General features: G+C 47.9%; 3 protein-coding genes across 4 annotated transcripts; 1 reads left to right on the top strand and 2 right to left on the bottom strand.

Moving 5' to 3' along the window:
* Nucleotides 1-623: 623 nt before the first annotated feature.
* Nucleotides 624-2,313, bottom strand: LOC144148407 (uncharacterized). Its single transcript, XM_077679943.1, has one exon. The coding sequence runs from the start codon at nucleotides 2,311-2,313 to the stop codon at nucleotides 667-669; it is 1,647 nt and encodes a 548-aa protein (XP_077536069.1). The 3' UTR covers nucleotides 624-666.
* Nucleotides 2,314-16,089: 13,776 nt separating this feature from the next.
* Nucleotides 16,090-40,545, top strand: LOC144150067 (sulfotransferase ssu-1-like). 2 transcript variants are annotated; one of them, XM_077681866.1, is made up of 4 exons: nucleotides 16,090-16,220; nucleotides 28,904-28,961; nucleotides 31,787-32,001; nucleotides 39,114-40,545. In XM_077681866.1, exons 3-4 carry the CDS (start codon nucleotides 31,801-31,803, stop codon nucleotides 39,855-39,857), a joined length of 945 nt encoding a protein of 314 aa, XP_077537992.1. In that variant the 5' UTR covers nucleotides 16,090-16,220; nucleotides 28,904-28,961; nucleotides 31,787-31,800; the 3' UTR covers nucleotides 39,858-40,545. The 2 variants fall into 2 exon arrangements, with proteins under 2 accessions (XP_077537992.1, XP_077537993.1); XM_077681867.1 differs by lacking the exon at nucleotides 28,904-28,961 and having other exon boundaries at nucleotides 16,095-16,220.
* Nucleotides 40,546-44,377: 3,832 nt separating this feature from the next.
* Nucleotides 44,378-52,931, bottom strand: LOC144148405 (uncharacterized). The gene is made up of 2 exons (XM_077679941.1): nucleotides 52,221-52,931; nucleotides 44,378-44,488 (listed from the first exon to the last, which is right to left on the bottom strand). The coding sequence occupies exons 1-2, from the start codon at nucleotides 52,929-52,931 to the stop codon at nucleotides 44,378-44,380; spliced, it is 822 nt and encodes a 273-aa protein (XP_077536067.1).
* Between the last annotated feature and the right edge of the window lie 18,760 nt (nucleotides 52,932-71,691).

Below are 71,691 nucleotides of genomic sequence, written 5' to 3'. Positions count from 1 at the left end.
GACAATTCTGTGATCCGATATGCCATCAGTCACTTCGATTTTAGGGTCGCGTGTTAATAAACTATTTGAGAGAAGAAAAAGGTCTAAAATAGACTGGCTGTCATTCTGAGTGCGGGTTGGGTGTCTAACCAACTGGGTTAGATCGTGAAAAAGGACTATATCGACAAAAGGTTCTGCAGTAGTTGACCGAGCATCAGGGAATTCGTTGTTCCAATCGATTGACGGGAAGTTGAAATCACCACATAACATGACATTATTTTGATCTGTTTTGCAGATGCATAGAAATTCGTTAAGTTTCTCGCAAAAAGTATTGTCCCAGTTTGGTGGGCGGTAGAATCCCCCTACAATCGTACTTGAATCATCAAACTGGACTCTAATAATAACGCATTCAACCCCTGGCATGTCGGGGAGCCTTGTAACTGTGAGCGAGTCACGGTACATGATAGCAACACCCCCTCCACGACCGTCTCTATCTTTGCGGTGGGTCTTGTAACCTGGTGGGGTTATTTCATCGTCGCGAATATCGCTGTAAAGCCAAGTTTTCGTGATTATTATCAGATGGGGTGCATATGTTATGGCTATACTTTCTAGTTCTGAGGTTTTCTTTACTATACTGCGGGCATTTATGTTTAAGCAACACAATCGCTTCCCAACCGATGCCTCGGTTCAATTGTCATGACTTTGTGTGCTGCCCTGCTTACCCGCGGGGACTCGCTTATTTTGGGATTCGTCCCAGAGATAGAGCTGGTTTCCGATCTTAAGTTTATCGTAAATCAGTTTCGGTTTATTCCCGGTGCTCCTCAGCTCTGTTGTGCTGTCCCATAGCTTTTTGCGCTTCTGCCTTGTTGCCACGGAGTAATCTTCCGAGATAGAAACCTCGGTACCTTTTAACTTCGAGCATTTTGAAAATACATCCATTTTTTCGCGGTAATCGAATAATTTTACTATCACCGGTCTAGCTTTATCAGGTCTCTTGCGTCCGATTCGGTGAATTCTTTCTGCCGAGCGTACGTTCACACCTAAGACAGTATTAAACACACCTTGTACTACGGCTGCCTCTAGATCGTCATTAGTTTCATCGTCTTTTTCGTCAATCCCGTAAACAAGGATGTTGTTTCGCCTACTGCGATCTTCTAGCTCAGTGAGCTTGTTTTGTAGGATTTGTACTGTATTGTCAAGGGCTGTCACCTTCACGTCAATCTGTTTGACAGCCAGTGCCGTCTCTTCGACAGTTTTAAGTGACAATTCAATCCTGTCTAGCCTCTGCTGGATAGTGGTCTGTCCCTTCAGCAGCTCCTGAAGCAGTTCTTCTGAAGTAGGCGGTCCCGGGTTAGATTCTATATCACCACATAACAGAAGTAGACGCGACAGAACTTTACGGACACTCAAACAAATCGCGTGCAGCTTTCGTGGGCACGTCAGCTGAATAAAAAGTGGATTGCTTGTTTTAACAGTAGAGACATTATTACTGACCTGCATAAAGAACAACAGCGGATTTGTCATGACGCTGACGTGCGGCCAGCCGACGTGCCCACTGAAGTGGTCCGGTGGCGACAGGCTTCTTATACTTTGCTGCGGCGATGTCGTTGACGATGGTAACCCGGATGCCCAGTGCTCATCGTAGAGCGGTAGTTCTTGTGCGCAGTCTCCGTTGGTGGTGCGCGTGTGAATGACGAGAGTTGGTTCCTTTTCCGTTGTAGTGCCAGCCGTCGCCAGGTCGAGCAGAAGAAACTGCATAAAGAACAACAGCGGATTTGTCATGACGCTGACGTGCGGCCAGCCGACGTGCCCACTGAAGTGGTCCGGTGGCGACAGGCTTCTTATACTTTGCTGCGGCGATGTCGTTGACGATGGTAACCCGGATGCCCAGTGCTCATCGTAGAGCGGTAGTTCTTGTGCGCAGTCTCCGTTGGTGGTGCGCGTGTGAAGGACGAGAGTTGGTTCCTTTTCCGTTGTAGTGCCAGCCGTCGCCAGGTCGAGCAGAAGAAACTGCATAAAGAACAACAGCGGATTTGTCATGACGCTGACGTGCGGCCAGCCGACGTGCCCACTGAAGTGGTCCGGTGGCGACAGGCTTCTTATACTTTGCTGCGGCGATGTCGTTGACGATGGTAACCCGGATGCCCAGTGCTCATCGTAGAGCGGTAGTTCTTGTGCGCAGTCTCCGTTGGTGGTGCGCGTGTGAATGACGAGAGTTGGTTCCTTTTCCGTTGTAGTGCCAGCCGTCGCCAGGTCGAGCAGAAGAAACTGCATAAAGAACAACAGCGGATTTGTCATGACGCTGACGTGCGGCCAGCCGACGTGCCCACTCATTGCTTCTACTGAAGAATGTGTGGCCGTTGTTTGCATTTCTCAACTCATTTTTTCCTCTTTTAGGAATTGTTACGCCGTGAAAAATTTGAAACCATTTCCAAGATCTTCGTGGTGCTTAACAAATGTAACAATTACTAGTTGATAATATAGTTTTAGTTATTTAGGATACTCTTTAGCAATTAGATCAATTCATGGGCATTCCAGGAGAGAGTCTGGCGATAAATAGAGCTTTAGTATTACGTATACTGACAAAGGCATTGGTTTAACCTCCGCCTTTTCTTAGCGTAGTGCACACTGCGCATGTGTCTTGAGGAACGTTGGTTCTACGATCAGCGGGAGTAAGGCAAGCGCACGTTATTTCAAGAAAAATGTTCGTGTACGCCGGCGTATTTCGCTGTTCCTCTGTTTTTTTGTTGTCTATTTATTTATTTATTTATCTTTTTTATTTATTTATTTATTTATTTATTTATTTATTTATTTATTTATTTATTTATTTATTTATTTATTTATTTATTTATTTATTTATTTATTTATTTATTTATTAAAAACAGTACTCCTATTCACTGAACGCGTTATATACTGGGGTGGGTAACAATTCACGTAACATTAGATACAGTCGCTTTGACCGAAGTAAGATCTGGAATGCTCGTAATGGAGCACGGTAGGTGGTTCCAGTCGTCGCAGGTCTTGGCATGAACGATTAAAAGTGTTTGCACGGAAGTTGGGAACCCCTACCTTTTACCTGTGACCGTTACGTGGGGAGTTTGTAGGACGGAGCTGGAATGACATCCTGTTTTAGAATGGGGTTAGTAAAGCAAAGTTTATGAAAAAGCCACAATAGCGTTAATAATATGGCGGCGAATAGCGCGGACTGCTGAAATCTTACGCTTTTTTTTGTGAGCCGTGATCTGCATCTTGGTGAACATGTTTTTTGCAACTGTCGTTCTAAATACGTCACGTGTTTCGCCCGTTTCTTTCGCGGCGCACGTAAAATGGATGGCTGCCACGAAGAAAGCTCCTGCAGCTATTGCGGCGTCCGGAGCTCGGAGGGTGCTGGTGACGCCTTCGCAACATGATGAAGTGCGTCGTCGTGGTTCTCCGACTGGACTGCTCTTACCATTTTCGGAATTCATTTCATTAGCGACAGCTCCAAATGCGCACGTGGTATAAACAGTGTGCGCGCAGAGAGAGAGAGAGAGAACAACATTTATTGAAAGCCTGCAATTAGGATCGAGCCCAGTAGGGGCGAGCCTCTAAGACGCGGCCACGACGTCGTGCCGGCGTGCTCTTTCTGCCGCTGCCAGACCGCACGCCCCGAGTTCCGAGAGGCGTCCCGTACCCGTGGGTGCGATCCTAGGCAGCTGGCGTTCGAGAGCCGCCTGCACTTGCTGGACGGCCAGGTGTTGGGTGCTGTAGTCCGACGAGGTCATCGCGTTCGTAATGTTTGGGGGAAGCTGCGTTTGTGTAGCAGCCTCCCGCGGGTTCAGTTCACAGTTCCACAGGGTGTGGGCTGTAGTTGCTTTGGCACTCGCGCACAATCGGCACACATCTGTCTCGTATACTTCGGGGCACACATGTACACCTAGCACCGGGGTTAGAAGGGACCCAGTCTGTAACTGTCGATATGTCACCGCTTCCGCGCGTGAAAGTTTCGTGTGCGCGCAGAAGCCTTCTCAGCTTCGCGGTAGAGTGAAGTCATTTGGTGGTTGGCCCTGCCAACCGCAGGAAGTGAGTGCTACCTTCAATGACAGGCGGACGTAGTAGATCACCTGCTGATCTTCCGCAGCGGACTTCCCACACCTGGAACGGCGTTTGGATTGTTTAAAACGCGCTCTTGGTTGTTTTCACGTTCAGTAAAATGCATGCATAATATAACTGCGCGGTAACACGGGGATATAGAGAAAAGCTCAATAATACAGGATGGCGAAGACTCACCACTGATTTTTCATTCTGAATAAAAAATCGGTTGTTAGTCTACGCCATGTCCTGTATTATATGAGACTCCTTCTAGGTCCTCCTGTTACCACGCAGTGATATTGTGGATCGGTAAAACTCGCCCAATTTACTGTATTCCAAACTGTAGTTCGAAACTGGTTCTAACCGCTTCTGCGATTTCGAAAAACAAGTTCCACAGGGGAGGAGGGCTTGGATGATCCCGCTATATAGTGTACTTAGTTAGACAGACCATCAAAGTACGTTGTGCGCGTTTCTCATCTAATAGCGGTGCGATGGCGTTTGGTTGTACTGGTTTTGGTAGTCGTGAAAAATCGCCTTTGTTTGTATGGCCAGATTTCAGGTTTCAGGTTTCAGGTTTTATTGAAAAATATTTGCATACAGGAGAAGAACAATGGCACTTATTATTACAGAAGGAGGTCCCAGAGTTTACACTGTCGAGGGGACCTCCTGTGCTGAGTACAAAACAAAAGCACACACTGGGAGGTAGAGCGTTACAGAGATCAGTGAAGCGATATTTGGCAAAGAACAAAAAAACATCAATAGAACATAATTAAAGAAATATATTCAAAGAACGGGTTAGATGTAATAAATTAAGGTAATTGTCACTGATTACCGGCAAACTGTTGACCACAAGGGATTTTTTAAGCAGTTATAAAATAAGCGTTCAGAGTTGATGAATTTGATTACTGAAGGGCAATGAATTCCAAAGAATTATTCCTGAAAAGAGGACTGTTTGTTTCCCATAATTAGTGCGCACTTTTGGTAGTAGCATATTGTTTTGTTCCGCGAATCTGGTAATATTAGGGTTTAGTAATTGTGGGGCAGAAATATTATTAACGGAAGTACCTTTATTTCGAATTCGATGAATTCGAAGGCCGAGCTTTAACTGTAGTGAGTATGTGAGCGGAAGAATGTTCAGATTCCGGTAGATTGGGAGGGCAGATGACTGGACAGGATTGAGTGTAATCAGGTGTACTGCTTGGTTTTGCAAGTGTTCAAGGTGAGACATGTGAGTTTCGTACGTGTTTCCCCAGGAAGATAGGCAGTATGTGAGGTGGCTGTGTATGAAAGCGTAATACCGTGACAGAATAACATGCTGCTGGGAATAATGGCAAGATTTGATTAATACACGTATACCAAAACCAATTTTTTTAACAAGGGACATGGCATGTTTGTTAAATTTTAGATTAAGTCAAGCACAACGCCTAAAAACGTGACCGTATTTGATGAATAAATCACGTGGTTATATCGATTGATGCTCGGAAAAAAAAGGTTTGCTTATGATGGGTATGAAAAACCCTGAAGCATGTTTTTGTGGCGTTTATGTGCAGCGCATTATCCTTACACCATGACACAATGTTCACCAGGTCGTCGTTAAGTCGCGTCGTTAAGTTGTTAAGATTCTTCTCACCGGCAAATATAGTTGTGTCATCAGCGTAAAGAATCCAATCAGAACTGTTAAGGCGACTAGGTAAGTCATTAATATACAAAAGAAAAAGAAGCGGGCCTAAAATGGATCCCTGCGGAACACCTTGATTAATAGTTATTGGCTGCGATACGGCATCGGCAAATTGAACAACCTGTGTGCGGTCACACAGATAACTTTTTAGAAGGGTTAGAGCCGGCCCACATATACCATATGAATCTAATTTTGAAAAAAGTATACTGTGGTTAATTGTATCAAATGCCTTAGTAAAATCGATAAATATTGCCGCAGCCCAGCAACCGTTGTCAATAAACGTTTTAATCTGGTCAGTGAATTCTATAAGCGCTAGCTCCGTAGAAAAATTGGGCCGGAAACCAAATTGCCGTGGTGTGAGAAGGCTAAATTTTTCTAGGTACTTGGTGAGGGGGTTAGCAAGAAGTTTCTCGATTAGTTTACTTAAGAATGGCAGTATCGTTATCGGGCGGTAGTTACCCAACGCATTTCGTTCTCCTTTTTTGAAAAATGGCACAACTTTTCCAAATTTAAGTCTGGAAGGGAAAATGACTGGGGTAAATGTGTTAGTTATAAGAGAAGCGAGAACACCCGAAAGCTCATGAGCGACAAGCTTAATTTTTGATGGTTGAATGAGGTCTGACCCTGGACCCGTACATTTTAGACCACACAAAACACGGAAAACCTCGTCCGGTGAAGTAGGGCGTAAGTAAAATGATTGGGAACAACGATCATAATGCGGAATATTACTTGGTGGGATTGAGGATACCCTCGAAAAAAATTTGTTGAACGAATTGGCTATATCGGAAGAATTAGTCAAGCACTCTCCATCGTCAACAATTTCATTTGCGCTGGGTGCTTGTTTAGACAGGTTCAAAAATTCCTTCATTAGTTCCCAATTTTTGTGATTGTTGTTACCATTTTTAATAATATGATTTTGATAATAGTCCCGCTTTGCGGCTTTTAGAACTTTAGATAACGTTTGGGAGTAATTTTTGAACCGCTCCTGTAAAGCTAGATTAAATGGGCGCTTTTTAAGCTTTTTATGTAGGTTGTCCTTTTTACGAATACACCGTAGTAGATTGTTTGTGATCCACGGGTTTCTCGGTGCAGAGTAGCGTTTGTATGTCACAGAAAATGATGAGCATAAATTAACTGTTTCCGCAAATTTAGTAGAAAAATTGCTGAAAGCGGCTTCAACATCCGGTTCCTTGAATATAACGCTCCAGTCAATGTTTGAAATTAACTGTTGAAACAATTTGGTGTCGAAGAAAGACCTTGTTAGAGTTTTAAAGCAAAGCTTTCTACCTCTACCCCCCAAGGGTTCTTTCGCGACCGTTGGTGTCACCAGAAAACTCCAGCGAACAAATAAAAGAATTTACCGGCACCGCCGGGAATCGAACCTGGAACTAATCGACTACCAAAGCGAGAGCCCGTTGTCTTACTGATTTAGCTACGAGCCCACACGAACACGGGAATACAAATGGTGTACTGACCAAGCACATCTACGGGTATACCCCCTGCCTTCTCGCTGAATGTCACGTGAAAGCGTCACACGACCACTCACGCCCGTCAAGCGGCCCTGTGCGCACCTTGCTCATGAGCTAAGAGTTACAAAAATTAAAGGAAGCTCACACTAATCCATGGAATTTCACTTTTAGTATGCCAATGTGCTAAAGCCTGGCCTCCAGTGTTCACGTAAAAAAATCACAGCTCCTTGTCGTCCGCCCTCACACCAAATCAAGGAATACATTCAAATACTCCTTGATGACCAGGCCATCACTCCAAACCCCAGCATCAAGGTCCTGGGCCTACATTTCCAGGCCAAAACCAAAAGTGACGTCTCATTGCAGCGCCTCAAAAACAGCATTAATCTAATCATACACATGATCAGGCGAGTTGCCACCCAGAAAAGAGGCCTAAAAAAATCCGGTACCTTTCGATTAATTGGAGCTTTTGTCCTCTCGAGAGTATACTTACGACAAACCCCTATCTTCTCGACGAGGAAGACATAGAGATGCTTTATATAATGATTAGAAAGGCGGTTGAGCAGGCCATTGGTCTTCTCATGAGTGCGTCCACACTGAGGCTGCTTAGCACGGGCTCCACAACACGGTGGAAGAGCTGGCAGAAGGCCATCTTTCAAACCAGAATGTCCGACTCAGAACTGCGGTGGGTAACCGCACGCTTCACCACATTGGCTGGGCAGCCCAGAATGTCACTCCGCTTGACGTACTCCCAGACTCTTGGCGACTAAAACTAAAGATGCTCCCTTTGCTTAGAAATATGAACCCCTCACATGACGAGGGGCAACGAAAAGCACGGGCTCAAGCGCTAAACACCACCCTCGGTGGGGCTCAGGCAGTTATCTACACAGACTTCTCCAACCATCAAGGGCAGCAACACGCCATCATCGTGGCTACCTCCAGAAACAAACTCCTTACCTGTGCCTCGCTTAGGACCCAACAAATGACGGCAGCAGAAGAGGCAGCCATCACCTTGGCTCTCACTCAACCAGGGGTTCGGAGGGTAGTCATCGATGCCTAGCAAGCCTGCTTGAATTACCGGTACCGTTGGGTGTCCTGACCTGCACTGCGCGTGCTAAAAACCACTCCCCAAACGGTTCCATTCAGCTCATCTGGACACCGCCTCACGCTTGAATGGAGGGAAACAAATACGCCCACCAAACAATCCTGCGCTTTCACCTCCCGTGCTATGGAGCTGCACGAGGACAGTCGCCCGCTTGTCACGTCCAGGGAGATAATCCAGCATTATTGCCTTCTGAGACAAACCGCACCTTCGCCTTACCCTGACGTTTCCAGAGAACAACAAACTACCCTGCGGCTCATACAATCCGGGCTCCTTCCCACAGCCTACGCGTCTTCACGTAATGCATCCGAATCGCTACGACGCTGAATGTAAATTTTTCTCAGAAGTAGGAATACTCCACCCCGTAATCTGGGTGTGCGACTTTAGCCCTGAGCACCCTCCTCTCTTTCCGTCAACTACCCAACAAGAGCAATGGGAGATGGTGCTGTCCAGGCCCTCTCTACCTACCCAGCTTCAGCGGGTGGACAGTACACAGGCCGCGCGGACTGCATATGGGCCCCACAGAAGAAGGAATCACTCCCCAGGGCTGATCTCTGGGCCGTTCAGAAATCTGAACAGAAGTATTTCTTCCTCCTCCTTCTCAGCCGCAAGTCTCGTCGCCTCCGTCCGCGGCCAAGAGACGGAGAAGTCAGATCGTCTAACACCGGGTTGGAGCTTACTTTGATTTTATAAAAAAATGTTTCCACTCTTGTGCTACACCAATACAACTCAACCAAACACCGTTCATGCATCATGCATTGATTTAACCTTACCAAGAATATCTCTTTGAAGTAATAAATGGTGTGGTTAAGTGCATTTCCCTTCTCTCTGGTTTTACTATTTGTAGAGCGATGTGAGTGATTTTAAGTGACGTCGCATGAGTAAGCGTTATGGGTGCCGGTTAGAGCTTTGCTTTCTAACCACATTCACGGGGTGGATTGGCGCGATTTTTTCCCCTTGCATTGGTTATGAGTTTCGACCAACAAGAAAATGGGGTAATGGTACGTAATATCAAAGTTAACGATGCGCGCAATCTGAGGCGAGATGACGTTCGTTAGGACATGATCAATAAGAGTGCCATGGCGGAGTGAAGTGCAGCGTGTAGGCGATTGTAACAATGACTCCAAACCACGGCCAACAAAACAGTTTACGTATTCTGCGCAGCAGCTGCTCGTGATATCTGTAATGTCAATGTTTATATCACCAACTATGATTATATTTTTGTTTTCGTGATTCAGGCGGCTCAAAATGATTTCCAGTTCTGCGCAGAAATTCACGTACGATGACGAAGGTCAGCGATAAATGGAGGCAATTATGGTGTTTTTGCACCCGCCGTGGTGGCTCAGTGGCTATGGCGATGCGCTGCTGAGCACAAGGTCGCGGGTTCGATTCCCGGCCGCGGCGGCCGCTTTTCTGATGGAGGCGAAAAGCAAAAACGCCCGTGTGTACGAGATTTCGGCGCACGTTAAAGATCCCCAGGTGATCAAAATTAATCCGGAGCCCTCCACTACGGCGCGCCTCATCGCCTGCGTTGCGTCGGCGCGTTAAACCCCACAATCAATCAATCAATTATGGTGTTTTTGTTAGACGGGAAAGAAGCGCGGTCAAATTCAAGCCACACGGACTCTACTTTATCAAGGTTAAATTCTATGTGAGAGCGGCGTCTGTGTGAGAGCTGATTCGAGATGAATATGGCTGAACCACCGTGACGATCACTTGTTCGGTGGGCGTATTCCGCTTCATAACCCTGTATGGCAAACAGCCTATCATCATCGTATGACAACCATGTCTCCGAAAGGCATATAATCAAAAAATTATGATCAAGGAGTGTTAGAAAGTCTATTACGTCATCCTTATGTTTGGGTAAACTACGTGCGTTAAAATGAATTACAGATTTGTGCGACGAAGACGATTTTCTGAGTAGTTCTTTCAGTTTATCTACGCTGTAGTACATGCTAAGCTGGTTATCTGATAGGTGATTGTTCATGTGGAGACGGAAAGATCATTGACCCCCGAAATGCGGTGCACACGACTGTCTTTGCACTTGCGGGCTAGAATCCTTCCGTTTGCGGTCCAAAGGAATTCCCACTGTTTCTCTCGTTTCAGTGCAAGTGCTTGCGCAAAGAGCCGCTTGTTTTCGGGGGTCAAGTGATCGTTGATGTAGATGGGCTTTAGGTTGTCGTTTACCGTTGTGAAACCGATAGTTCCTGCAGTCAGTCGCGCCTTTTTCGCCTTTGCAGCGAACTCCGTTTTCTTCGCGCGTGAACAAAATCGTGCAATTATGTGCGGCCCCTCCTGTGCCGGAACACGTTGCACAACATCGATGTCAGCATCACTAACAGCACAACCAACTTTCTCTCCTATCTGCTTGAGGATTGCTGTGCAGCACTCTCCCTGGGTCGAGGGAATGCCTTTTATTTCTAGGTTGTTGTTGCGGGAATATTGCTCAAGCTCAGCCACGCGCATGGTTAACTCGTGGTTTTCCCGGGTCAATTCCTTCTTATTTTTGGCAAGGGTAGCTTGGTCTTCTTTCATCTTCTCGTGCAGCTCATTTAACATGTTGAGGCTTTTCCGCATATCTTCAACCTCTTTTGTCAAATTTTCAACAGACTTTGCGAGTTCCGCGTTCGTTACCATCATAGACTATCTATGCACAAGGGTAATAACAAATGGCAGCACAGGTGCGGCAAGAAAATACGCATACAGGAAGGCTTCCGCGAGCAATAACCAAGCTGCGTAGATAGGAATGCGGTGAGCTTGCTGGATCACTGCCGCAACCCTTCTGCCGAGTGCCGGGTGCCAAGAGGTGCAGGCCTTTATAGTCAGCAGGCGGGACCGAGGCAGGTGGCGCTTGGTCGTCCTGGATTGGCTGCACAGACTTGTTGCTCCGAAGCCTCGAATGCGCACTCCGTCAGGCCGGGCCGTCGCACGCCGCGATTACCGCCAATAACTGCGTAGATAGGAATGCGGTGAGCTTGCTGGATCACTGCCGCAACCCTGCTGCCGAGTCTTCAAATAGCTTCAAAATGTGTTCCGTAGATGGCATTGGCTTCGCATTTGGTTCCTGCAACAGATGTTGCAGGAACCGCCAGAGGGCCACAACGGAGAACCAATGGTATGACGCACAGTCATTGTCGAATTTTTCCTGGCCAAACAAAAGGCGTCTGACCCCAAAGAACATTCACAATAAGCTTAAACTTTCACTGTGACCAGATTATCTTACCAGAGTGAGGAAGAAAGGAGTTTGGCTTAGCTTTACGGCATGAAAAGCACCAGCCTCCCTCGAGGCGTAAGCATGTACGTTGAATTTTTTACGCGCTGTAAAATTTCGGCATTTTCTTGAATATTTTTACAAAGACTTGACATTAAACACCCCTTTGCGCTACCAAGCTAGTGCACCACCACAAATTACCGTTAAGCGCAAGGAAAGGCAGAACCGCTATACCAGAGTTGTTTTTCCTACGTAATCTCACCGCGTATTGGTCCTCATTTGTATCTACGTTCTTTGGCATGAATAACTTCGGCACATGAACTGCCCACTTTTCATATGTCAGCCCCTCAGAACCGCAGCTCTCCGTGGCTTGAGGCCACTTGGTCTCCTCATAAACGGCACGTCAAACCTGTCACGCAGTATGTAGTATAGGGTAATTCGTGTTATGCTGGGATAGCATCGGGGTAACGCGGTCGGCTGCTCCTTCGGAGAGCTCAATTCCGCAGGTGTCAAAATGTCTGCTTTGTTTTTGTTGGGCGGTGGGAGTTTTGAAGCACGAAAGAAAATATATGTGAGAGGATATCCTACTACGGCTCCTTTACTAAAAATATCTAATCCGCTTAAGCTTGGAAATATATGTCTCATTGGGAAAAGGAAGAATTGGGAATTTTGCGATTCCGTACAGCTCCAAACGCAGCGGGCCAAGCTTGTATATTGAATATTGTTACGATCTCGGAGAGAAGGGGGGTATGTTTAATACAAAATCATTAAAAACTACATTAGTCAAAAATACAGCGCAAGGTGTCGGCGTGTCCTAACAATAGTAAGAATATTTAAAAAAAGAGTAGTTGAAATAAAGCAAAGAAAACAAAAAGTTGACCGGGGTTTCAAACGCACGTGTACAACATGTCAGTCGGACACGCATTTTCAGTGTGGTAGTACGAAAAGCCCAAACAAAACGAGGACGCGTGAGACGAATACACAGCACCAGCCGCTGTATTCTGTGTCCCGTTCGATTCGCCTTGTTTTATTTGGGCTATTGTGGCAGCTCACTAAAAACTACCTAACAAGCTCGAAAACTAGCTGAAATACAAAAATCAGATCCACCAGAAACTATCTCAGGGCAATCCTCCGCTTCATTTCCTGCCTCATGGCAGAGTGCTCCTGGTACGCCCGTAGTTAAACGCGCCCCTCCACTACCTGTAGTCTTCCAGTGTGTCAGCTGCAGACGACTAACGCCATCAGGTCAGCGCAGGTCTGTTACGGCAACAGTGGCATTGGGGATGTTTTGGAGCGTCAGCGATTGGCGAATAACCGAAAATGTACACGGAGAATTCTACGATTGGTTATCAGGTTCTGCTTGCAGGACAGTTTGACGTTGTGCTGTCCCCGCACGGCAGCCGGAGGGACTTGAAGATAATGCCCCTAAGTGGAGGTACGAAAGCGATGCGCCCGGTCAAAGACATCAGTCGCGTTGCGCAACGGGTTCAGTGCGACACGTACGCCGTTCCGCGTCTACTCCTCGGAAAGGGGACATAGTTTTAAAGGGATCCTGCAACACTTACAACCGACTATTTGGAATGCAAGTTAGGATAAAGTCTATTGTCTCAGGAATCTCTTCCCACAAGAATGAGTAAAATCCGCTCAGTATCACTGTAGATGCCCGCGATAAAAAATCGCGCATAATCGTTCCCTCTCAACTCAGCCTGGACTACGCGGCCAAGGCTGCGCGCTCTCTCCCGGAGAGGGGGAGCCTCGTGACGTTCTCTTTGGGAGCTTTCGATATGTCATGGGCCGGCAGGTTTTCTCTTTATCTCGGCAACGCGGAGTCGCTCGTTTCCGGTACGGAAGGAGCGGTGCGGCAATTCAGGCATAGTTGCCTTCATGTGGGTTATCCGACTGTTGCGTTTCCGGATACCTGCTTTCGCTACCGTGCGTTTCGTCGTGCAATGGACCCAGCTTTGCGAGCGCGGCTCGAAGCGGCGAGCGCACACATGGGTTTCGACCCGTATGCGGGCACTCCTCGCCGCAAAGTCAGGAAAAGAGCCGGCGGCGGTCCCCCGGAGCCACACCACCAGGCCGACGACGACATGCGGTGGTGCGACGGAACGACGGAACACCGTTTGCGCCCATCCTTTTCACTGCTCATTGCAAACGCATTCGCGGCACACCGCGGGAACGTTCGCAGTCACAGTGCGCGCCGTCGACGGAACTCCTTTTTGCTCAAAACAGGGCGACTCATACGCTCGTAAGCGCTCGCGCAGACTCGCTGTACGCTGAACACCAAGCAGGTTGCCAGTGGTTGCGGCCTAGATGAGTTTAGTGCACAGCGCCACCGACGGCAGCGGATTGCACCGGAAACACGAAGGGAAAAGATCTTTTTTGACATTTTGATCATTTTAACTGTGACGTCAACAGCACGGCCCGAGTGACGTCCCTTAGGCCATGCCATAGCTGCATAATGAGGAAAATAGAAAGGAGCGCGGTTGGTTTTTCCGCGTCTTTCACTGCGATTCGCGCGGTTACCGCTTCACGTAAACGTGTAATATTTGGCTCAGGTATTCCTGAGGGTGTAATATAAATGTCGCCCAGGTTTACTTGCACTGCTCAAAGAGGGTTGCAGGCGCGCCGGAGAGGTCGCAAGGCCGGTTTGCCGGCGGCCACGGCGAAACCGGTGTAGCGTGACTCACCGGCATTTGCATGACGGCGGCACGCGCGTTTAAGGGTGGAGGCTCGTCCTTCCACGTCGACGAAAGGACGACGGATGGTACCAAGGCCACTCTGTTGAGACGCATGGATGCACCGGGTTGGTGTTTGCCCTTAGTAAAGAATTTTTACACAACTACGAAAAATGGTCCGTAGCTGGGGCAAGAAACCGATGCAATGCGCCAAGCTGTGTGACGAAACGACGCGTAGGTTCCGCATGATGGTATGATAGTACGAACACAAAAACTTCGCCGTCTAACTTCCATCCTTGTACTCAAAGCCCTTAAGATTTTTATATAAAGATTTCAGTGCTACTTCCTACATTGAAAGTCACAGCAATATTTGTGTACTTGGTGACGTAAACCTAACTATAAAATAGGCGAGCTTTGTTTATAAAAGCGCTGATGATTAGGCCCATATGATTTTGATACGGCCAAAACCACCGTGTTCCGGAGTTTTCAGAGTTCACTATTTGCGACCAAATAGGGCGCACCGTACAAATGTGTGTACGTCAGTAAAGTAAAAAATTGGGCTAAGGACACACATTCGTTCAAGCAATACAAACGAACGACTCGTGCTGTACACGTCGTTCGTTTGTATTCCTTAAAAAAGTATGTCCTTGGTAACCTCAAGCGCAGTCTACGAAGGTGAGTGTACGTTTGAGGCGGTAAGCCCTGGAATATGACTCTGACGCTTTGAAGGTGTGCGCTCGATGCGCACGATAATTAAGAAAAAAACTGAAGTCAAGCTGTTTATCTCTTTTTTCCTTCAAGAAAGCGTCTAAGGACCGATACTATTCAAACCTGCAAGGCACCGGGAAATAGCAGTGCGCTGTTTTTTCAAACCGCTAGACAAAATAAGTCATACTTCTTCTTTGCCACCTCCCAGAAAAATGTTCCAGGACTTTTGATATAAACCTGCCAAATATCACCTCACATTGCGACCTTACTTTAGAGATAAAAATATTGCCCCCGACGGCGTTCCGTCCAATTACAGAATTTACCTTTGTCAAGGATATGAATTTTCGGGGGATTGGCTTGCTTTTAGTCCAAGTGAGATGGTTTTATTTACTGCTAAAAAACCAGCCGCGGTCGCTCAGTGGCTAAGGCGTAGCGCTGCTGAGCGCGAAGTCGAGGGTACGATTCCCAGTCTCGGCGGCCGCACATTAAGGATTCCCGGGCGGTCACAATTAATCCTGACCACTCCGATACGGTGCGCCTCATCGCCTGTGATACGTCGGCACGCTAAAACCTTGCAATAAAATCAATAACCGGTAAAACGTCACGTGCGCCTGCGGTAGTTAGGATTCGAGCATGCTGCAGACGTTTCGCAGCGGTGTGCGGGAGTCTTGTGGCTTCATTTGAACACAAAAAGGTGACATGGGGAGAGATAGCGCGGCGAATGTAAAATGACAACCAAATGCTATAACAGCCGCTGCACCTGAAGGGGCAACTTCGTTGGTTGGCGTTCTAGGGTTCACGATGTTAGAACGACCTTCAAAATTCGCTATCGGCGTCGCGTTCGCTGTCGATATTTTTATCTTCTTTTCTCTCCTGCGAAGGACGTTGTCGAGTGGCTGAATTTGCCGACAGTACACGGCAGTGGAGCAGAAGTAAAAGATGTTGCTATGTTTATTTTCTCACAGGGATATGTTTTTATTGTCTGGAAAGCAACGTTCTATCCACTTGGTTCAGCAAACATTTCTATCCTCTGTCCAGCTGCGCGTCCCTTCCATAAGCGAGGCTTATACGCACTGCACCGAACTAGGCTTGAAGAGGCGAATGCCAAGCGCACTCGTCGGCACGCACGCAAACACCAAAAGGGAAGGGTGTTAATACAGCGTCGCAGCGGCGAGGACGAACGGGGGGCGTAGAGAGTGGCGGAAGACCTCGCACTGGCAACTTAGCAGCCGAGCGGCGCGCTGCTCTCGAGGTTTCTCTCGCAAGCTCTGAATTCCTGCCGTAGGATAACAGCGGGGCAACGTCGCTCCTCGGCTGCGCGCCCAAGGTACGTGGTTACGAAGTCGTTCATTTTTCTTTGCATACCTTTGTTCATTTGCTTTATTCAAAACTTATTGACAGTGCTGACTGATCGCTGGACAACTACCTGCTCCGATGAGTATACGGTTTCACTCGCTCGTGTCAATCCTTGTCGGATAGCTTGGGATTGAATGCAGGCACTGGTGATATTATTATTTTGCACGGAATACCGAATACCTCTGAAACGGGATGGCAGCTTTCTTAACGTGTTGGTGGGTCAAATTAACCTTACATGTAGCTGCTGCAGTAGTATTGGCTAGCAGCCCTAAACGCCAATCCGTATAGAAGCAAAACACAAAGGGTATTCTGGGTAATCTAGTCGCTCCAGTAGCACAGTTGGCAGAGAACTCACTCTTTATGGAAATGTTTATATGTGTTGGATTGTTTTTCTCAATTTGCTTTCCTCTGTAACATTTGTTTGTGTTTTATTTGGACAAGAAATGAGATAAATGTGATCTCGTATGCTTTTCCAGCGTCTTGAATATTGGCGTTCGTTCTCTGATCACTCACAGGACCACCAATTTGCAATGAGGATATGTTACATGCATAGCGTGGGGCTAGGTAGCGGCTGTTGTGGCTCCACAGATAGAATAAGAAGATGTACGTAGTGTAGTGTTACTGACATGGCGTAAACGCTCTGGATTTAGCATAAAGTGGTAAACTTCCCATTCGCCTTAAATTTGTCTGAACAGCCCTTTCCGGCATACGTGACGGAGGTTGGAATATCAGGAGCTTTTTTTTTTCAAAGAAAATACAGAAGGCTCAGCTGCTCTGCTCCTGCACATGGCCGTGTTACTATGCAGTTGTTTGCTCGTATTCCGCTCGGTCCGTGTGTTTTCTAAACAAAACACTAATTAACGTAGTAGTTCGAAAATCCTACCTCCTTGGCACACCGAGGCCACGAAAGTGCCTGCCGGCTAAAAAGATGAAAAACGCGCGAAAGAATAATGGAGCACGGCGCACGCTTAGGCATGACCATCCAGTGTGCAGCACGACAGAAACTGCACGCATACATCAGTGACAATATAAATACGTAATCGATAATTCGAGGATAACCAATTAGAAACGCGCCCTTAAATCCTTTTTTTATGATGGAAAGGGAAATTCAAAATAAAGTTAAGTGTTTGAGACAGGGACACCGAAGCGTACACTTCAATAAAAGATGTCATGTCGGCAGCTTCAAAGTCCGCAGAACGGTCAAAAAAGGACGACGAAAACGACACGCGCTGTCCACACTTGTGACGCGTGAACAGTCCGAACGCGGGAAAATTGAATTGGATGAAAACAACATCATTAGAAAGACAAAAATCTTTTTTTAAGGAAAACGTTAACGGTTGGACAGCGCAATGACAGGAGGACTACATGTGGAAAAAGAAAAATGTTCGCAAGTAAAAAAAAACAGAATGACGTGGATGGGGAGAGGTGTTGTAGCGTTCATGAACACTAAAGAATTTAACATTTAATACATTCAATTTGCTTATGTAACATCATTATTTCACTGTTGTCAAGGTCTGTGGATTGGTATGTTGCGCACAGTAGAATTTCGGAGGTAATGACGCTAGCAAATGTAACCGATAGAAAATTTATATATATATACATATATAAATATATATATATATATATAAATATATATATATATATATATATATATATATATATATATATATATATATATATATATATATATATTTATATATATATATATATATATATATATATATATATATATATATATATATATATATATATATATATATATATATATATATATATATATATATATATATTGTAAGCGCTGGTCAGGCCCACGACGCCAGAGATATATGCCTCCGGTCAATACCCCGGTAGTTGTACAGCAACTGCATGTGCAAAATTCTAGCAGAAGGGTACGCGCCAGTGGACTGGTATTTCGTAGGCTTGTTTTCAACACGCTATAATGCTTCATCATCGTCATTAGTTTTCTATCATCATCAACGCCCGTATTGGTTGTTCTTTGGGGGCTCGCTCTTTCTAAATAAAGACGTCCCCCAAGACTCCTGTTGAGTGCCTGACAATATATATATATATATATATATATATATATATATATATATATATATATATATATATATATATATATATATATATATATATATATATATATATATATATATATATATATATATATATATATGAAGATTTGTTTTGACACTGCTGGGAGCTGTATTTTAGAACGTGCAGGATTCACACTGCGCGCATGTTTCTAGTAATAAATAGTGGTACAAGCAGCGACTTTGCCAAAGCGGTTATTACAAAAATTCGATGAAGTGTCCTTGGAGTTGCTTCAAGCACTCTAGTTTTGGATGGACGGTAACAGGTACCTGCATCACTGAATAGAGCACGCATACAGGAGGAACATTGGAAAATCCTTGTTGTCCGGGTGTTAGCTCCCAATCGAGAACAACAATAAGGCGGTCGGGCACGCGGGGCCCCTTAAAGGCAGTCGGAAAACGCTCCTCTCAAACCGCTACGTAGGCGGAAGAGCCCTCGGCCAGGTCTGTGCTATCGCGATCCCGTTGGGCCTGAATCGCGGTGGCCTTGTCGAGCGTTGACGAGACCACGGGGCGCCTCCAAATTAATGCCGCTTCCGCGTTTCCGGCCATTGCGCATTTCCCCGCGCTCCCTCGCATAGTTAGCGTACGCCTCCAATTAGGCACACCCACGGCACTCACACATGCATGAAATTGCTCTGCAGTTGTTTTGTACGCCTTATTGGAGCCGTGATCCCATCCGCTGCAGCAAATAGTGCTCAGGGACGACTGCACTGTCATCCATATACGTCGAGCATAAATTTCCATGCTAATACACGCACGAGGATAATGTATGCCTGAAATCGCGTTCCCCCGTTGGCGGCGACATAGCAGCCAAAACCATCCCTCGCTATGTGCGTTGGTCAGCCATCTGTTGTTTTTTTTCATTGCGCCTGCAGCCAAAATCAACAAAGAAAGAAACATTTTGTTTTTTTGTTGTTTTGCCCAAAGTTTCTGCTAAATGTGTGACCAATAAAATTCCGCAGCTCCGCCGTCTTTTTAAAATAGACTTGGAATAATCTTTCACAAAAATATTTTTTTAGCCAAAGAGCACTTTCGAACTTATTTAGCCAAACAGAGATTCGAGCTTTCAGCACCTTTGGTTATCTACGTTACAGGCCGGCACGCTCGCTGAAACGGGGCGCACCTAGACAATTGCCCCACATTTATCACTTGTATTTATTAGTAAGAAACTCTGACAACTGCCTTCTTGACGCTATTCGGCCGGGGTAAACCCATGCAGCAGATTCGCGTTGAGCGTCAGTCGAGACGAGATAAGAAAATGCAAGAACGCGAGACGAAAACGAAAGACAAAAATGCGGGCTACAATAAAATGGGTGCACGCTGTCCCACTGATTGCGTTATCTTGGAGTGTGCCATGCGCCTGGTCCGCACACAAGTGGCGCGTTTATTGATGATGCCGCGGAAAGTCAACGTACATACGCATGCCATTCGCCATACTTACTATACGGGCAGCCCAACACCCGCCATGGGTTAGATATGCCAGAAACATTTGGCAGTTCCACAAAATTTAACGTCGCTGCAGAGACTACAGTTACTGGCCGATTTTTCGACACTCAAGTGTCCGACGTTGCACCCGACACGTCGGGCAGTACAAGAAAAAAAAAGCATAACCAGTTCACGAAAACAAACCACCACTGTAAGTTCCGGCTTGAAAACTCACCAATGTGTTTATACCGGGCACTGCCTTGCCGTAGAAATAGGTCTGATTGATTTGATTACCAGATTGAGCAAGAGGTACGCTTGCACACGGGCGTAATGACGTTGTCACTGTGAATAGGAGGCAGCACCGTGACTGATCGAGTTGGTTTAGAACTAGTTACCAGCGCAGCCTTTTGCTCGTCATTGTCGGAGCCTGAGTCATCTTCGAGCACCTGCGAAACTATTTCGTCGTCGGTGAGTCCAGCGCAGAACTCGGTCGCTTGCGAAAGACCACTTTTCACTAACTTGATTAGGGCGATCTTTTTTCCTAACGTCGACCGGCTGTACTTTCCTCGCTTCTTAGCCTTTGGATTGGAGACGGACGAGAAAGGCGGTTTCGGCGCTATCGTTAACAGCTGGCGATGAAACCACGATAGGTTCTTCAAGCGGCAATGCAAACAGCCCAGCCGAACGTATGCGAGTGAGCGGACACCGTGGGGCCTAGTGACTGACGTGCTCTCTCCACGCTGGTCGCGGTGCGAAGCCCTGCCCCTTCAATCAAGGCTGTATGCGCGAGATCAGCTGGCGATACGCATCCAACTCGGATTACTGGCTGCTTAAAAAAAAAAGTTAGCGATGTTTTGTGCTGGTTTGTTAGCTTTGGTTCGGCAGTAAAAGTCCGGAAAATTGAAATAGGAGGGTTCTAAATGTCCGAAAGTTTTCTCGGAGTGATGCGTTGACTCAATGGACCGCGTGACGGTGCCACGGCAGAGTAGGATATTCAGGCGGATCCCAAAAGAGGGCGCCCGAGAAATCAGTCCGCAACTGTACAACCTTGTGTAAGTACTTAAATGAGCTATTTCCTATCGTACATAGCGCGGACATCGAAGGCTGGTTCTAGGCAGGAGAAATTTTTCACATCAACAGGTATGTTAAAGTCTGTGTTAATCCAGTGGTGTTGTTGTTGGGCTCTTCATTAGGCCTACCTTTGCAGTTACTCTGCAAAGTTGCAGTTACTCTGCAACTGCAGTTACCTAACTTTGCAGTTGGTATATGTTACTCATCTCCAAACTGTTGCATTGGTGCCACTTGTACGGCATGAATGAATTAGGACGCTAAACCGAAATGTCATGCATCGTAATGGCGCTCCTTATTTCATGTCACGTTAACCCAAAATTTAAACGCTGCCCAATAAACCCTAATTTCTGAACAGACGATCGGTTGGCATGCAGTTCTTCCCCATAAATTAACTCCCCAGTCTCGCTTTTATGCGCAGATGTTTAGCTATTACGACGAATAGGGTTTGTACATGGCTCGTTATCATCTCATTGTTAGCAGCACTGGCTTGAAGGTGTGCAGGCAACCTGCAAGTAAAAATATTCACACCAAGAAACATGCACAGGGCGGATACGCCCACGGGCAAACATGCCCGCACGTCAGTGCAGACACGGAAAAAGGAAATTGGGAACGAAGCAGTGGCAGTCCGAGCGTACGTGCTGATTTTGAGCACTGACCTTGAAATCCGCGGGATAAAAAGGGAGACTATGGAAGCGTAGCTGCCAAACTGCGTTTACGCATTTCTACTTTTTTTTATGCGGTGCACAGTATAAGGTCGGTTCCACCCATCGTTCTACAACAAAGTATTTTGCAAGGAATATATAGTGATTAGGTAACTGCGAGCAACCGGCAGAATACAACCAGTACATACTATTCAAAGTTGTCTACTAACCACATATTTTACAGTATTCCTGCAGTCAAGCTAAGTCCTTACTTTCATACCGCCTTTTCGGACACCTATGTTACATCGATATTGCTTGACGCTTCAGTTTACTTCTCGTTCTGCTTGGTGGTGACCCGCATAATAGAGAGATTTCTCATCATTAGAGCTATGAACTACATTTGCAAGTTTCTACTTGCAAATATCATGCAGTTTATCTCACACGAAACATTCAGTGGTCCTCTCACATCACTACCGCCTGTGCCAGTGCCTCAGGATCATAAGGAGATCTACGCAGCAACCTACATTCGTCTGTGCCTAACATCCAAAAATTAGGTTACGAAGCATTGGACCACCCGCAACTCGAATTTGCCTCACCGCTCTGATTCTATCACACCGACTGCCTAAACACTATGGTCGAAGCAGTTCGAATCAGGGCTTCCTTTTTCATTTACTGTTTAGTGTAACCCACTGTTACTGTTTAGTGTAACACAACTTAAAAAGGGCTATTTCCTTCAACTCTGGTCACTTGCCTCATCTTTTATGCCTCTTCACAGTTACGAACACGCCACTAAAATAACACGAATAGCCATTGAAGAACCCTTATACTTCTTAACTATATTGCACACCCAACTGAGTTTCCGCGAATGTATGGCAAAACAAATTGTTTGAGCGCATCCGCATTCCCCGTGCCACTTCTTTTTTTAAAATGTCTTCTTGTGGCCGATTTCGCCAAAAAAGGGGTTTCGTTTTGGAGCGCCACGGTAGCGGCATGCCAGCGACTATGGTTGGTACATTGACGTGTTGAGGAGGATTTGAAATGGCCCAGAGAAGCACTGTAGCATCAGCGCAAAACGACAACCAAAATGACGGGGCCGTGCACGCCGCTTTGTGCCCTAGATACAGTTCTCCTCTGGGCCATTTTCTCTCTCCCTCCACACCTCAAAGAGACGGACCTGCCGGAGAACGCAAGCATTGGCATCGCGCTACCCCGTGGCTTCAAAAGGGCACCCCTTTGTTTTGGAAATTTTGGCCCCGGATAACATAGGTATCGGGCAGTAAACCATAGTACATTTTAGAAGCTGCAGGCAGCAATGTGGAGGCAACATTGAGGTCGACCGTATGCCCAATGAGGGTACCAAACTCTCGGTTAAGGAAAGCGAGAATAGGCGCCGGGGAATTGTGGTCCCACCTGCCGACAGGGGAGGTGGAAACGTCTTTTCAAAGCTTCCTCCGGTTGAGTTAGGCGTGCTCACTGGCCGGAATATTGACCACAGTGAGCACCCAAAGTTCTGGATGCAGCATCTGAAATGAGTTATAGATTCGTTCTTCCTAAAGTTGGTCTGATGTTTATCTTTACAGGTTTATATTTCAATACGCTCTTCTTGTTGTTATATATATTTGCGCGTTATTATGCCGTGAACACCTTAAAACCATTTTTCCCCTTCGTTTTTGTTTGAATGTTGGTCGTGCCTTGTCTACATTGTTTTCATTATTTATGGCCCGTCTTTTAACAATATCTGGATTATATTATTCCTTGCTGTGCCAATTTTTGTTACACATCTTGTATCGTTTGCAAACTGTGATGGGCTCTGAATTGCGTTTTTTTTAGATCTTGATACTACATGCTCTTGCTCTGCTGTACTCATTGTCAGATTTTGCCCACCCTTACGCTTTATTTTCGTATTTCGCGGTAAAACTAGAACTTCTATTCGTCTGCCCCCGTAAGCCCGCTGCGGAATTCTCGTTTTGTTTACCGGCGGGACGCGAAGTTGGAAGCCGCGAGTGCATGCCTCGCGTTCCTTCCTTTTGTGCTTTCCCGATAACCTTTGTTGCGCTGGTATGCGGTCAGCTCTTCCCGCGGGTCGGGCGGCGGCCGTCCTTGGCTTCGGGAGGGGATTAGTCCCGACTCCCTCATTGTGCCGGCGAGCGCCCGTAGACGAAGGCGAGGCGGCGAGACGTTAAGACGTTACTGTAAGGCGTTAGTCTAGACCGCTCTAAGCCGTCCGGGGTTGGCTTTTGAACAAGATACCGCCCGTTCAACCTAGTGGGGTGGCCGCTCCTCACGGTATGCGACTTTAGGTAGCCGAGGCCTTGCCTTGGCTTAGCGGTGGCAATAGCGTTCGCGGAAAGCTGACTAGGAGTGGCGTGAGAGAGATTATCGGGTCATGTGACCGCGGGGGTGACATGTTTACGATTGGTTAGCTCTTTTTGTGTGTGTGTTTTATTTGTTTGTAGTGGACCAATCGGGGCTTTGAGAGCTGATGTCACCCTGATGTCAGCCCGGATATCCGCCTGACATCATGTGCACTCTCGCACCAGCAGGGGCGCTGCCCAAATCCTATAAATGCTAGGAACCCCATTACCGGGGGTCGGATTTTACTTCTTGCAGGCGCTTCGCGCCATCGGCTATGCCGAGCGTTCTTCTAAGATCCACCACTTGGGTCCATTCTCGTTTGTAGGTACCCTGTACCTTCGGCTATGCCGAGAGTTGTAACGAGTTACCCCATTTTATGTAAATATTGTAAATTTCTTTTGTAAATAGTACTGCCTATAAACTCCAAGTTATATCGTACCCAAGCCTGCGTCTAATGGCTACCGGAATCCAGCAACCACCGAACCCATCGACTCCTCGACGGCCGCCTCCGGCGGCTTAACAGATCATCGGCCGCACTGGCGAACATCTCGTCTGGTCCTCATCGGCTGACGGCGGTACGAGCGGATCCACCTTTGGGGGAGGAGTGCGAAGGAAAACTTTACTGGCGCCGCCGACAGGATGGGAGGCATGCTGGTTATCGACGGCTTGCTCTACCACCGAGACAAGGTGCTGGGGGAGCCGATCAAGCAGTTGGTTTTGCCAGTGGCGCGTCGCCGCCAAGTACTCAGACTGGCTCACGAATCGCCCTGGGGTGGTCACCTAGGTTGTCGAAAAACGAGCGCTAGAATAAAGTACAGCTTCTATTGGCCAGGCATGGAGAAGGACATCCAGGAGTGTTGCAACAGCTGTCACGGTTGTCAGGTGAGGTGAGGCCGGCGACTAACAGACCGCATGCCGATAGCTCCGCTAAGCCGACCAAAATACCCATTCCAAAAAGTGAACATCGACGTGGTGGGGCCGATAGACCCGCCTTCGAGACGCGGATACCGATACGCGTTATGCGTCGTGGACTTGTGTACTCGTTGGCCGGAGGTGGTCTGCCTAAGATCATTGACCGCGAAGGCTACCTGCGACGCGCTGCTGACGGTGTTCGCTTGGACGGGAGTCCCGGAAGTAGTTAGCTCGGACTGCGGGACGAACTTTACCGCGCAGCTCACCACCGAGTTTCTGGCGCGGCTCGGGTGTTCCCCGCGGTTCTCTACACCCGACCACCCTGAGAGCAACGGAGCGGTAGAGCGTTGGAACCGGGTGTTCAAAAATATGCTTTTCCATGTGGTAGGCGAACACGCGGGCGAATGGGATAAGTTCGTCCCATTTTTGCTCTGGGCTTACCGCGAGGTGCCACATGACACAACCGGGGTGTCCCCATTTCGGTTGTTGTATGGTAGAGACCCGGTCGGCCCGCTAGCTATTCTCCAACGCTCGTGGACAGGAGAACAGGCGCTCCCGATCGCCCTAGCTGAGAGCCCCGAGCAATACTTGCTAAAATTGAGGCGAAAGCTTCAACAAGCGGCCGAAGCTGCAGAAGGGACTAGCGCTAAGCGCCAGCGCGAATACGCTACCCACTACAACCTACGCACTACCCCGAAGTCCTTCGACCCCGGGGACCAGGTGCTAGTGTTCGATGATAAGCGACCCGGAAAGTTATACCCTAAGTGGTTGGGTCCGTATACAGTCAGGGAGAAATACAGGCAGCATTCCTACTACGTAGAGAAGCCGGAGGGAGCACGTATGCTGGTCCACGGTAACCGACTGCGACCCTACACCTGCCGAGTGCAGAACATTGGCGTCATATTTCATGACGACCAGGACTTCGGAGAAGTCGAATACGTGCCCAGGAAAATCGCTGCGGCTGAGGTTGCCCCAGTGCTTCCTGAGGAGAAAACCTTGCACCTACACCCGGAGGATAGGGTCAGCATAAGCGAATTGTTTCAGCACTACGCCCCCCTGTTTTCCGGAAATTTAAGAATCGCTAGGGTGGGAGAGCACAGGATTAAACTCATCGAGGGCGCGGAACCGAAGCGGAACCGTCCGTACCGCATGCCGGAGGCATTGAAGGGAGAGGTGACGAAGCAGGTGAACGAACTGCTAGAGCTAGGCCTTATACACAGGTGCGAAAGTCCTTCCGCCCACCAGTTGGTGTGCGTTTCGAAGAAGGATGGCACGATAGGAATGTGCGTCGATTATCGGAACCTCAACGCGATCACCGAGCTCGATGCTTTTCCTATGGGTTGCCCTCAGGAGTTGGTTTTGTAGGTAGGCAAGGCACATTTCATCACCTTGATCGACCTACGACGCGGGTATTGGCAGGTACCACTGGCGGAGAGTTCTCAACTGGCCACCGCGTTCGTGTCGCACATGGGACAGTTCGCGTGGCGGGTGATGCCTTTTGGTCTGCGAAATGCCGCCGCCAGCTTTCAGCGAATCATGAACCAGCTGCTCGCACCTCATGAGGGTTATGCTTGCGCGTACCTCGACGACATTGCCGTTTTTAGCGAGTCACTGCCCGAGCACCTGAGGCACTTAGACGCCGTGTTTGCGACGCTCGCCTCGGTGGGCCTCTCGGCGAACTTAGAGAAGTGTCAGATCGCGCAGTCTTCCATCCGCTACCTGGGTCACGTGGTGGGTTCCGGGAAGCATGGCCCCGACCCGGCAAAGCTGGAGGCGATCAAAGGGCTTAAGGTACCCCAGACTAAGAAAGAGCTCAGGAGCGCGCTGGGCCTGTGCGGATATTACAGGGACTATGTACCTAACTTTGCCGCCATCGCGAAGCCTCTTACTCAGTTGACGGCTAAAGGCACTCCCTCTCGCATCCCATGGTCTACTGAAGCCGATCATTCCTTCAAAATGATAAAACGTGCTCTCTGTGATGCCACCTCCTTGACACCACCCGATATCACCAAACCCTTTTGGCTGTTTACCGACGCGTCAGCCATTGCCGCGGGAGCCTGTTTGGCTCAACTGACCGACGACGGCAAGGAGCTGCCGATAGCATTTGCCAGCCACCGCTTCACGCCCACGCAATCGAGGTGGTCCACCATTGAACGCGAGGCATTCGCGGTGATTTGGGGTCTGAGGAAGTTCGATACTTGGGTATTTGGCGCCCAAGTCATAGTCGTGTCCGACCACAACCCACTCAGTTACCTCACCCAGACTGTACCGCAAGGGGCCAAGCTCACGCGTTGGGCCTTGGCATTGCAGCGGTATAACATTGTGGTAAAACACCGGAAAGGCGAGGCACACGCCAACGCGGATACCCTGTCCCGCCTTCCGAACGAGTGCTGGAATGAGGTGCAGTAACGGCTCTGACATACGCACTGGCCGGGGAACAGCGTGGGGAGGCCACCGGTGCCGGTGTGTGTGCGAGTGTGTGCGCGTAGACGAAAACGGAACACTGAAGAAGTGGCCGTATGAACAATCGTCTAGCCAGCGGCAACCAGTGTACCTCTGGTGTTTCTATGTGTTTTTTTTCTGTTCCTTTTGTCTAGCATTGCGGTATTGTTGTTTCAGGGTGTAGCGTGTCTCACGTTATATTGTGTCATTTTTAGTTTCAGTTCTAAGCCCTGAACTGCGTGAAAAACAATAGCTACATGCAGCTGACTTTTATTATTTTTTTTGTTCTGCTAATACTGAGTTCAAGTTATTGCAGAATCTTGGCATGGGGGTGTAAGCCCGCTGCGGAATTCTCGTTTTGTTTACCGGCGGGACGCGAAGTTGGAAGCCGCGAGTGCATGCCTCGCGTTCCTTCCTTTTGTGCTTTCCGGATAACCTTTGTTGCGCTGGTATGCGGTCAGCTCTTCCCGCGGGTCGGGCGGCGGCCGTCCTTGGCTTCGGGAGGGGATTAGTCCCGACTCCCTCATTGTGCCGGCGAGCGCCCGTAGACGAAGGCGAGGCGGCGAGACGTTAAGACGTTACTGTAAGGCGTTAGTCTAGACCGCTCTAAGCCGTCCGGGGTTGGCTTTTGAACAAGATACCGCCCGTTCAACCTAGTGGGGTGGCCGCTCCTCACGGTATGCGACTTTAGGTAGCCGAGGCCTTGCCTTGGCTTAGCGGTGGCAATAGCGTTCGCGGAAAGCTGACTAGGAGTGGCGTGAGAGAGATTATCGGGTCATGTGACCGCGGGGGTGACATGTTTACGATTGGTTAGCTCTTTTTGTGTGTGTGTTTTATTTGTTTGTAGTGGACCAATCGGGGCTTTGAGAGCTGATGTCACCCTGATGTCAGCCCGGATATCCGCCTGACATCATGTGCACTCTCGCACCAGCAGGGGCGCTGCCCAAATCCTATAAATGCTAGGAACCCCATTACCGGGGGTCGGATTTTACTTCTTGCAGGCGCTTCGCGCCATCGGCTATGCCGAGCGTTCTTCTAAGATCCACCACTTGGGTCCATTCTCGTTTGTAGGTACCCTGTACCTTCGGCTATGCCGAGAGTTGTAACGAGTTACCCCATTTTATGTAAATATTGTAAATTTCTTTTGTAAATAGTACTGCCTATAAACTCCAAGTTATATCGTACCCAAGCCTGCGTCTAATGGCTACCGGAATCCAGCAACCACCGAACCCATCGACTCCTCGACGGCCGCCTCCGGCGGCTTAACAGATCATCGGCCGCACTGGCGAACATCTCGTCTGGTCCTCATCGGCTGACGGCGGTACGAGCGGATCCACCTTTGGGGGAGGAGTGCGAAGGAAAACTTTACTGCCCCCATTACTCAATACTCCACACGGGGACCTCTAAGGCACTCATAAATAAATAAATTTGTACGTGCGCTACAAGTGTACAATACAAGGCAAGATTTGCCCATGTTTTTGTTTATATCTGATGATGTCCTATGGTTCCATGTTCAATGCCTGATTTCCTACAGGTGGAAGATGAATCGCCACAATCAACTTAGATTCATACATAACGTACCCAACAGCTTAAATCGAACGTTAGTTCCCATCCCCTATACACCTGTTGCCACGGCCCGTGTTCGAGAACACTTGAGCCATAAGTGCGTACTCGAAGTAACCACGTTGTTTTTTCGCTGTTTTTTTTTTCAGGACCTACTTCCCTCTCTGTTTGTCAAGTGGCCGAGCGTTCTTAGCGGTCGACCTCGCCGTGAGTTTCGATAATATATCTGACACACTCATCTCATACCAGCGCTCATCAACGACCTATGCAGCGAAAATTTAAAATTACCTGCGTACTCTCCTCATGCAGAAAAACATCGTTCTGCCATTTCCCCATTCATTTTAACCTTCTTTACCGCCGGAGTAGCGTTACTACCCAGAGGTCGGTCATTGCCCGCATCTGTTCAACGTCGCCTTTCGTTGTCGCCAGCCACTTCTCGACGCCGTCCCTCGTCTCAAGCATGTTATCTGCGCTGACAATATCCTCGTGGCTGACCGCGGACTGTAGCTGGTTCCTTGTATATCAGTGCCACAGGCCTCCGGCTGACGTTATTTCGGAGTACGTCTCCGCGGGCGAACTGCACTTCTCGTTATTTAAAATTGTCCTGCATCCTTCCCACTAAACGTTCCTCTCAGTGGCGTAGCCAGAGATAATTATCAGCGGTGTTATACGCCGGCGTTAAAAAAATAAAAAAAATAGTGTCCTACTGACCATTTTTTTAAATTTTCGGTTTCGTGTTTTATACTTGTTACATTTAAAGTCATGGATAAAGTGTGTGGAAAGCAGGCTGAATGGATGCGCCAGACACAAAATTTAGGGGAGGAGGCGGTGGTGTTCTGACACCGAAACCCTCTATGGCCCTTGCCTCCTTACGGCAGAAAGTACGTGTTTTGTGAAACTTGGGGTATATACTCGAAAAACAAGGTCGCGTAAGACGATGTAACTTACGACAATCGGCCGGTGTCGTGTCTGATAGCCCGAAAGAGACTTACTGCTGTACATCTATAACAAGCATTGTGTGCGCAGTACCAACAACAGAGTGACCTGGTACTGCTATCTTTACGTGTACTTCGTAGCTTCTATGTTTACCCTTTCATTCATACTTCTTTAAAATGAATATATGCATGATATTTAAGCGAAAATAGCTCGTGATCCATGATTATAAGCCCTCCCTAACTTGCGTTTGCTTTTGCTACCCTCCACCTATTGCAGAGCTGGCTGGTGTGACATCATATGTTCAGTTGCGGGAAATGTGGTAGTGGGTCGCAAGGCCATTTCGTTTTTTTTCTTATTTATGTAGCTTAATTGCGCGACGTTTGTGTTAAAAGTGGTGTCAGTATGATTCTAGCGAGACAATCTTTCGAATGAAGCATTTTGTGTTTGGTCTTCATGCCCTCTGTGAGCCACCCCACGAGACAGTACTCGATGGTCGCCGCGAGGCACGCTCTCACGAGCGGTCGGCGTTGTCTCCCTTATCGGGTTTTTTGCCATTTTTTTCTTTGTCCTAAAGCCACTGCTCGGACCGAGGCGCTCGGTGGTTACCGCGACGCACGTTCTCCCGGGCACTCGGTATTTTCTGGTATTTTTTCTTGCAACGGCGAACTCACAGCCAGTAACAACAGATCATCTGTTAATAAAAGAAAGGACTCTCTTAATCCGGCACTTTACGCAAAATGGTGCAAAATGTAAGGAGGCTGATTTGAACCATTAGAAAACATAGGCACCCGTCTCAGTCACGGTTCTGGACGAAAAACAGCGCCAGAAATTACAGCCTCTACTCGAATCTTGTACATTTTGCTTCAGGAATTATTTTAGTACAGCTAGTGATGATGCTATTTCACAGAGATCGGTTTTTCGTGAAGCCCGTACGTGCAACTACGCAAAAGTTTTGTTATGGAGGAAACGTCTCGTTCTTCTCCCGCCCTTTTTGATGCTTGCCTTTCTGATATTTTTTGGCAGCGCTAATTATAAAGAACCTAAAAGAAGCGGTGATTTAGGCTAGAGCGCTTCGGTGAACGTGAAAGTTGAAGGGTTATGAGGAGATAGTAAAGAGAATGTGTTGCTATCACCACACAAGCAACACTTGTTGAAGGCCAGCCACAAACTGTATGTACGCTTACAATCAGCCACAAAATTTTATAGTTACGGTGACCCTGTATTGACGATGCTTAATAGCTCCCGAATACTCGAATTCCATTTGCTGTTGTCACCGGGGTAATTTGAAACAGGCAAACTCTGAAATAGTATATTGTATATTCGCGGTTTAGCGGAAACGATTTTTTCCCATTATCTATCGGACGGCTTCTATCTCAAATACAAAAGTAATCACTGTAAGTCATAAATGTTGCGCTGTGAAAACGTGTTTGTATGGTGGTGGGTTGGGCGTGGAGAAACTCAATCGGAAAACAGCACTGTGTCCTGCAGCCAGAAAAAAAGAAAACACTGCGGTACATATATCATGAAAAACGGACATTCAATGAACGAGAGATATATAAATGCTTAAGCTTTTCTACGTGTACTGATGTATATTTTGCTTTTCCGCCTGCAACGCCTAATGTGGAACGTATTTTCTCGAGAAAAACAACTTATAAGTTAAAGGCAATCGGTACTTCATTCGTTGACATCAAACTCCTTATACTGAAAACGAAAATATGTATTAGCACCAATAGGTTATTGTAAAGTGGGAAAGATGCCACAGAAAGGATTTAACATAACTCAGTTCCTGTACAACAGGCGTTTTGAATGAGTATTGTATAACGTCCCTCGGCCGTTGGTCTATAGCGCCCAAGAAATACATTTCCACCAACGCGTATACAAGCAGTAGGAAAGCCAACTTAATAGTGGCTCCTGAATAGCAGGCCTGCGTATTAACAGCTTTAGTCGCAATCATCACTTCCGAGTTGAAAAATTCTTATTTTTTGAAAATTAGAAAAAAACTCCCAAAATCAACGTATCGCATTCCTTTGGGCTGAAACGGTCCGGTTGTTTCACGTATTTGTGATGTGGTTTATGTCGCGCCTGCCTATTCGCAGGGAGGCTATTCACCATGACTTCTACCGACGACGACGTTTTCCGAAAGGTGTACGGCCTGACCGTGAGCTGCATATTCAGCGACGACATCCTGAAGGCGGCCTTAGCCTACGAACCGAGGCCCGACGACGTGTTCATCGTCTCTTACCCCAAGTGTGGCACCACTTGGATGCAGCACATAGTCCACGCCATCTACAACGACGGCGTACCTCCGACGGTACGGTGGGGTTAAGAGCAACCGTGCTTTGTCAAATGTCTTCATTTTGTTTTAAAAGAAAGCGGTGTTTAAAGGGACAGCAAACCGATGTTTGTTCAGGGCATGTTCTCCAGCTGAAATGAAAGCCAGCGTTCTACGGGGGTAACCGCAAGGAATTTATAAATAATGATGAGGAAATAATTTTAATTTTGCTGTATAATTTCTGAAGTCCGAAAAAAGGCTCCGTGCAGTATCTACACGTGGCACTTCCATACGTGTACAAATAATTTTGTCGATTTGAGCTCGTCATTTAAACACGTATAAAGGAATAGGAAAGGTTGCACGCAATTGTAGCTTTAGCAGAGCACGCGTTTTTTTCTTTTGCCTCTTTTGATCTCAAGTGCAGTTAAAAGCACGTCGACGCACGGCTGAGTGTCATGCTTACAGAATTCCTTCTCGCGGGACACCTATGGCTCAACTAAGAATTCCGATTTCAAAACATCGAGTGGGCTATCAGCACGACCGTAAGGAGTTAATGTTCTTTAAGTGATGCCATTTCATTTGGGATAGAGCAATTGTACTCGACAAAAATCAGGCGCCTGTTCCTTTAAACTCATCTGTTCTCGGCGAAATCCGTCCTAGCGAATTACAGATCCCGTATTGACCCTGCTATAAATAAACGGAATGCGGACTGTTCTAATCTCCCTTACGAGCTCCGTCCAGAAGCACTGCGGCACTCCGGACGTGAGAGTAGCTTTCCCAATCCATTAGAGTTCAAAACGAATCACACTGTCATGTGAGACAAGATAGTTGTGCGCTGCTGCCCATTGGTTTGCATGGTGAACCTTTCGCCCCACCTGAAGAAAACGTGTGTGGACACTGATTTGGCACCCATTTGTTCGAACGAAAACAATTAAGTGAATAGTACTATCCTTCACGAAAACATCGCAAAGCTGTTTGTACTAAAAGAAACAATTTTCTAAAAGAACTGTCGTAACTGTTACGTCGCAAGGCGCATGAAAATTTATTGAATGAATTATTTGCAGGCAAGGGTGTAAGCGCAATATCGGGTCCTTTTGATGTCGTAGAGGGTGCAGATTTTGCACCTGCTATTTCTCGGTTTTAGACATTTTTTTTCTTCTTTGAAAGCCGGCGGCTTGTTTTGCGGGGAGCATTTCCCAAACCATTAAGTGATATTACACACAGACCAACCACCGCTGCGGCTGCCTCTGTGTCCATGTTCTCTACGCTCCTCCTTCGCTCTTTGTTTCCACTGGAACTCCTTCGGCCTCTTAACAGGCGAAAAATTCAACCCCAACGCAACGTAGTATTCCCTCCGTGCCTCATTGAGTTTTCTTCATTTTCCCAGTGCAGTGAAATTTACACGACGCGGTGTATAGTGTACCTTCCGGCGGCAGTCGGTGCCCGTCCGTCTACGCGTCGCATAGACTGAGAGAATTTAGGCACCAGTTTCTCGCCAATGCTCAATGGCTCTCAATCCAATTGGATATCTTGGAAAAACGAATACTGCAATTGCACGTTACGTTGACTTTATGCTAACGCCCAATTTTATTCACTTGTCATAAATAGTTCGTTTCCAGTGAAGTTGTACAGGTTCCAGGATCCCCTCTCTCCTGTAATTAGGGGCGTCTACGAAGACAGTATGGTCACGAATGCGGTGTAACTCTTGTTTCATCGAACTATCGAGGCAGATATTATGATAAACAAAATGGCCGCTAAAACAATATCAACTTCAGGCGTTGCTTCTTCTTACTTTCATAATTATTTAGTTTGTAGTGAAGTTGTGATTATGGCGCCACTCTCGTCAGTTGTCACTACATGAGCTTGTACGTAAGGGAGGGAACCAGCGCTATGTTTCTCCTCTGGAATAAAACTGTAGTCGTTACAAGTTTATTTCACCTTACTAGCTACAAAGTATGCTCAATCGCAAAGTACAAACAAAGTGGTTTGTTTTGTGCACTACTAGCACTACTAGCACTGCGACCCTGTTATGGCGTATCGTCGATCACGTTGATGCTCTCTTTAACGGCTAGCTCCGTGTATAGCTCGATAGCACGTGACGTACGAGTGTCCGTATGGTATACACACATGCAACTGTTTAGCTGAAGCACAGCAGACCTTCGCTGCTAATCCTCCTCCACGGAGTGCAAGGGCTGGTGATTGTTTTCCTATTGGTTTCGCAGACTTGAACACCATTCATCTGCTGAATCGTTGCTTGAAGCAGATGTTTTATATTTTATTGGATTAAGGTTGCACGTCGCAACAAAGGAAGTTCACGCGCTTTGGAAAAATGAGTTGGGGACGAGCTTATATAGTTCCTCATATGCGGACTCCGAGGAACATTGAAGATTATACGGTAATTCCAATCGTCACTTTTCTTGCAAAACGCGCTCTCGCAATTCTACGAAGCTCGCGCTTTGTCTTTCGCGTGTCCGATTTGTCGTGCCGTTCATGACGTCATGGAGTACCCTTTTTAGCTGCCGGACGCCACTGCGTGGTAACGGCGCTTCCCTTCCCTGTGGTGCATCTCGCAGTTCAGTGTTTGCACGTGACGGTTATGTCTTTTTTAACTTTCTAACGTGTTTGTTCCAGTATTTGGGAGATTCATTTTGCTTCGACCGACCTAGAAACAGTAACTATGTGGCGTCGGTTTCAGGGTTTCCTGAGAACATGACAACATGTTTCCACGAGAACTGGTGAACCAGCGGGCACGGCAGATTGTTAAAGGCGTTCGAAACTGCTCATTTCAGTTGAATGACACTCTCTTCGAAAGCATTCGAGGCGCCAGTGTAGCAGGGGTTTAAATAGCGCCCAGTTAACGTAGCGCACTCTGAGCAAAGGAATTCAAATACCTTAGCAACATGCGAACTTACGGTACTCCGGTGGCTTGTACCGGTATTTTACACAAAAATATGTTCCCGTGTCATGTGTGCCTCTTAAGGAAATAATGAAATGGTCTTGGTTCTTCTACTGTGCAAGAACACTATTTATAAGCCGGGACAGAAGTTCTATCAGAACTGGAGCCTTGGTTTCGTTCTGCTAAATGTTGGTCTTTTGAACACAATCGGAATCCCGGCCGCGATAGCAAACCGTCACGTGTATATAAGCCGGGATTTCGTGAACAGATGTATGTTTTCTATTTTAACAAGAATGAAACATGCTGAGCCAAAGTGCTGCAGTATTCACCATTCTTTCTCAATTTAGCCTCAGATATAACCACGCATTCCCCTCGCAGTAAAAACAAAACACGATTTAAAGTGTTTTAGAAAGCCTGCAATTGTAGGGTATTACATGGGATGTAACTAGGCAAGGGCACCTCGAGGTCGCTTTTGTATGTTTAATTTTAAAACATCCCAGATGGTAATATCCCTTTAGGAACACGGCATGGTAACAAATGTCTGGTTCGGGGTTTCCGCATAATTTTAGAGCGCAGCCCTTCGGCGGTCGTCTATGGGCTCAGCCGCGTTGTCGGCGTTGGTGACAAACGATGGAAAGACCGACGAGAGAAGAAAAAAAGCGAAGGATGAAAGAAAGCAGAGGAGGAGAGTCTAGCGAAATATTCAGGGGAGGCAAGTGGCGGTGGCGGCGCGAGCCCGGGCTTTCCGAAAGTGTGCGGTTGGAAATAGGAGGGGGCAGTATGCTGAGCTCGCACGAGGCTCTCGACTGAGGGACGCTTGGCGTTCGCTTAGGCGTTCGCTAAAGACGGACTTCGCGGTCCCTTCCTGAATCTCAATTCGCGCCGCCGACGTAGAGGCTCATCATCGCGGCAACGGTCTGAGTGCGGCATCATGGCCACCATGGGAGCAGTCAAGAGTTCCTTTCGAACAACGTGTTTCCGCTCGCGTACTAGCAAGCATCACTCTTAATTATTGGTAGTGAGGCTGGCCAGGCAGTGAGCGGAAGCGCTTTGTCCGGTTGGGTGAAATCAAGACAGACGGATCGCGTGCACTAGCGAAACGACACCAACGAGAATTGCTGTACTGGATGAGCGCAGTCTGTCTTGATTATTATCTAACCGGCCAAACAGCTTCCGCTCACTCACTAGCCAGCCTCACTATCAATCTAATAGTGACTGTGGCTAGTCAGTGAGCAGAAGTGGTTCGGCCGACTGCGTGAAATCAACTATGACTGGTCTCATAGCCGCCTTGTTGCAACACTATTTGAATCGTTTCTCATCCTCGCTGCCATCGAGAGCACCCACGAGTGTGTGCTGCCTCGGCACACTGCGGCTGCACCTATATATTGTATTCGGGAGTGTCGTTATCGCCAGCCATTTTTTTTGAACATATAAACGGTATAAACAAATGTTATGAACTAAGACAAGAAAAAAAGTAGCATTCTTCACGTGACCATTCTCTAGAGGAAATACGGTACAAAGAGGGTGGCACAGGCGGCCGCTCCCGACGGAAGACCCTATGACGTATCCGTGGGCGGTGTATGTCTTCGCTCTTAGCATTGACGTTATTGCGGGCCCTTGGTGTGGAGCATCGGGCCAAGTTTGTTTGGCTATATAGACACCCCCCCCCCCCCCGGTACGTGTACGTTCAGACGACCGCACGGCCAGTGCCCGACCACTCGTCAGTGGCGGTAGCGGTCATCGCGACGTACTTGTCTATGGCTTTCTGTCGTTCTGCTGCGGCGCGTCTTGCATAGCGCAGATAACAACAAGGCCTTTTTTTCGGTAGGTAAATCTTGGTATTGGAACCAAACTTTACGAGGCATGCTCTGTGCATGCTTTACGTCCATACTCAGTAATTGTTAATCGGAGACGACGCTTAATGCGCCAGCCGGAAGTCGAGCTTGAAGTACAGGTCCGTTCCCTCCTGCGAATTGCTCACGCAGTATTGTTCTCTGTGTGCAGTCGGCGCATTGAAGACTATATTGAAGCTATATGCCCTTTCAAAGCCGGAGTGGGTAGCTAATCCAAGTATGCTGCGGCGCTGGTCTTGGCCGTAGAAGAAACGGCGTCGTGTAATGGCGAAAGGCAAAAATCAGGGGTACCTTTTAAAGTTTCCGCAAAAAAAGGTTTACAGGCAACGCTACGTAACCTCATTGCTTGAGGTAGAAACGTGACTAATTTCACGGAAATTTGTTTACCCCAGCCACTGCGAACCGTTTCCAGAGTAAATAGCGCATGACCGGAGAAAGCTCGTGCTTGACGTGGAACAGTACCTTAGGACCTGTAATAAGACTTCTTTGCTGGGTAGTTTGTTCACGGTTTTATAAAAAAACAATTACTGCGTCGCTCAATGGCAAGAGACAGGAGGGTGCGAAACATATGCCTACAGTTTCACAACTCCATGGTGGGACGCGTTTTACTACTAGCTGCCATCCACGCTAAATAAACACAAGCTGCGCCGCTTGCGCGAACTAAAATAGCAGTCACATGTTCTGGGACCAAACAAAGCCCACGCATCAAAATGAATTGCAGAAATTTCGCGAATTTCAAATAATGCACAAAAATACCGTCGCGGTTTTTTTCCGTTTCACCTACCTTGCGTTATCTCGGAGGCATTAAATGTCTCACTCCAGACAGTGTAAATAAGTTAGCGCGCGTGATCGGAATACACGTTGACTAAGTTAGTGATTCTTCGTGTTTCTTTTTACGTTCAGCACGCATGAAATCGGACGATTAGGTAGAACCGCTATTTAACAAATAATCATCTAACTACATTTATTTATGTTTGTTTCCCGCAAAGGATGATGATTGCAAGATCTTGCTGTCATTACCAAATGGGGTGACGTGTGTCCCGTTTTTTTCTGCATGCCTTTATTTCATTAATTTATATTTACTCCCAACGTTAAATGTATTGAAAAGGCACTGAACTGCGCGCTTTAAGGAACTCGACAGAGAATACTTACCAATTGAAAACACAGGTTACGTTAACACTCTACCGAAAATTTTAACCCATTGTCCGTCTATCCGTGCCACCCTTACCCTTTGCCTTACCGTTGAACCCATTGTGCGTCTATGGAAACCAGGTGCAAATCTCCGCAAAATGCGTCCATATTAATGAGCCTTGTAAACAGCCCCAGAAGCGTCCGACGGATTTACCTAGCTTTTAGTACATCTAAGTACCCCACAAATCTTCTTGCACTTCGTTTCAGCTCACGTATCCGCTGACAAAACCCCTTAAATTTAAAAGCAACGAAGCAAGCCCGACAAAAACAACACAAGGTTGCGTAGTCACACGCGCCGGCCCATTTCTGTAACGAGTGGAGCGCCTAGCGGTGGTGCCATGCTTCCAGCGGCCAGGTCCTTATTGTGCCGCTTCGAAAGCGGATATTGCGAACATAATTCCTACACGGGAAGTATCCAATGTCAACTTCCTGCTGGTCCACTTTTACTTTAGTCTAAAAGCTCTTACCATTTCCTTAAAGTTTACATGTCGGATTAAGGTGGCTGCATACTTAACCCGCCATGGTGGCTCAGTGGCTACGGAGTGGTGCTGCTCAGCACGGGGACGAGCCCGACCGTGGCCTGCCGTGTCCCCGTGCCGGCCCCGTGGTCACCGTGGCCACGGGCGGCATGGCCGCCGCTTTTCTGATGGAAGCGGAAAGCGAAAATGCCCGTGTGTAGCAACTTTCGGTGCACGTTAAAGATGCCCAGGTGGTCAAAATTAATCCGGGGCCCTCCACTACAGCGCGCCTAATCGCTGGCGTTGCGTGGGCGCGTAAAACCCTGCAACCAATCGATTGTTGCATAACTTAAATTAGATGGTGGTTCACACTATATAACGGGTCGGCTTTGAGGGTATTTTCACGCTGTCTAAGAGATTTATTGCAATGGGCCATTCTGTTCCTGGTGCATATAAACTGAATTGAGCAGAATCTGGCCGCCAAAAAAACTTCTTATGGGAGGGTTATTGACTATGACGCCAGTTTAATATCTTTCGCTGGCTGACTGGCTCTAGATGTCTGACTGGAAGGACTCCTACCTCTAGTTGGTTTAAACACGTTAGAAGTAGTACCATTAAATTCCGTGTAATTTTATGTGATTTCATGCAATACCGAGTAATTGTGTGAGTGACTCATGAATGAAACCTGTTTTCGTATTTAGAGATAACACCTCAGTGAAAATACGAATGTCATCCAATTTTCTACCGTTTCAGGACATTGGTGACTTCATGCGACGAGCTCCTTTTCTTGAGCTGATTGGTCCCGAGCCTGTGATCAACATGCCTCGGCCAGGAGGTATTAAGACCCACTTCCCCTACAAGCTCCAGCCATATTCAAGGCACGCAAAATACATCTACATCTCAAGAAATCCCTACGACTGCTGCGTGTCCTTCTACCACCACACGAAGTCATTTCCGTCCTACCGGTTTGGAAACCAACCTTTTGACAAGTTTTTCGACATGTTCATGGAGGGAAAGGTCGATTTTGGGGAATACTTCGACCATCAGCTGTCCTGGTACGAGCACAGAAATGACGACAATGTTCTCTTCATAACGTACGAAGAACTGAAGAAGGATCCTCGAGCAGGCATTTTGAGAATTGCGGACTTTTTAGGGAAAGAGTACGGCGAGAAGCTTCGCGAGAAGCCGGAAGTTCTCGACAGGATCATGGAAACAACCAGTGTGAAATCGATGAGAGGTTTCAACGAGGAGTTCAAGAAGTGGTTACCGCAAGCCACTAAAATCACCCAGTCTTCAGCAGTGGCTGAAGGCTGTGGTGCAGAAGCCACAGATGGCGAGGATAAATTAATGACCGGTGAATTTGTTAGAAAGGGAGTTGTCGGTGACTGGAAGAACTATTTCACCCAGGATCAGATCAAACGAATGAAGGAAAAGATTGCGATGAAGACGAAAGGAAGTACTCTAATGAGTCTTTGGAAAGATGTTGATCTCCCTTAAGAAGATAGCACGGTGCTGAGCATTCCGGGAAATAGAGGATTACCGTGTCTTTGGTACACAAGTGTGATTCTTCGTAACGTATGAGTAAGCATCCATTATCTCTCTCTCCCCGGAAAGGCCCCTTAGAGCTGTACGGACGTCTTATTTCCTGCACAAGCTTTGAGTTTCTTGCACAGCATGTTGTATTCACGATACATCTTAGTGTGAAGTGTAAAGTGACTAGTTATATTTTTAAGGATATGCAACTTGACTTCCCGTTGGTGCCCCAATGCGGTAACATCACCCACGCAAATACAGCCTGAAGCCTGGAAGCGTTCTAGTGTGTTGGGCTTCCGTGCATGACTATAGCAAAAATAATGGGACTCGTTTATTTTTCGTATTTAAGAATATAATTGTTCTATTATAAGTCACTGCTGAGTGGTTGGTAAGTTACCGAATTTAAAAATACATATTTGTACATTTAGTAGCGTATTTTGTACCTCACAGTGTGTATTAGAATAAATCGCGAAAAAAACGTTGTTCTTAAAGTCATACCCTGGCCTTTGAGAGTAGAAGCAACTAAGACACAGGTGCAAATAATCATGCCACATTTGCTCTCTCAATTAAAGTTTCAGTATCAGTGCTTATGCGTTCCTTTTATGTTTAGTATGGAATTTCTTGGCAAATAAATCCTGTTTCCGTATATTTACCAGATGATGATTTCTATTACGCTATAGTGCACGTGGTGAATGCAACAAAAATGATTAAGACAATTTGAACCCGTTCAGTGGTAGCTCTCTCAAAATAAAAAGGAATGGTTTTACATATGCTTGCATTTCAACCTACTGCCAAGAGACGCTGACGGGGATTTCCTTAGTCGGGGCTCTTGTTTGCACTGATGTTACGTCGATCGCCCCGAAAATTGCATCCCCCATGCGGGATTCATTGGTTTGTCGTTCTCACTCTGGTCACCTGATTGAGCTGGGTATCTGGATCAGGACTGTCGAGGGAAGCGTTTCACTGCTAGAAGGCGGGGTTGCGAGGTGAAGGCAAACTTTGGGTGCATCGGCCTGCAAATACCATGTAATACGCGAGCCAGCCCCATGAGAGTAAACAATATCTGCAGGTGTGAGGCAATACAAGCCAGCCCTGATTACATGCTTATTAGTGTTTAACTGCACGTTAGCATTCAAGCTGTACAGTGAACCGGAAATAGAGGCCCCGCCACTATAGCCCAGTCGAGCTTCTTTCTAGGATATCATATTTTGATAGTTGGTAGAAAATGAAAATATACGGATACAGCGCGAAGACCGCGCGGCAAAAATATACATACGAGCGTTGACGGACAACTGGCTTCTGTTTATTGCGGCAAGCAATGGAGGGAACATTTGATATGATTTTCCACTCGACGTCATGAAAGCGATAAACGGAACATTAGAGAATCAAAAACAGGCTGCAATAAATGATGATGCAACGACGACCATGGCACAAGATGTTAAACGCACTGAACTGGCTGTGATAAGAGTCTACTCCTCCGTCGCGATATTCAGTGCCAGTGGTAACAAGAGCTACTAAACGGGTGTTGAACCAACGGTGAACGTCGTTACCGATCACTCTCCCTTCATATTGTTCCCTGCTTTCCCGTGTCCCGATACATTTAAGGTATCTGCTTTCAGCGCTCGTCTTTCTGTTTTAACACACAAGTGTTTTATGCCTGGGAACACCAAGATCTCACCGGTGTCATATCCGTAACGGAAATGGCATCGCCAGAAAAAGTTCCACAGAGGCGGCTCCGTCCGGATTCGAGCCACGAGCGATCTCGCCACAACGGGGGGTACACAGCGCTATGGACACTGCGCTATGAATTCCATCGGAAGTAGAGCTACGAAGGCGCGTTATACCTGCCCCACTGCCTCTCCATTAGGATGGTGCTGCCGCCAAGGAGAGGCAAAAGAAGTAGTTTAGGATGACGCTAATGAGCGCCGACAGTTGTCGCCTCGATGACAACGTCTTCGTGTACGCGGGACGTGGTTGAATTGAGGCACCCTCTCCACCTACCCCTTTCGGTTTCGGGTTCGGTTAGGTTTCGTTCGCACGGGGCTGTAGTTTCAGTCGGATTATCCCAATATTCTGGCCCGTGCAGTCCAATGTCTAACGATGGGGCGTCTAACGGTGACATAACGACGTAATATAAATAGCAATGTGCAAGTTCATGTGGATGCACAATAAACATTTAAATGGTACTGTGAAGGCACATTGCATTTCCCTTTTATCGATTGCATGAAACAGGTATCAACCACCTTTTTTCAAAGTCCTGTCGTAGCGTTGTTTTCGAGTATTTCCAGTGTTTCTTAGCGGTGAATTTGGTTGTAGGCCGCCATTCACACAAAAAGATGCCATGCTGCCATATACTTAATGACAAAGAATCTGGAGAGGCGCGCCAGCTTTGTCCATATGACTTAATAACTCCGCATTTCGAAGTTTGCGATAAATGTGTTTTCATTGGTTTTGGCATGAGCCCTTTTTTAATGAACAAAATATTATTTCCTTTGTACCTAGGATGATCAGACATCCCGCATATACCAGGTCAGTCCGGTTTTTGTGCTCCGGATCGGCCGTACATCTTTTTGTACCAATAAACAAGCCTGTCCCCTTCTCGGAGGACACGGCAGTTTCAAAATTGATGGCACGCAAGTCGACCAAACCAAAAGTGAGCCAGCTCTCTACAAATAAATGTAACAAAAATGACCTGAAGTAGTTTTAAACTATTAACAGGCAAAATAAAAATTAGATGTATTCTTACCGGAGAACTCAATGATGTTTTTTGCCAACGACTACTTTAAAGTTGCATTATTTCTACAGTGGACCATTGTTAACAAAACATTTAAAAGCGACTAGAAAATTGGAAATATTCTGATATATGTACAGTTATTTCAGTCACCGAGAGGAAAGAAAGGTAAAAGGGGATTTGCACGCTGCCCTTAAATTTGTTGCGTAATTTTTGCACCTCGAAACTGAGGCTGTATTTTTCTGAAAACATGGCTGGGAAACGCATTTTCAATTTTGAACACGACACGGAACTCATATCGCTGCCAAAATTGCATGGAATGTTGCTTGTGCGGCGTGCCTTCCTTACAAGTGCGAAAAACTCTTCAACCGGGTCTTGCGCTATAGCCTTCTGCCTTAAAAAGTTCAACGTCTTAGAAGAATTGAGTCATCGGACAAGTACACCGACAAAGGACCCGAAACGAGATGATTGAAATAAATCAATGTAATGGAACTGTGCGTGCCATTGTTCCAGCGGCCTGAGGAAGGGCTTAGTGCAAAAGGTACACAGGTCGGCGTACTCACTCAAGAGTACACTTATTTTTACTCATTTATACTCAAACTCACGAGTAAGTATGATCATGGGTGAGCACACACCAATATTAAAAGTGAGTACGATGACGAGTGAGTACAGGGGTAAGTCCGCTACTCGTGAGTACAGTACTCATGAGTACAGTATTCATGATTATGAGTACTCACGAATTTGAATACTCATGAGTATGAGTACCCAGGAGTACATTACTCATGAGGTCTACTTAATACTCATGAGTACTACTCGGGAGTATACAGTACTCATGAGTACCTAGTGCTCATGAGTACAATACCCGTGAATAAGGTATTTTCGAGTGATTGCACTTGTGAGTACATGCACTCGTGAGTACAGCAGTGCAAAGAAGTTCTATCACGAACTCGTGTCTGGGCGTTTGTGTACGATTCGCAAATATTTAGCGGTGCCGCTGTGCAGCTTAACTCTCAAGGACAGTAAAAATCTCATCCCTCCTATAAATGTGCCTGTTTGGCGCTGTTAGCGTTTTTCGGCGGTCGCTCGTTGAGGGGTCGCGGTGAAAAACAAAAAATGAGGGGGTGAGTTCCCGGCGGGAAGTGCAGCAGCTATGACTTTGTTTCTATGGCACGTGTGGATTGGCGCAGTAATTTTTGTTTACAAATACGCGGCCTTGGAATGCGTAGCTGCTTCGTTCCGCTTGCTCCCTTCAAGTTGCTTTAGTGGAGGCGGTGGGGGCTGCTAAACAATGCATGAACTACGCGCACGGAAGTCGCTATTTTCCGGTCTTCAGCAGTTTCCGCAGACGCATGTCGCCCTGTGCAGTCGTTTCATGAGCCAAACCGCTCATTTCAACAGTCGGAGTTAATTCACGTGATTCGCGTCAAATCGCCTACATGGTCTGTGTGATCGAAATTGCCCGCACCATGCCGCTGTGCACATTCAAGCGATAATTTCGCTGATGTACGTGTGCCCATATGACTTCATTAGGCTTCCGTTTTGAAAATTTTTGCTCAGGTTCGGTAGGACTATGGTCTCGTGCAGTCCATTTACAAGTGAGCATATAGCCTGCAGGTAATTCTGCCTACCGAGGGGTTCAGGTAACAGTCTCGTCAAAACATAACGGCACAGAACATTGAGAAGAACAAGGGGCTTTACTGAAGCAGTGAAAAGGAAATATAAAGGGCACAGAAAATACAATCACCAAAGCACATCACGAAAACACTTCAATGTCCGGAGGCTTACGGCACGACGGGACGGCCGGCGACCGCTTGCTGCCGTGCGGGTTCCTTGAAGGTGGCTGGTGGTGGCTTGTCTCTTCTGTCTGGCGGCAATCCCGGCTGGCGACTCCACCCGCTAAAAAGCACCGCTGCGCTTATCTAGCGTGCACGAAAACGTGCCAAGCACCCTCTGCCCCCCCCCCCCCCCCACCCCCCCACCACATCGCACAGCCTTTCCGCCGTGCGTTCAAAGATGGCAAGAGAGGTGGCGCGCGGTAGTTCGAATTCAGCACCGCGACCGCTCAGAGGGGAGAATCGCTACAAACGCCACCGTGGAGGCACGGCGGTGTAATTTGCACCTGCATTGGAAATCAGATATCCGAGTACACCGAAGCACGATTGTGGGTAGTTAATCGGACATCATAATGCCTAGTTGAACCGGTGCGACGCCTTGTTTCGCCTCGCATATTCTGTCGAAGAGCTCTGTCATCTTGCCGCTGGAGGAGTGTTCTGCTTTCGAATGGCAACCCGATGTGCCCCTTCTGGTTTATGCCACCATGTAATCAGGACGCTGACGACGATGGTGAATTTCTGTGGTTGTTCTTCCCCTACCTTCATCTGCTAGTTACTGGCGGGGCGACCACTCCTCGCAAGCAATTACTGCCCAGTTTAAGCTCGCGCTGTGGAAGGCCGCGTGAAGGGGCTGTTTTTAATGATGAACGCCTACGCCAGACGTTGAGTTTTTAGCTTAAGTTTGCGTCTTGCAACGTCTCGTAACCGTGTTGCTTGCCCATAAGGACCCCTCCGCACTTTTTAATCGATAGCTGTCAGCTTCGTCAGCGCTGCTCGAGGCAAGAGGTGCATATTTCCACTGTGCAACCAACGCACCAATAACGCGACGTACGTGCAAGCTATCACGCCTGCAAAAACGCGTCTGTAAACTTAGTTTTCGAGTTCACAACGCACGGGAGAGCAGTTGTACAGTGCTGTAATGGCTGCGAAGCACCTGCAGCAACTGGGTGGACTGCCCTCGACGGCGATCGGTACCCGCTCCACGCCCCCCCCCCCCCCACACGCACCCACACACACACACACACACACACACACACACACACACACACACACACACACACACACACACACACACACACACACACACACACACACACACACACACACACAAACACACACACACGCACGCACGAGCACGCACGCACACGCACGCACGCACGCACGCACGCACGCACACACACACACACACACACACACACGCGGACACTCACACGCGGACACTCACAGAGGGAGTAGAATAGTGTGTCCAGTGCGCCGTTTGAGGGGAGTGATGGGAGGCGAATTGATGTGGGTGGATGTGCACAAGTAGAGTGCGGTGAGGTGAAGTGTGGGTCTGTAAGAGCCGCCATATGTGCGCTGCCGGCGGAGTAAGTGAATGGTGCGGGGAGGTAGGTTCCTGCGGAGGAGGCGGTATTGTTGATTTATGTCCCTCTACGTAAGTAGATACGCGTGGGACATTTATGGGATACCGTGTGTAGGCGTAAAAGAAACGGGAGCCCGGGATATCAAAGCTCGGGCGTGTTGGTGTGACGTCTCATTACAACCTACGCCGGTGTGGCCGGAGTCCACAGCAGCATCACGGGATGGGCAGGGGGATTCTTAAGAAGAATTTTAAGGGCAGCTGCGGAAATGACGGCCGTTGTGTAATTTCGTATGGCAGTTTGAGAGTCAGATAAAATAATCTTGGGGCTAGGTGATTGAGTAAGGGCAATGGCATTGGCCGCCTTTTCCGCAGTTACCGAAGAGGTGGTGGCGACTGTAGCTGAGACCTGAGGGATTGTTGTAGAAGCGCATACTACAGCGAGTGCGAAGGCAGGGCGGGTGGGGTAGGCCGCTGCGTCTACGTAGAGAGTGTGCTCAGAGGGAGGGTAGCGGGAGAGGTGTGCTTGGACTCGGGATAGACGGCGTCTGCGGTGGTAGGCTGGATGCATATTTCGCAGGATCGGCTTAATGTGGAGATGTGCACGGAGAAGGCGGGGGATGTGAGCTGGAGGATCTAGTAGAAGCGGAGGGTTGGCACTAATTCTATCCAGGATTCGCCGACCAGTCGGGGTCTGGGAAAGGCGCATGAGCTGGGCCAGGCGATGGGCTTCGATTAGTTCATCTATGGTATTATGTATACCAAGCGCAAGGAGTCGTTGGGAGGGGCATGTGGGGGAAGTAGCAGCACGGAGCGATAGGCTCTTCGAAGTAAGGCATCGAGGGAAGTGCGTTGAGAGGGGGTGAGCTGTGCGTGCGGTAGGTAATAGCAAAAACGGCTCACCAAAAAGCACTGCACAAGTCGCAGCCGTTCTAATTCCGTTAGTCCATGTCTCCTAGATGCGATACGTTTAATGAGGCCTATAGTTTGGATGGTGTGAGTGCGGAAGAGATTTCTAGTGGCTGTGCTGCTCCGGTTGGCTTCGAGGTGCATGCCGAGAAGGCGAAGCTGGGAGACCCGGGGGATTGGTTGTCCGTCCAGCATTACCTGAATGGAGGTCGAGGGAGTGGGTCTAACCTTAGGTCGAGGAAGGAGCAGGAGTAGCCGAGCAAGTCAAGCCTGCTTGCGCAGCAAGACGGGAGACTGCGGCAGCCCCTGCTGAGAGTATGGCCTCTATGTGGGGGTCGCTACCCCCGCTATCGAAACGGCGCAGAGCAGAGCGACGAAGTAATCGAGCCGACAGTGATTTTAAGCTGTATTTATATACAATATATACAAAGGTTGCAAGAGCGTTAAATGGCTCGGACAAAGGCGATAGTAGGAAGCCTACATGCCATCGCTCCCTAGGCGATAGCACTTCTCAACTCAGTGCCTCCCATGAGATGCACAGCCCCATTACTGCTTTCGGCTGGTGTTATACCCCCAGGGTTACATTGCAGCCGCGTGCAGTTCGAATTCTTCCAATCGGTACTATCACTGGCCGCACTTTGAATCCGGCGAATGGAGGCGAAGCGATTGCGTCAGCCGAGTCACCACGACAGGGAAAGGGAAGGCTACTCAGCGGCGCCATCTCCAGGCGTTACTAGCTACGTGTCTGCCGCAGGCCGTTTTTCCCAGGCACGACTTGGTCCAGACGTCGCGATGGGAAAGGGAGAGCCGACTCGGGAGCGCCTTTCCCGCCAAGTTGCGGCACGTCTGCCGCGGGCGGTTTGACCTATGCGGGAATCAACTCCGCTGTCGGCACGTCGCGGGTGCAGAGAATTTGTGTCGGGCGAGCTGGAACAACACACACACGCACACAAAAATTAGTGGTTAAAGTCAGACCGGTGTGGGTTTTCTCAGGGCTCTTAACGGAAATAAACATAAGGACGCGTAGCCCCCCTGCTCTGTCCCTTTCTCGCTGCGTGACCTCCCTGTTTGGCTTGTCGCGCGCCAGCCGGTTTTTGTTTTTGTGCTTATCTTTTATGTTGCTGGCTGGCGGCGGCGGCGCGAGGTACGGCTCCGCAATGTTCGCAGCGTGCGGAACAGTGCCGGGAGCGTCTGTGTACCTAATTTTAAAGGAGTTAGTCTTTCTTTAGCTAATCGAACGCGACAATGTTGGCCTGTCTGTCTGTCTGTCTGTCTCTCTGTGTCTATCATAAAGATAATGTATTATTGCAACTTATATCACGCCCCGCTGTATACATGGCAGCTTCTTTCCCCGTACGTTTTTCTTGCAGTACCTGCAGCGATAGGTCACATGGCAAAAATCCTTGCTGGTGCCGATGTAATCATAGTGTTCCTTCAAACTCTCTGGCAGACTAAAACCTTGCGCCATCACTACGTCGTCCGCTGACTGCGTGTTCCAGGCAGCCATAGCTGGGCTTACAAACAATCGTCAGAGCAACAACTTTTCACTGACCTCCACGGTCTGTATCCGCATACTGCGCATACCTCGAATTTTGGGCCTTTTATATAAAGCGTGGTGAGCGGTCTTTCCTTGTTTTTGTCACAACTCCTCCTTCGGAAAGTTGTTCCGTATCCTCCTCCCACGCAAAAGAAAACACCAAATAGAACACAAGACCGCGTTAATCCTACAATGATCACTTTGCGATTTTCGGCTTCAATATCGCCATGGAATGGCAGTGTTCATGCTCTACAGGGTGTCAGAAGAGTTATTTTGAAGTCGCAAAAAGAGTGCTCACCAATCAGTCACTCCGAAGGACTACTTGCCTAGCAGGTGCTGCGAAGAGCTTCCGAGGATGACGCAACATTGCATCATTCAACATTCCTTCAGCTGTACCACTTCGCATGATGCAACGCTGCGTTAACCGTAACTGAGGTGGTTGGATGTAGCCGATACTGCTCGACGGAACATCGGGTCCTGCTATATTTATTCCCTACAGCGTGCATCCAGGCTTGGTTTGACCTCGCAAGACCGATGAAAACTTATTCTCACTAAGAAAGAAATTTTCTACGCGATATTGAAATCAAATGCAAACAATGACAATCGCGGAAAGAAACACATGCTGACGAGAGTTGAGTGACACGATGGGCTCGAGAGCGCTAAAACATTTGGCAACTTTGGTTCCCTGTTCAAGGCTATCCTTGTCTCACTGTTGGAGTTTATTTGCGCTGCACGAAACGGTAACGATGATATTTGTAACAATGATATTTAAGCAATGAAACGATGATATCTGTGTAACGACGACATTTACCACCTTTTATGATTGACCAAATTAGTAGAAACATTGTTAAATACGATGAAATGTTGCAGCAGAACACGTACAAAGAAATATAGGTGAGTACAGATTGAGTAGAAGTGAGCACTGTCAGTAAGCTCTGATGATTCGCAGAATTTCAGCGCACCGAGAAACGAAAACAGACGAGAAAAGCTGCCGCCAGAAGAAACACATAAAACCGCAATTTACGGCCACGGAAGCGCCGAGAAGCCCGGATTCCCAGGATAGCACGACGCGCACCCGACTCCGGTGCTTTATTTCTGAGAACACAAGGAGACGCCAGACGCAACACGAGTGTTACGTTCCGTTTCGTTCTCTCCCCTCTACGGGCCTTCGCGTAGTGCGTCTCCCTATGACAGTGCACAGTGTAAGGCGTTGTCTTCCCGTGCTCCTTTGTCCTGATGTATATTGTAACGGTGAACTCACACGTTGAGGGTTGTACCAGGTGGAAAGAGAGAGTTTATTCTAAAAGCCGAACTTGTGCCCGACAGCAAGCCAGTCCAAGTAAGCTTCGACTTCTTTCTCGTCTTCCTCCCTTGGCCCCCAAGCGGCCCGAAACCTTCTTCTTCTTCTTTGATGCATTATCAAAATCCCTAACAGGATTCCACTGAGAACGGAATCAACCTTACAGTCGTGGCATTGCCCCCCCTCCAAGCTGGCATCGACCCGATGCCATTGCGAGTCGGCGGCGTACTAGTCGGGCATGTAGTGCTGCGTTATTCTTGGGGGTCACACGTGCGGGTGTAGTGCGGCTTAATGCGCGCCACATGCACAACTTCCGGGGCAGTTCTTCGGCGGGAAGAACGTGCTGTGGTGCCTTCGGGTAAAACCTCGTAATTAACGTCTGACAGACGGCGAATAACACGATACGGTCCGAAGTATCTGCGAAGCAGCTTCTCTGAAAGTCCTCGGCGGCGGATCGGTGTCCAGACCCACACCAGGTCACCGGGTCGATACTCGACGTGACGGCGGCCCTTATTGTATCTTTCAGAGTCGACCACTTGTTGCCTTCGAATGCGTAGACGTGCGAGCTGGCGTGCTTCTTCGGCCCGTTGCGTAAATGCTTCCACATCCGGGCTGGTTGTGTCGTCATGTGCAACCGGCAACATTGCATCTAGGGTTGTCATCACAGAGCGCCCGTAAACAAGTTCAAATGGTGTACTGCGAGTGGTTTCTTGTACGGCGGTATTGTAGGCGAATGTGGCATACGGTAGAATTTCGTCCCAGTTCTTGTGCTCCAGATCGACGTACATGGAGAGCATGTCCGCTAATGTTCTGTTAAGTCGTTCTGTGAGGCCATTGGTTTGGGGGTGGTAGCTGGTGCATTTTCGATGAGTGCTGTGTGTTAACGTTAAGATATTCTGCAGGAAGGTTGCTGTAAAGGCAGTGCCCCTGTCGGTGATAACAATCGTAGGTGCTCCATGACGCAGAACAATGCCTTCAAGAAAGAATTTCGCGACTTCCGAGGCGGTGCCGTTGGGAAGGGCCTTGGTCTCGGCATAACGCGTCAGGTAATCAGTGGCAACAATAATCCACTTGTTCCCCGACGCCGATAATGGGAAAGGCCCAAGTAAATCCATCCCAACCTGCCGGAACGGTGCATCGGGAGGATCAAGTGGGTGAAGGAGTCCTGCCGGCCTCACGGGAGGTTTCTTCCGGCGCTGGCAATCACGGCAAGTCCTCACATACTGGCGTACCGACCGAAGCAGGTTTGGCCAGTAGTACCTTGCATGGATCCGTGCGAATGTGCGACTAACCCCCAAATGTCCGGCGGAAGGCTCGTCATGGTAGGCTTGCAAAATTTCTCCTCGAAGAGCAGATGGCACAACCACAAGAAATTTCTCATTGGTGTCGTAGCTTCTTTTGTACAGCACGTTGTCCCGCAGGAGATATGAAGGCAAAGATCGCAGAAATAATCGTGGTACTGCGGTGTTTTCACCACGAAGGTGTTCGATGAGCAGCTTGAGATCCGCGTCCTGCTGCTGGTAATGGGCCATGTCGGCTGCATGGACGACCCCTACGAACGGGAAATCCTCTTCCATTTCATGTGCGTCGGTTGGAATCGGTGCTCGGGACAAACAATCGGCATCCGTATGCTTGTTTCCCGACTTGTATACAACCGTCACGTCGTATTCCTGTAGCCGCAAGCTCCATCGAGCGAGTCTACCGGACGGGTCCTTCAGGTTAGCAAGCCAGCACAAGGCATGGTGGTCGCTAACGGCTTTGAAGGGCCTGCCGTAAAGGTACGGTCGGAATTTAGTTATAGCCCATATCACCGCCAGGCATTCTTTTTCTGTAGCTGAATAGTTGCTTTCAGCTTTGGATAGTGTGCGGCTTGCGTAGGCTATAACCTTCTCTGTACCCTGCTGCCACTGTACCAGGATAGCACCAATTCCAACGTTACTGGCGTCTGTCCGGATTTCCGTGTCGCTAGTCTCGTTGAAGTGCGACAAGACTGGGGCAGTTTGCAGGCGTCTACGCAGTTCATCGAACGCTGCTTGCTGTTCCTCAGTCCAGACAAAGGGTACGTCACTTTTCGTAAGGCGAGTGAGTGGTTCCGCAATCCCAGCGAACCCTTCCACAAAGCGCCTATAATAAGCGCAAAGGCCCAAGAAGATCCGGGTGCACTCCTTGAGCACTCACAACGTGTCCAAGGAATTTTAGCTCCTGGAATCCAAGGTGGCATTTTTCAGGCTTGATAGTTAATCGTGCAGACCGGATCGCTTCCAGAACGCTTTTTAACCGTGTCAAATGTTCTTCAAAAGAACTAGAAAACCCTACCACGTCGTCTAGGTAAACGAGACATGTTTGCCACTTCAGTCCTGCGAGCACGGTATCCATCATTCGTTGGAACATTGCCGGGGCAGAACACAGGCCGAATGGGAGGACTTTAAATTCGTAGAGGCCGTCGGGAGTTACGAAAGCTGTTTTCTCACGGTCTCTCTCATCAACCTCGATCTGCCAATAGCCAGATTTTAGATCTAGGGACGAGAAGAATTTAGCGTCGCGTAAACGGTCCAACGTATCGTCAATTCGGGGAAGTGGGTAAACATCGCGTTTAGTGACACTGTTCAATTTGCGGTAGTCGACGCAGAAGCGAAGCGTGTTGTCCTTTTTCCTCACAAGCACTACAGGTGAGGCCCATGCACTCTTAGACGGTTGAATAACATCGTCGTGGAGCATCTCTTCGACCTGGGTCTTGATGGCCTCCCTCTCTTTGGGCGACACCCTGTAGGGCTGCTGGTGCATAGGTCTTACGGTTTCATCGGTGACGATGCGATGCTTCGTGATGGGAGTCTGGCGCACCTTGGAGGACGTGGCGAAGCAGTCGGAGAAGTCCTGTACCAGATGTTCTAAGGCTTCCAGTTGAGCTGTCGAAAGGTCTTGGTTAATTTTCACAGGTATGCCCAGGTCAGCTGTGAGTGTACCAATTGATGCTTTGTTCGACGCGCCTACGGGCGTGACATCGGCGACTTCCTCGATGAACGCTATAGTGGTACCCTTCGTAAGATCTCGACGCTCATTGGAAAAATTAGTGACCAGGACTGGCGTGCATCCATTCTGCAGGCTGACGAATCCCCTTGCAACACATATGCCTTTCTCCAGAAGCAAGCGAATGTTGGCTTCAGCGATGCCTTCACAGTCCTCGAATGCGTCGCTTTTAACATTAACAAACAAGCTAGCACGGGCGGGTAGAGTGACATCGTCGTCAACAACGCGTAACGCCCCATCGCGCTTGTCTTCAATGTGGCTCGCTATGGCTCTTTTTGTCGAAAAGGTAATTCTGGAGTTCGGCAGATCAATAACAGCCCCGTTTGTTCGCAGAAAATCCATGCCGAGAATTAAATCTCGCGAGCACTCCGGGAGCACAATGAAGCTGGTAACGTATGTGAAGCCGCGTATTTTTATCCGCGCCGTGCACCTACCGACAGGGCTTATTAGGTGGTTCCCAGCTGTACGAACTTGCAGGCCAGTCCAGGGGGTGACCACTTCCTTTAGCGCAGACACCAGAGTTTCGCTTATGACCGAATAGTCCGCACCGGTATCAGCCAAAGCTATCGTCGCATGGCCGTCGATATCCACGAGTACATCGCAGGTAATAGGTTTAGGATTACATTTAGGTTTCGGCTGTTCGTCGTCTCGTCGTCGTTCTTGCAATGGAGGATCTTGGCGGTCATTGACGTCAGCGGCCTCACCTCCGGAGGTCGCCGGTTTCAGTTTCCCCGGCGTTCGGGGCTTCCGGAAAGTCGGTCGGCAGTACCAGAGGAGAACCGTGGACTAGAGGACCTACGTCGGGCAGGGGACGGCGACCGGGATTGAACGCGTTGTGGCGGAAGCGTGTTCCGGCGTTCGGCGATGTAGTCCGGCGGAAACGTGTTCCGGCGTTCGGCGATGCAGTCCGGCGGAAACGTGTTCCGGCGTTCGGCGATGTAGTCCGGTGGATACATGCTCCGGCGTTCGGCGATGTAGTCCGCGATCTCCGGCGGTCGCTGTCCGTTTCGCGGGAGTGGCGCATCGGGCGCGAATCCCCGCAGACCAGCTCGGCGATAATGGCAGGTACGGTAGACGTGCCCTTCCTCCCCGCAGTGGAAGCAGAGGGGCCTGTGGTCAGAGGTGCGCCACAGGTCACTCTTCCGACGGCTTGTTTGCGTCAGGTAGGGAGCGCTACGCCGTATTACTCCCGGGGTAGACTGCGGTGCGATGGTGGCGACTGTTGGAGGGGTGCAGTAAGCGGCTTGCTGCGCGGCTGCGGCATACGAGGCTCGTGGTTCACCCTGCCACGACACGTCAATTCGTTCCGGTGCCCGTACAGCTTGCCTTACCTCCTCCCTCACGATCTCCGCAATGGACACCGAAGCCGGTGACACAGGTTCCTGCTGCAGTTTCTGGAGCTCCTCGCGGACAATTTGCCTTACGAGCTCGCGGAGACCAGGGCTCGCCTGTTCGGTTACACAAGACAAGACGGCTTGCTCGCGGTTGTACTGCCGGGACCTTTGGTGAAGTGCCCTTTCAATTGTTGCAGCCTCACTGACAAATTCCGCAACCGTTTTCGGGGGACTCCGTATCAGCCCGGCGAAGATGTCGTGCTTTACGCCGCGCATGAGGTGCCGGACCTTCCTGTCTTCTGTCATTGCAGGATCTGCGCGCCTAAAAAGACGGGTCATATCCTCGGCGTACATGGTGACGCTCTCGTTCTGGCGCTGATTTCTCGCTTCAAGGGCAGCTTCAGCCTTTTCCTTGCGGTCGCTGCTAGCGAAAGTCGCTAGTAAACGCTGACGAAACTCCTCCCACGACGGAAATGTAGATTCATGGTTCTCGAACCACGTTCGCGCACCTTCCTCAAGAGAGTAGTACACCTGCCGGCGTTTACAGTCATTGCCCCAGCCGTTGAACGTGGCGACTCGTTCGAAGTGGTCCAACCAGTCCTCCACGTCCTCGTAAGGCTCGCCGTAGAAGACTTTTGGTGTACGCGGCTGTTGCACCACGTACTGGAGAGGGGCGTCAGTCAAGTTCACGTTCACAGCGCCGGCGTTGCGTCCTGTCATCTTGGTTGCCCGATCAGGTAGGAGGCCGCACTCCGCCGGCAGTCCGAGTAGGCGACGACTGGTCCGCTCGTGAACAGGCGACACTTCGACGGGAACAGGCCTTGACGATTGGGGTATCATGTACCCCGCACCTCCACCACTTATGTAACGGTGAACTCACACGTTGAGGGTTGTACCAGGTGGAAAGAGAGAGTTTATTCTAAAAGGCGAACTTGTGCCCGACAGCAAGCCAGTCCAAGTAAGCTTCGACTTCTTTCTCGTCTTCCTCCCTTGGCCCCCAAGCGGCCCGAAACCTTCTTCTTCTTCTTTGATGCATTATCAAAATCCCTAACAGGATTCCACTGAGAACGGAATCAACCTTACAGTCGTGGCAATATGTAACCTTAGTATGTAACATTAAAAAAAATCCTGTTAAGCCTTTCATTCAAGCCATGACCTAGCAGACATGTTGCAGTCGACAGGATCAGGATTTGAGGCCACGGAACGACGAACGGACGAACAGACCAACGACGTGTACGAATTGCACCACGACTACGAATGTTCGATACGCAGATCTTGGGCACCGACGGACCCCACGTGAACGATGGTCGGCCCACCGCTGACTTCAACGCAACGCTAGGTCCTATGTTCAAAGGAGAAACAGCAGTTATTGAGCGCAATACGATTACGAGGGCTCTATTGCTCTGGCCGTAAGGACGGCATCGTCTCACATACTGTAGTGGACAACATGCAACATGGCCAGCTCTCCGAACGAACGAGTGTGCCAACGATACTTCTGGCTGCTTACGACGACAAACGGCAGAGGAACTTATATGTGGCGCTGTTTCTGAGGAAGCTGCTGCGTCAAGGACGAGAAAGTTTCCTGACACAACTGGCGAGAGGTAGCCACAATTTTGCCACAATGCCTGAACTGCACAAGATTCGGACACAGGCAGCATGCACGACGGCACGAACGCGAACGAGATGAGGCAAATGTGATTGCCTGCTCACCAGACCTCTCCCAGGTAACCGCTACGATTACGAAAACGAACAAGCTCAGTGCATTTCTGGCGTGATCACGAACACACGCTGCTCTGACACTGGGCCAATCGACGACCTACATTGCCCGCGCGCAGGTCATTCCAGCAACGAGCAACGACGCGAGCAACATACGCAGCTCGCACGAGCCAGAACGCACCACGTGCTTGGCACCCCGCTCTTCCGGTCCAGACGCACACGAACGAAACGCTGAAAGCGCGGAACGCAACGGGGCCAGTACGCACATTTTTTTTCGCACGTGCTGTCGCGCCCCCGGTCAGCGCAACCAACGACATCGCATCCGGATTAGTGCATAGGCCACGACGAGTGAGACGCACGGTTCACGGAACGCAGCATACGTGGCGAATGACCGCACGCCAATATTACGGGGGTTTCCCAGAAAAAAACTAGATGCACAGCGCACAAAACGCACCAGAGGTGACGAACGACATCCAACTAGGACCGGTGAAGGTGACAACGGCGAACGAAATGCAAAGTGCACGGAAGCCGACCAAGCCAGCACACACGCAGGAAACCCATATTTGTGACATCCTCCGCTTCCGGTGCTGCTATCCCGACTTGGCCAGAGGATGTCACAGCCATCAACCTTTCCACAATCAACAAATAACTCAGCGCACGTGGTGCAACCCTACCAGAACGTATGAGCTCTCCGGTACCCGCTGCTCCAACCCGAGTCCAGGGAAGGAACGACATTACACTCATGCAGGTAGGTCCGTCAACAAGCAATGACACGGCCAGCGCTTGCGGCACTTCCGAGCCGGAACATACAAGATCACCGGTGCCCGCTGCTCCGATCGAGACTAACACGATAAACCCCCTTTCGTATAAGAGGTCGCCACCGCGAGCAAGCGGACTCGGGACGAACGGAACGCTTTCGAGCCTGCTTGTACGAGAGTGATAAAGATTTTAGCATTCTCGAAACAATGGGCAAAAGAGGAGAGCTTGATCAATGACACGGACTTAGCAAGAACGCCAACGAATGAGCCCCATCCAGGCGACGGCATCGAACACCCTACCGATGAAGGGACGCTTACGACGCCAAGGAATGTGGGCCGAACGTACGAGACGAACTACGCCTGCTTCCTCACCACAACGGTTTTTCTTTCTAACCAACCACGGCGAAAGCGAGCACGGAGCCGCAACGGTTTTGATCGATCCGCCACGCCACCCCACGCCAAAACCACGCCAGCGCACGCTAAACGAAAAGCCAACCGGCTCCCACACCTTAGGCAACGCACGCCTCAGTCGAAGCAACGGCCTCAACGCGCCGAACTATGCCATCCCTGCACACCGCAGCTCGCCAGCGGACAAAACGGCCGTATACCCTCCCACATCCATCAGTAAGGGGACAGTGATCTGTATACAAACGGACTCCAATGTACGCGAAGGCTTAATTGTGCCTGGGGGAATTGAGTATTGAGTTGAGTATTCGTGAATAATACAGATTGAGTACGTACTCGTGAGGACAAAGGAGTTGGAGTACAAGTGAGAACGATTTCAAATGAGCACGTGATTAGTGACTATGAGTGAGTTTGAGAAAAGACGAGTTTTTGAGTCTGAGTTTGATTGAGTACAGCGTTAATGAAAAAATTATGATTGAGTTTGAGGGAGTTCTTTTGCCGACCTATGAAAATGTAACGTTTTAAACAGTAGCAGGTCTCGCATTAAAATGTTTTTTTCCCAATCTCGAGCTTTTATCATTTGTACTCCTCATCCCGATCTGGTGTGTCTCGTTTTCTACGTCCAGGTGAATGGTCACCCTATTTATGCCACCATAAAAAAGACGCACTGCATGCAACATAATTGCTGGAAGAAACCATCATAAAATTCAAACGCCATTTGTTTAACGCCGATAGGGGTTTAAACGCGAAGCTTTATTGTGTGTGATTCACATCCTGAAGTGCCAAACCCAAAGCAATAATGAATGTAGTGGAGTGATTGTTGATTAGTGTTTAATTGCTAGGTTGAATGCAGACACAAAGCCCACATGCAAGCCTTATCTTTCACCGTGTTTCACATGCGGCCGCCTTTGACGATATCTGTGATGCACAGAATGGCGCTTTGCACGTAGTGCATATGCGCATTTCCATCTACAGTAAAACCTAGCTATAACTAATCCCGCCATAACGAACTAATGTACATAACTATGCTATCGTAATTCCACATGACGTTTTCATATACGCTAGTGTTTTTAAGACCTCGTTTTAACAAAGAAAACATTCCTTCAGAATGGGTATTAGAAACATTTTTTTTTCCAGAATGAGCATTTACGGACCATTTTGGCACCAGTGATGGTTCACAACGCGCGATGGTTAACAACGCATGACGGATGCTGTGATTCAAAATTCGCGCTTGCGTCGTGGCTCCCGGCTTCCCCTCTCTCGTGGACCCGCCCACACTCTTTAGCTGCTCGCGTGAAGCGGCGTTCAAGCTATCACAGATTCTATCTGTACAGGCATACGAGCCTCCGCCGCCAGAATGATGGACGACGGAAAACGGAACCGCCAAGCCTTATCAATCGGGCAGAAGACGGCTGCACTGAAAGCCGTGAAGTTTCGCGTGACAATAAAAATGTGGCCGAAGGTTTTGGCATAGCGTTCAACGCGCTGTCCATGATTTCGAGCAGCCGAGAGGCTGTAATAAGCGCTGTCGCACGTGCCGGAAGAGGCAACAGAAAGGAGCTGCAAGCCTTCAACTTCGAAGCTGTTGTGGAGGCAGTCGTCAAGTGGTTTTTGGATGCACAAGCAAAAGACGTTAGAGTTAGTGGGGCACTGTTACAGCGCAAAGGGAGTGTATATGTGCATCGTGGGGCACGACGATTTTTTGACGATTGCCGAGCAGTTGGCGAACACGATCGCGACCGTGAGTGTGTTGAGCGAGCAGCGGGCGAACCATTCCTTGGCGGTATTTTCGCTTGTTTTTCTCTGTGCTACGGGCGTTTCCGTTGTTTTGTTTTTGCGTGCTGGGTTGCTGTCAGTTTCGGCTGTGTTTACATCCTCTCTTGCTTGCAAATTGTCGTTAGTAATGGGCGTTGGCGATATCGAGTTATAGCATGTAACGAAAAATTCCCAACCCTCGTCCAACTTTTTTATAAAAAGGTTTTACTGTATATGCCGTGAGCTACCGGGTGGAATAACCATTGAGCAAAAGTATGGTCTCGGCTTGTGCGCTCTTTATGCGACGACCTGCGGTTTTGTTGGTCTTATAAGTAAGATTCAATTACCCGCTGATTTGGATCCTAGTGCTATGTGGTTACGGCTACTGTCGGTCTTTCCTCCCTGTCGTTCTACTGAGAGTATCTTATCATTGATGCGTCTCTGAAACCCATTGTTCTCAGTAGTTTTAAACCACGATGGACGCCATTACTAAACGCTAGGAAGCTTCATTTTAAAATTGCGCTCCATATCGGCAATATCGGAGTGGCGCTATGGGAAAGACGTCGGCTTCATACCTCGAGACGCCCAGCTTCAATAGTGACTGCGGGAGGTTTGTTTTGTGTGTTTCTGTAATGTTGGTATTCCGGATTGCGTATAGACGTGCCCCGGAAGCCAAAGGTGAAGAATAGAAAGCTACGCTTTCAAAAACAATTTTCTCGCCATAAGTATGACAACCCGTAATGTAAGACTTCACAGCGAACCAAAACTTTCATTACCATGATGAGTGCACCTTTCTTGTGCTTCACACGTATACAAGGCCACAAATAACGTGCTCTGTCACATTAAGTTACACTAATGGTTTCGTCATCAGGAGGTCTGAGAAAAAAATATGAGCCGTTTCCGTTTAGCACATGAAGTAGTGGTTAGCCTAAATAAAGTGAAAGTTGCCAGTAAACTTTTTCTTCTCAAGCGTCGATGGCGGACATCCCGTAAAAAGCCGCTTGCAAAGGTACACGAGCGCACCTATTCTGACTCCCCTTTCTTTATATGGAGCGTATCTTTAGCTCATATACTATGTGTTCGATATTCACGTCATCACCTTGATAACCTTGAGGTCAAAGTCATGCTTCGATCTTGAAAATAGTGCTTATTACAAAATAGTCCACTCAAGATGCATATCCAGGTTATAAAACGTATAAGCTTCAGACAAAAGCCTAAATGATGTTTTGAACGTCATGCGTCCTTGGCGGTGACTGCGCGCTTAATAGTCGAGACACGCACCCATGCCGCCAGCGTTAAACCACAAAGGCCTAAGGGAAGTTCTGTTTGGAGACAAAAAATACACAACACCTGTTCAGAGACTGACGCTGAAAAACTTCACGAAGAAAGATCAAATTACCACACATTGTAGCACCGTTTGACTGTCTTGAAAAATTCCGTTATTGTAAGTAATAATGTAACAACAGAAACAGACACAAAAAATTACCCCATCTTCCCGCGGGGGGAACCCTGTGGAGATGCGACGCATCTTGGGGGTTCACGTGGTGTTTCCGTAGGGTTTATTCTCTAATTGCGTGAAACGTGTGAGGAACGCGTATGATGTATTCTTTATTTAAAACGCGGGGTAACGTCCTTCAATTTCTGGCGCGTGAGCTTGAACCAAATCCAACACAATCCACTTTAATCCAAAACAATCCAAATCCAATCCAATCCAATCCAAGCTAAGCCAAGCCAAGCCAACCCAATCGAATACAATCCAATGCCCTCGCGAGAGAGTGATCGCTATCGGAGAGAAGAGGGGGTGAGCGGCGGAGAGCGCAGCTCGCGCGGCGAGGAGAATCGGGGAGGGGTGTGGATGGACAACAACAACGCCGAATGGAGGGACAAGGCGAGTGAATGAGATGCAGTCGCATCTAACAGAAGGGAAAACCAAAAAAAATTTAATATTTTAAGTTAACGAAAAAATGTACTAAAATTCTTTTAAAACCTAATATTAAAAGACTGTGTATCTGGTGTTTAAATTATTTGCTCCAGTTGCGTTTGCGTATTGATAATGTTTATAATGTATGTTATAATAATTCTTAGTAATAAACGTTTATGTTCAGGCATTTAATAAAAGTAATTTGGGACCGTTTGCCCCGATCCATTGCAAGCTAAGGGTGCACCGCGATAAAGGCGTAGGTATGCCTTTTTAATCGTTCCCTATAGCACTATGTCAGCGCCTCGCAGGCCCGGAATACCCAAATGAAGCGTAGTTGTTTGATTGCATGGTTTACGGCGCCGACGCAACGCAGGCGATGAGGCGGGCCCACCTGGGGATCTTTACCATGCGCCGAAATCTCGCACACATGGAAGTTCCGGCTTTCCGCCTCCATCAGAAAAGCTGCCGCCGCGGCCGGGAATCGAACCCGCGACTTCATGCTCAGCAGCCGAACGCCTAAGCCACTGAAGCACCTCGGCGGGTAAATGAAGCGTAGTGTAACAACGTGTGTTTCGCGAACCGCTTGGACGACACCGTTAGGTAAGTAATGTAATCGGATGGTTCGCTGATGTACAGTAAATACGTCTGTGCTTTGAATGAACCGTGTTCTGTGTAGGAAAAGCTCCAAGTGAACCGGCGCATCTCTCCTCTTTAAAATTTTACAGCCCCTTGTATTGTAAAAAATGTTTCCCGGTCGATCACCAAACCGTGTTATAGCCACTACATCCAAATCGAGCAATTTACAGCGTAAAATCGCACAGCAGATGATCTATCATATGGGGCTGTAAATCTGCTTACCCGAAATAAAATCTTTGGCTGACCGCAGTCCTGCATGCGCCGTTTTCTGATCATTCAATGACAATATTTTGAGGCTTAATATGTTCGTCAGACTATGTTCAGTCCACCGACGCAAAACCCATATCATGATGTATGGACGTTAAAAAAAAGCATGTCACGCAGCTGGGTAGGCTGAGGCGTGAAGCGACGCCATTTTTTAAAGTTATTTCGGCAGTTGCGGCAACAGTCTGAAGCCGGCCTTATTCAGCCTAGTACGAAAATTTCACAAGTACTATGCAGGGATGAACAGCTTGTTTAGGGAATAGAACTTTTTTGTCTTGTTGCTTAGTACGTGGAACGCGTTTGGATCTCAACTTGAAGCTTGTCCCAAGATGAAGAAGAAAAAAATTTGAGAGAATAATTTTCCGTGCCATGAAGACAGTATAAGTTTGATTCACTGAAAAAGACAGCTACGTACCGATATCAAACATATCAATTTTAACCCAAACTCAAAAAAATTACCCAATAGTATCGGAAACGACTACAGCAGCACGCATTCTTCACCCACTGTGGCGCCACAGAATCTTGTTTGTGAAGTTGGCGGCAGCCTACCAAAGCCACCGTTAGAAGAGAAGAGTGTATTATAGCAGTAAAGACTCTAGATTCATTTCATCGCTTACATGTATGTTAAAGTGCCGTTAGGACAATGATAACTATCGTCTTAATACTAACTTCAATTTCGTCAGTGCTGACGTCTTTCAGCTTCGTAGAATATGCTGCACCATTTCTTGCGTTTTTTTTGTCTTTCGTGTTTCGTAGCAGGTATAGAGCTGCGTGGAATACCGCAGGCCAGCGCTTACAAATTGAACAAGGGTCAATCACATTTTTATGGACCCTTAGTGAGGATCTTGCCAGACCGCATGTCGAAATCTTTTATTTTCGCTTTCTACGTCGACGAGTGTGTCTATTACTTCTACGTCTCAACAATTCGGCGAATGGCTGTGAAAAGAAATTTGTCATGCTTCTCAAACACCTTTCCACCAAAGCCGAATAACACTTCAGAATGCGGCTCAAATGCCGCTACTTTTACAGACGCAAAGGAACTCGCAAAAGGTTTTATTTAAATTGAAAAGAAAACTAGACAGCTGTTATGGTCGCACATGATATCACAGAAGGCAGTTCGGCTTGAAAAGGTGCGTGGGTTTGGTGCGCGTCTTTTGTCGACACGTTTGCCATAGCCCAACGAACTGCACAATTTTTCCAATGCAGCCAAGAAACGCTCTGTCGTTTTAACAGGCAGTGTTTTCGTTTCGCCGCGTTGTATCCCTTGGAGCGATTCGTGTAATTGTGTAGACCTCCTATACTAAGTGCAAATTGGACAGGCCAGTGATGACTTTGTGAAGGTGAACCTGAATTCATAGTATTTATAAAAATCACAAGAGAGGTGAGGCGTGTATCGCGAACAAAATACGCTTGAGCTTAAGATCGAATTTGAACTCCACTTGCCCCCGCATATGGCCCTTTGTGCTACCACAATGTCGATGAATGTGGACACCACTTATCCCGAGACTAGATAGTTAAGGTTTGACCTGCTACGGCATAGGGTTTTAGGAAACACTCGGAAGCTTGAAATGGTTGCCGTCGGTGCCAAGGCCGTGCTCCAGACAGAGGTCTGCCTGGTGTGCTTAGCATGAGGAACCTCGGGGATTTTACTGAACATCAATGTAAGAAAAGTATATTAATTGATTGATTGATTGTGGGGTTTAACGCGCCGACGCAATGCAGGCGATGAGGCGCGCCGTAGTGGAGGGCTCCGGATTAACTTTGACCACCAGGGGATCTTTAACGTGCGCCGAAATCTCGTACACACGGGCGTTTTGGCTTTTCGCCTCCATCAGAAAAGCGGCCGCCGCGGCCGGGAAGAGAAAAGTATATTAAACACCAGCGTACCTTCCTTTTGTTTAGGCCTTACGACATATAAATAACCCTACACCCCAAATGATCGGGTACGGAAAGGCCTGCAACGGAGTAACTTTTTAGCCCCCACCTACTCTTGTTTTCAGGAGCCAGAAAAAGTATTTTTGCGGTATTTGAATATGGTACCAGTCGACAAACCAACACCTATAAAAACCGAACTTGTCATCCTTATTGCATACTTGCTTTAAGGTGTAAAGGGCAAACGCAGTGAGGGAAAAAACTATTCTCTGATCAAAAACTCACTGAAGGAACAGGCAAGCAATATTCCAGTAGTCTTTGGCCGGTAATGTGTATTGCCGGCCTACAAATTACTTTCACACCTCATCGAACCCCACACAGAAGCAAGGCGTCATATCGAAAGCTGAAATGTTCGACGAAAATTTTTCTGACATCTTTGAAGAATTGCTGGTGATAGGAGCACCATAATCTTGCAGGTCATGCAGAACTTAACCAATTAAAGAGCTCGTATGCGACATGTAATGAACCCGCCCAAAAGCCGCACTGGCGCAAATTGCCAGTTGGGGCGGCCGTCTCAGGTTTTGGTAGGCAGCGAAAGTGTAGAACACAGCATTGTTCTGACAGGAGTGGAGGTTTGTAAAAGAAGGCTGCAATGTCACTGACAAAATAGCAAAAAAGAAACTTTGAAGGCCACCGAAAAAGAAAGTGAGACTAACAGGAAAGTTGCACGAGCGATAAACATTTTTCAATGCTAGGGTGACGTACGGCAGCGTTAGTGCAAAGGTCAATATGCGACAACTACTACCACCACTACTGCTCTAGGGTTACTACGACCCCCCCACCCCCCCCTCCCGGCTAAAAAGAGGAAGCTGCTAAACTTCATCGTCATTTTCGTCGTCATAAGCATCATCACATGTGGACAGCCACTACCGCGACGCTTATGTGAACCCAACGCCTCTCCAACAGGGCAGCGCCGCCTCGTTCAGGCGTTCGTCGTATCGAGAATCTGCTATGTGACGCCCTATGCACTACTAAACAAGGCAGAGAAGAACAAGTTAGATGCGCTCTTGCGAAAGGCGTATAAACAAGCCCTGGGTCTGCCCCCCTACACCTCCACGGATCGTCTCCTCAAGCTTGGGGTGCACAACACTGTGGACGAGCTGATTGAGGGCCACCTGCTCAGTCAACGTTACCGGCTAGCAGGGACGGATGCAGGCAGGGCCCTTCTGCTAAGACTGGGCATAAACATCCCTGATCGCCCTCTGGAAACCACAGTAGACATCCCTCGCGAACTACGCCAAAACATCAGAGTGGCCCCGCTGCCCAGAAACATGCACCCGCAGTTCCACGAGGGTCGGCGAGAGGCGCGAGTTAGAGCCCTGGAGAAAAACTACGGCTCAAACGATATGGTTTATTATACGGACGCCGCAGATTATGCCAGGCGAGGAGCCATGGTAGCGACTGTGACGAAGAAAGATAGCCACGCCTCGAGCCTCACTCTCAACAACGTCTCGACGCTACAGGCCGAAGAGGTAGCTATTGCGCTGGCAATAACGCAGACCCCAGCGGAAGTGATAATCACAGATTCACAGTCAGCGTGTAGGAGCTACCTCCAAGGCCGCATCTCGTGCATCGCCATGAAGATCCTCGGCCAGAACCCTCCGAGGAAAAGGGTGTCGATTGTCTGGACACCAGCTCACGCTTCCCTCTGCGGTAATGTCTTTGCTCATGAGACTGCTCGAGGTCTGACCAACCGAGCGCCGCGAGAAAGTTGGCTTCAGACAGCGATCCCTGTAACGTCATACCAGGAGGTGACCCAATTCTACAGGCTCACCAGGCTTATGCTACCCGCTGGCCACCCCTCCCTCAGCAAGGCAGAGGAGCGCTCCTGGCGTCTCCTCCAAACCAACACGTTCCCCCACCCGACCAAACTCCACTTATTCTGGCCAACAATATACTACTCACAGTGCCAGTTCTGCAACGCGCCCTGCACCTTGTATCACATGGTGTGGGAGTGCCAGCTTAACCCCTCACTTTCCCCGATATCTAATCCCTCGATTGAGCAGTGGGAGGAAGTGCTGGCCAGCTCTAGCCTCGAAGAGCAGCTTCGGCTGATCCACCGAGCTGAGGCGGCTGGACGCTCCAACGGGGTCCTGAACTGAGGAAATAGCCCGCTTGACTCCTCTCATTAAATAAAGTTTATTCTCTCTCTCTCTGGCGTGACGGATCGTTGTTCCACCGTTTATTTACAACATGTCAAATGTACAACAACGGGGTTTATATCTGCCTTCGCGCGGTAGTCGGTGCTCCTCTGTCCATGCGTCACGTCGACAAGAAAAGTAATTTTAGACACCACTTTCTCACGACTGCTGGATACCTCTCAATATAATTAAGTATGTTGCAAAAACAAAAAAGAATACTGGAACTGCCAGCTACTTTGGCTTTCTGTTACGACAACCGTTATTTACTTGTCATGAATACTTTGTTCCCAGTGAACTTGTACATTTTCCAGAATTCCCTGTCTGCTGTTATTGTGGGCGTATACGGAGACATTCTGGTCGAATAAACGCCTTTAACTCTTGTTTTATCGAAACCACTGAGACACGAATCACAATAACATTGGGCACTAAATCAATATTAACGTTAGACAGAGTTTCTTATATTTTTTTGTGAGATAGCCCCACGGCATAAGCAAAAGTTTTCATAGCTACAACACTGCATCCGTAACGCGCAAAAATTCCACAAGAGACCAGTGCTGGGGCCCCATATCTAGCTCTTGAGATCTGGGGGTGTGCCAGGGTGAAGCCCTGGGACTCGTAGGAGTTGCGTTCGGGCGTATCGAAGGCATGGGAAAGTCCACAGTAAATGTTCAACGTCAAGTTCTGACGCAGGAAGCCCACAGAAGGGGCAAGTGTCCGCAAACAATTTTCATAATTACTTAGTTTGTGTAGGTGTTGTAATTATTTCGCGATTCCTGTCTACTGGTCTTGTACGTAAGTGATTAAACCAGCCCTATTTGTGTCCTCTAGAATACAACTGAGTCGTTCCAAGTTGAGTTCACTTAAGTGCAGTAGCCGGCCGGTTTTCAAGACCTAGATTGAAACGAAAAATATTCCGAATAAAAGAGCAGTCTCACAAATCCGCTCGTCCCAAAAACGAACTTCATTTCATTGATATAGAACTAATGAAGTAAATAATGGTTAAGAACGATCCCACTGATGTTGCTTTAAAGTCAGCATCACCTGGTTCTCCAACAAAAGTGGTGCCTCAAAAAAGAAAACGTATGATCCGCTAGGCTTTCTAGGTTACTTCCGCCGCAGAAAACATGGAAACTTATCGCCTCCAAGTTCAAACTGTGCTTGCCAGGCCGAAGCCTAGCAAATTTCTATCCAGTCGAAGCTAGGCAGTTAGTTCAGGATTCAAAATGGGCTAGCCTGTCCTGCATTCGCAACGTAGCTCTGTCGCGGAAACAAGAGTCCGAAACATCCGACTTTTGCCTTTATTTTGTCCTAAATATCCGTTGCTGATATGCATTACTTCTATGAGTCCGTTCCTCGTGAAAGTCCGGATTTCCCGGAAAGTCAGAATTTTACGAGTCCGTAAAAACGGTCGGCTACATAGTATGCTCAATCACAAATTACAAACAAAAGTGGTTAGTGTCGTGCCCTCCTTGCACTTCACCCCTGTTGACGCATATCATCACTCGCGTACAGGCTCGCTTTAGCGGCTAGCTTCATCTATAGCTCGAAAGCACCTGACCTATTAGTGCACATACATAGATGTCACTTTAAGGTCAAGCACACCACACCTTGGCCGCTAATCCCCCTCGGCAGAGTGCAAGGGCTGATGTTTCTTTTCCAGTGGCTACGCATAATCGGACGCCATTTAACTGTTGGATCCGTTGCTTGACCGCAAAGCTTTAGTATGTTTTAACCATAAGGCTGTACGTAACACAAAAGGAAGTTCAAGCTCTCTCTAAATTTGAGTTGGAGACGCTTAAATAGTTCATCGCATGCGGACTCTGCGTATATCATGAAAATTTATCTGATGTTTCCAGTCGTCATTTTTTTTTGTAAAACATGCTCTATAATTCAACGAGGTGCGTGCTATGTCTTTTGTGCGTCGGATTGGTGGCGCCATTCATGACGTCAAGGGATGACCCCTTTGTGTCGCAGACGCTGTGGGATGCCATGGCGCGTTAACGACGCTTCCCTTTTCCTCAGTGCATCTGGCAGTTCCGTATTTGCACGTGACTGTGACTTGTCACGTTGCACTTGTCATTGACATGGCTCATGAACACGCTGGAAAGTTGCCTCTGGCTGCAAAAACGCAACATTGTTACTTCCAAAGATTATTCTGCTTTATTTTGTTCTTACAACATCCAACCTCTGAAAAGATGAATTTGTGAGTGATTATGTAGGTGCTTCAGGCACGCTAAAGACTAAAAAAATGGTATCATTTTTCATAGATTTTGGCTTCCATACCCATATGGTTAGCTAAGCCAAGTGGCCGAGGAACGTCGCTAGCGGCAATGGCGCCGTCCACGGCTGGCCGAGACTGCAGCCGCAGATTTCCCTCTAGTGTATATTCTTATGAACCTCTATGCCACCCACGCATTTAGCTGCTCGCGTGGGGCGGTACTCAAGTTATCACCAATTCTATCTTTGCGTGTGTCCGAGTTTTCGCCGCCAGAAAGTAGATGGACGGCGGAAAACGGAAGCGCAAAGCATATCATTTGGGCAGAAGGCGCCTGTGCTGAAAGCCGTGAAGTTCCGCGTGAAGATAAAAATGTGGCCGAAGGTTTTGGCATAGCGTTGAACGCGCTGTAAATGATTTTGAGCAGCAGAGAGGCTGTCATCGGCGCTGTCGCACTTGCCGTAAGAGGCAACACAAAGAAGCTGCGAGCTCTCAACGTCGAAGCTGTTGTGGAGGCAGTCGTCAAGTGGTTTTTGGATGCACAAGCAAGCGACGTTAGAGTGCGTGGGGCGCTGTTGCAGCGCAAAGGGAGTGTATACGTGCATCGTGGGGCACGACGATTTTGTGACGATTGCCGAGCCGTTGGCGAACACGAACTCGATTGTGAGTGGGTTGAGCGGGCAGCGGGCGAACCATTCCTTGGCGTTTTTTTCGCTTCTTTTTCTCGGGGCTATGGGCGTTTCCGTTGTTTTTTTTTTGCGTGCTGGCCTGCTATTAGTTTCGGCTGTGACTACATCCTCTCTTGCTTGCAAATTGTCGGTAGAAATGGGCGTCGGCGGAATCGAGTTAAAGGTTATAACGAAGAAATTCCGAACCCCGCCAACTTTGTTATGAGAAGGTTTTAGTGCATACGCCATGAGCTACCGTGGCGCCTAACCCGTGCGCGAGAGTATGGTGTTGTCGGGTGCGCTCTTTAATAATCCATGACCGGTGGTTTTGTTAGCCTTATCAGTAAGATTAATTTCACTGCTGATTTGGATCCTAGCGCCATGCGGTTACGGGTACTGTTTGTCTTTCCTCCCTGTCGTTCTACTGCGTGTGTCTTATCATTGACGCGTCTTCTGAAACCAATTGTTCTGAGTAGCTTTAAACTGCACTGGACGCCATTACTTAAAGCAAGGAAGCTTCGCTTTAAAAGCAGGTTCCATATCGGCCATATCGGCCATATCGTAGTGTCGTTATGGGAGAGACGTGGGATTCCTAACACGAGACATTCAGCTTCAGTTCTGACTGCGGGGGAGCATTTTTTTCTTAGGTGTTTCTGTAATGTTGGCTTGCCTGCATTGCATTTAAACGAGCCCTGGACGCTATCGGTGAGGAATACAAAGCTCCGGTTTAAAAACTAGTTTATCGTTACAACTATGCAACCCGCAATGTAAGACTTCGCACCGAACACAAACTTTCATCACCATGATGAGTGCACCTTCGGTTATACTTCACACGTGTGCAAGGCCGCAAATAACGTGCTATGTCACATTAAGTTCCACTAATGGGTTCGTTGGTATTAAAAACCATGCTAAGGTGCAGTAATGGTAATGATTCTTCTGGCAATATTATCAATGATCTGGTCACAACGATCCTTCTAAGAAAGGTCATCAGCACATCTGAGAAAGAATTATGAACCATTGCCCTTCAGCACACAACGTAGTGCTGAACACAACGTCTGTAGCACACAACGTCTGTATAAAGTGAAAGTTGAGCGAATACTTTTCCTTCTTAAGTGGGGACGGGGGACATCCCGTAAAAAGCCGCTTACAAAGGTACACGAGCGCACCTATTCTGACTCCCCTTTCTTTATATGGTGCGTATTTTTATCTCATATACTACATATGCGATGTGCATGTCACCCCTTTTTTAAGCTTGCGGTCACAGTCCTACTTCGATCTTGAAAGTTGTGCTTATTACTTATTATTCCACTGAAGATGAACATCCAGGTTGTAAAACGTATAAGCTTCAAACAAAAGCCTAAATGATGTTTCGAACGTTATGCGTCCTTGGTGGTGACTGCGCGAAATATTCACGACACACACCCGACCTTTCGTGTTCCATTGGCAGCGGCGCTAAACAACACAGGTATCTGGGTGTTCTGATAGGAGACGAAAACTACAGAAATATTTATTTACACGCTCACGCCGCAAAACGTGCGAGAAAAAATTCGACTAAAGGTTGTTGGCTAGGGTACTCATTGCTTAGAAGCACGTTAGTACTATTGATGATGTAACAAGGGGAAACAATTCAATAAAAAGAAACACGCAAAAAAAACTAATATTTTCAGTTTTTAAAAACAGGTAAAACGTATACTTTCAAACTGTAAAATAAAAATCTTGGTTTGCAGGTGTTTTTAATTAGCTGTTGCAGTTGTGTCTGTTGCTTAATAATGTTTTTAGTGTGTTTTATAATACACTTATTTATAAATGTTCATATTAGACAATTTCTAAAAGTAATTATGAAACGTTTGCAACGATCGAGTGCAAGCTCCGGGTGCACTGCGATGGTGGCGTAGGTAGGTCTGCTCAACTGTTCGCAGCGGCACTATGTCAGCGCCTCGAAAGCCCTGAAAACCAAAATGATGCCTAGTGTAACCACATGTGGGTCGCGAACCGCTTGAACGACATCATTAGGTAACTAATGTAATCGGGTGGTTCGCTGATGTACTGTAAATACGTCTGTGCTTTCAACGAATTATATTCTGCAGAGAAGAAAGCTCCAAGTGAACCAGCCCATCTCTACACCTTAAAATTTAAAAGCACGTTGTACTGTTCCAGAGACGATCACTAAAACAGTGTTATAACCCCTACATCCAATGTGAGCAATTTTCACCGTAAAATGGCACAATTGCCGTTTAGATGCTGTATACAGAGTATCTAGCGTATGGAACTTGCAAAATCTGCGTACCCGAAATAAAATCTTTGGTTGGACGCAGTGCTGCATGCGTGCGCCGTTTTCCGATCATTAAATGACAATATTTCGAGGCTTAATACGTACCTCAAGCTATGTACAGACTACATAAGGAAAAGCCATATCGGGATGTATGGGCGTAAAAATAAAACCACATGTGTCGTAGCTCGGTTGGCTCAGGGGTGAAATTACGCTAATAAAGGCAGTTGCGGCAACGGCAGTTATTACGGCAGTTGCGGCAACATTCTGAAGTCGGCCCAAGTCACCATTGTTCGACAATTTCACAAGAACTACGCAGCGATTAGCAGCTTTTTTATTGAATAGAGCTTTTTTGTTGTGCTGCTTAGTACGTGGAAGGCATTTGGTCTGAAGTTGAAGATTGTCGCAAAATGGAGCAAAAAAAAAAATTGAGAGAACAATTTTCCGCGACACGAAGAAAATACAAGTTTGATTTACTGAAATAGAATGCTATGTACCGATACCTAAGGTAGCAATTTTAACGCAAGATCAGAAAAAGCACCCTGTATTTTCGGTAACGATTAAAACAGTGCGCACTCCACAGCCACTGTTGCACCAGTGAGTCTTGTTTGCAAGGTTGGCGGTCGCCCAACAACGCCACCGTAAGAATAACAAGAGTGTGTTATATCAGTAGGCACTCTACATCCATTTCGTCGGTGGCGATAATGTTAAAGTGCAGTTGGCACAAAGGAAACTATCTTTTTGATGCTGTCAGGAATCTCGTCACTGTGACGTCTTGCAGCTTTATAGATGAATATGTTTAAGTATTTCTCGCGTCTTTTGTCTTTCATCTTTCTTAGCACGTATAAAACAGCGTGGAATACCGAAGGCCAGCAGTTCTAAATTGAACACGGTTCATTCACATTTTGATGAACCTTTAGTGAGGCACATGCCAAGCAGATGTAGGAAGCTTTCATTTTCGCTTGCTAAGTCGACGGGTGTGCCTATTACGTCTGCGTCTCAACCGGCGCGGCGATTAGTTTTAAAAGAAAAAAAACTTCCAAGCTTTTCAGACACTTCTCCACCAAAGCCGAAACACATTTGAAAGT

The sequence above is a fragment of the Haemaphysalis longicornis genome, unplaced genomic scaffold (genome assembly GCF_048455015.1).
Source record: "Haemaphysalis longicornis isolate Haplotype H1 unplaced genomic scaffold, Haemaphysalis longicornis Haplotype H1 scaffold_8, whole genome shotgun sequence".
NCBI lineage: Eukaryota > Metazoa > Arthropoda > Arachnida > Ixodida > Ixodidae > Haemaphysalis > Haemaphysalis longicornis.
This window is presented reverse-complemented; position numbering and strand designations above follow the sequence as displayed.

Excerpts from the sequence above, each read along its gene's own strand:
- LOC144148407 (XM_077679943.1), bottom strand. The coding sequence starts at position 2,313 with ATGAGTGGGCACGTCGGCTGGCCGCACGTCAGCGTCATGACAAATCCG.
- LOC144150067 (XM_077681866.1), top strand. The coding sequence starts at position 31,801 with ATGACTTCTACCGACGACGACGTTTTCCGAAAGGTGTACGGCCTGACC. Across the intron at positions 32,002-39,113 it reads ACGACGGCGTACCTCCGACG|GACATTGGTGACTTCATGCG; the intron begins GTACGGTGGGGT and ends CTACCGTTTCAG.
- LOC144148405 (XM_077679941.1), bottom strand. The coding sequence starts at position 52,931 with ATGGATTTTCTGCGAACAAACGGGGCTGTTATTGATCTGCCGAACTCC. Across the intron at positions 44,489-52,220 it reads GGGCCTCACCTGTAGTGCTT|ACAGAAGAGACAAGCCACCA; the intron begins GTGAGGAAAAAG and ends GATTGCCGCCAG.